Genomic DNA, 72089 nt, shown 5'->3' with positions numbered 1-72089 from the left:
CTCCCTTCCCCAGCATTCCGTTCCAGTGCTCCGGTCCTTGCCATAAGATCTCCTCTGACCAGAGTGCTGGAATTATAACAGTATCGTAATAAGTAGCCTCTGGATGATAGAGAAATAAAATTCCAGCCTCCACCTCCCCTAAATTGCCAGCCAATCACACTCCTTATTTATTATTTCTCTAGCACCGTCTGTGGGAGGAAGATAGAGAAATAAAACTCCGGCCTCCACCTCCCCTCAATAGCCGATCAATCACACTCTTTATTTATTATTTCTCTATCACCCTCTATGTGAGGCTGATAGAGAAATAAAATTCCGGCCTCCACCTCCCCTCAATAGCCGGCCAACCACACTCTTTAGTTATTATTTCTCTATCATCCTCTGAGGGATACTTTGAGCTTTGAGATGTAGAGGCTCATGAGCTTGGCCCAGAGTGTGTTTAAGTAGATGTTGTAATGGTAAGTTAAATCCAGGCGCTAATTAAAAATGAATACAAATATTTCAACATTTTCTCGACAGGTGTGTATGCTCCTTGAGTTTCCCCACTTCAAGAGAAAAACCAAGAAATAAAATACAAAATGAGGTCCTGTGCTTATCATATATTATAGGTCTGGCATGGCGGAAATATATTTCAAGACACACACATACAGATATTATAGGTTGATTTTATTTTACTAAACAATAGATACATTTTAAACAACACTATACTACACTTGCAAAATAGTACTTTACAACATAGTCTATTACTACAATACATGACTACATGAATATATCTGTTAGGGTCTCCTGCCCTGTGCTGCCACGTCGTCATGGCAACCGGGAGACAAGTGCTAGTGGAGTAACCTGAGCGCAGCTGATACTCCGGTTCGGGTCTTTTGCTGTGCAGTGGTTATAGGCTCTGTGCACGGCAGGGGATCCGGTGCTGGTTTTTGTGCTCACAGTCTGTGAGGTCTGAGTGGGGCGTGGACAGCACCTGCTTTATAAGGCCTCTTTTCAGGGTAAGCAGATGCTGCTGAATCTCTGTTGGTTAGTCAGTTCATGAAAGTTAGCCAGTACTGTGTAGCTTTGTATTTGTTTGTTGCTTACTGCAAATAGGCCTGGGGATTTGGTATTACACTCTGCCAATCCAGACCTAGCAGTAAGACTGGAGTCAGTCGTTTAGCTTGCTGGGGTTCTGTTATTACTCTGTGAACTTAGCAAGTTTGCGGCTGTATTCTAACACTTGCCTGTCTAATCCTGTCTCACTGTGCTAGGTGTCAGGGGTCAGTTTAGTGGCAGTAAGCTTAAACCTGTGCACTGCAAGTGAGAATCAGGATTGTGGAGGCTCTCCTTGTGTCTATCATTCCATCTCTGACCAAGGAGTTTACTGCCACACCCGTTGGTAACCCTTTAGGGTTTTGCTGTTGCCCTTAGCAACAGCATTTCGTGTTCTCTACGTATTAAAACACAACATCTTGCTTTTTACATCTGAGCAGTTCTAATACAAGGGAGATACCCAGTTCCTTAGCCTCTGGGCTTCTCTGTTCACTGTGTGTGTATTTTGTTACCCTATCACCTTCTGTGTACGTTATGTCATATTCCCCAGTTTGTCTGTGAGTCCATTTGTTTTGCATAACAGTTCAAACACCAGTACATTCCTGCAGACACTGGAGTGCATAACAGTTCTGACACTAGTACTTTCCTGCAGGCACTGGTGTGCATAACATATTCAGCAGCCTAATACTCCTGTTGAAATTTTGTGGGAATATGGAACATACCCCTCAAAATACGTTGCAACAGGTGGTCGATCAGGTGCAGGTCCTGACTCGGCAATTTAATGATTTGTCCATTAAAATGCACACCTCCCAGGCTGCTGGCGGAGCTCCCGCAGCAGCAGCAGCACCTGCAGGGGTTAAGGAGCCGAAAGTAAATCTCCCGGATCGTTTTTCTGGAGATCGCTCGCAGTTCTTTTGTTTCAAGGAGAGCTGCAAGCTATACTTCCGGCTTAGGCCTCAGTCTTCTGAGATTCAGCGGGTGGGCATAGTGATTTCCTTGCTACAAGGAGACCCACAGGTCTGGGCATATGGGTTGCAGCCTGACTGTCCGTCGCTTAAAAGTGTTGATGCTTTTTTTACGGCACTGGGCATGTTGTATGATGACCCTGACAAGACGGCCTCAGCCGAGGCTCAGATTTCGATCCTTAAGCAAGGGCGAAGGCCAGTTGAGGTTTACTGTACGGAGTTTCGGAGGTTGGCCCATGATACCCAGTGGAATGACTCAGCCCTGAGACACCAGTACCGAAGAGGTCTTTCTAACCAGATAAAGGACCAACTGGTACAATATCCCTTGCCTGATAGCTTGGATCAGCTCATGCAGTTATCCATCCGGGTGGATAGACGGCTGAGAGAGCGTAGGCTTGAAAGGGAGACTGAGATTTCCTTCCTTCCCAAGGGAACCTCAGACTCTGAGGAATTTTCTGAGGAGCCTATGCAGATTGGGGCTACCCGCCTCTCCTCGCGTGAGAAGACGCGGAGGAGACAGCAGGGGTTGTGTTTGTACTGTGGGAATAAAGGTCATGTGGTAGTATCATGCCCAGAAAAGCCGGAAAACTTCAGGGCCTGAGGGTGATGGGAAATATCCTGTCAGGCCAGAAGTCAGAATTTCCCAAGAAGACTTTTATCATTCCGGTGACCTTGAAGATCCTCGGTCAAACTGTCAAGACTGAGGCCTTTGTGGACAGTGGGGCCGACGGGGTTTTTATGGACCGCCAATTCGCCCTAAAACACTCTGTTCCCTTAGTACCCTTGGCATCGGAAATTGAGATTTGTGGGTTAAACGGGGAACCATTATCCCAAGGTAAAATTACCTCTTGCACTAGCCAGATTTCTTTGTTTATTGGAGCCACACACTCTGAAAAATTGTCCTTTTATGTGACTGTCTGTACTTTTGCCCCATTGGTGTTGGGGTTACCCTGGTTAAGGGCCCACAATCCTCAATTTGACTGGGTCTATGGGGAGATTCTTAGTTGGGGTACTGATTGTTTCAGGAGTTGCTTGAGCCTTCCAGTCAGGCTCTCGCAGCTAAGTTTGCCAGGATTGCCAGGGTGTTATGCAGATTTTGCGGACGTGTTCTCCAAAAAAGTTGCAGAGGTACTACCTCCCCATCGCCCCTATGACTGTGCCATTGATTTGTTGCCAAATGCTAAGCTTCCCAAGAGCAGGTTGTACTCCCTGTCACGTCCTGAGACTCAGGCTATGGCAGAGTACATTCAGGAGAACTTGGCTAAGGGATTTATCAGACCTTCACAGTCTCCAGTTGGGTCGGGGTTCTTCTTCGTGGGTAAAAAGGACGGTTCGTTGCGACCCTGCATCGACTTCAGGGAATTGAACCGTATCACGATTAAAAACTCATACCCACTGCCTCTCATTTCGGTCTTGTTTGACCAGCTTCGTACTGCCACCATTTTTTCTAAGATTGACCTACGCGGTGCGTACAATCTAATCCGAATAAGAGAGGGGGATGAATGGAAGACTGCCTTTAATACCCACTCAGGGCATTATGAATATTTGGTGATGCCTTTTGGGCTCTGTAATGCCCCGGCAGTCTTCCAGGATTTCATGAATGATGTGCTCAGGGAATATTTGGATAGACTCTTAGTTGTATACTTAGATGACATCCTAATCTTCTCCCATTCCCTGGAGGAACATCGGAAGCATGTACGCTTAGTCCTCCAGAAACTCAGAGACCACCGGCTTGGGGCGAAGCTGGAGAAGTGCGAATTTGAAGTTCAGCAAATCGCATTTCTAGGATATATTATCTCCCCAGAAGGTTTCCAAATGGAGGGTTCCAAGGTACAGGCAGTCCTGGATTGGGTGCAGCCCACTATTTTGAAGGCGCTTCAGCGTTTCCTGGGCTTTGCGAATTTTTATAGACGATTTATCGCTGGATTTTCGTCTATAGTGGCGCCCTTGGTGGCACTCACTAAGAAAGGGGCGGATGTTGCTCACTGGTCTTGTGAGGCTAAAGCGGCTTTTGCCCGTCTCAAAAGGGCATTTGTTTCGGCCAAGGTGCTGCGACACCCAGATCCAGAGCGTCCTTTTGTGGTGGAGGTGGATGCCTCTGAGATGGGTATTGGGGCAGTGCTTTCTCAGATGGGAGTGTCTGATAATCGCCTTCATCCCTGTGCTTACTTTTCCCGTAAATTTTCGCCTGCCGAGATGAATTATGACGTGGGTAACCGGGAATTGTTGGCTATTAAGGATGCACTCGAGGAGTGGAGACACTGGCTTGAGGGGGCTAAGTTTGTGGTCTCAATTCTCACTGACCATAAGAATCTGGCATATTTAGAGTCAGCGAAGCGTCTCAATGCCAGGCAGGCACGATGGGCTTTGTTTTTTGCTCGCTTTAATTTTTTGATAACATATCGCCCTGGGTCAAAAAACATCAAGGCTGATGCGCTCTCGCGGAGTTTTGCTCCAATCCAGGAGACCACCGAGGAGCCGTTGCCCATTGTTTCCCCATCATGTATTAAAGTGGGCATTACCCAGGACCTCTTATCATTAGTCCTTAGAGCACAGGAGCAGGCTCCTCCAGACCTTCCGGTAGGTCTTTTGTTTGTGCCTCCTAGGTTAAGACAGCGAGTGTTCCTGGAATTCCATGCCAAGAAGTCAGCAGGTCACCCGGGTATTGCCAGAACTCGGGAGTTGCTATCTAGGGCGGTGTGGTGGCCCTCGGTGGCTAAGGATGTGGATCAGTGGGTTCGGGCATGTGACATCTGTGCCCGAAATAAGACTCCTAGAGGGGTTCCTGTTGGCCCATTACATCCACTCTCTATCCCATCTAAGCCATGGACCCACATTTCAATGGATTTTGTGGTGGACTTGCCCAAATCCTCGGGGATGACAGCCATCTGGGTTGTCGTTGACAGGTTTTCGAAGATGGCGCACTTCGTTCCACTGGTTGGGCTGCCATCAGCCAGACGCCTGTCTGAATTATTTATGCTGCATGTTGTGCGTCTCCACGGGTTGCCACTTGATGTGGTCTCTGACCGCGGATCCCAGTTTGTGGCCAAATTCTGGAGGGCATTTTGTTCCGATCTCCAGATTTCTGTCAGCTTGTCGTCAGGCTACCATCCGCAGTCTAATGGGCAGACTGAAAGGGTGAACCAGTCCTTGGAGCAGTTCCTCAGGTGTTATGTCTCCAAGTGTCAGACTGACTGGGTTGCTCATCTGTCCATGGCGGAGTTTGCCTATAACAACGCGGCTCACTCTGCTACAGGGATCTCTCCCTTCCTTTGTGTGTATGGGCATCATCCTAAGGCCAATTCTTTTGACCCCCTGGACTCCACGCCTGGTGGTTCCTCTGTGGTTTCGGTCCTTAGAGGTATTTGGCGGAAAGTGAAGAAAGCCCTTGTGTCTGTGTCATTAGTGACCAAAAGGGTTTTTGATAAGCGGAAAAGACCCTGCAGCTTCAAATTAGGAGACTTCGTCTGGTTGTCTACCAAGAATTTGAAGTTGAGACAGCCATCTCATAAGTTAGGGCCCCGGTTCATCGGCCCTTATAAGATCACCAGGGTTATCAATCCGGTGGCATTTCAGTTAGATCTGCCCCGTTCTTTGGGTATCAATAAAACATTTCATTGTTCCCTTTTAAAACGGGCGATTAGTAATCCTTCTTCCAGTGGAAGACCTTCCCCTCTTCTGATACGTGGCCAGAGGGAGTTTGTTGTTGAAAGGATTCTTGACTCCAAGGTGGTTCGGGGTCGGCTGTCATTTTTGGTGCACTGGAAGGGGTATGGCCCGGAGGAGCGGTCGTGGGTGCGCAGTTGTGATCTTCATGCCCCCAGACTGATACGCTCTTTCTTCTCGCAGTTCCCCGATAAACCCGGTGGTAGGGGTTCTTTGACCCCTCGTCAGAGGGGGGGTACTGTTAGGGTCTCCTGCCCTGTGCTGCCACGTCGTCATGGCAACCGGGAGACAAGTGCTAGTGGAGTAACCTGAGCGCAGCTGATACTCCGGTTCGGGTCTTTTGCTGTGCAGTGGTTATAGGCTCTGTGCCTGGCAGGGGATCCGGTGCTGGTTTTTGTGCTCACAGTCTGTGAGGTCTGAGTGGGGCGTGTACAGCACCTGCTTTATAAGGCCTCTTTTCAGGGTAAGCAGATGCTGCTGAATCTCTGTTGGTTAGTCAGTTCATGAAAGTTAGCCAGTACTGTGTAGCTTTGTATTTGTTTGTTGCTTACTGCAAATAGGCCTGGGGATTTGGTATTACACTCTGCCAATCCAGACCTAGCAGTAAGACTGGAGTCAGTCGTTTAGCTTGCTGGGGTTCTGTTATTACTCTGTGAACTTAGCAAGTTTGCGGCTGTATTCTAACACTTGCCTGTCTAATCCTGTCTCACTGTGCTAGGTGTCAGGGGTCAGTTTAGTGGCAGTAAGCTTAAAGCTGTGCACTGCAAGTGAGAATCAGGATTGTGGAGGCTCTCCTTGTGTCTATCATTCCATCTCTGACCAAGGAGTTTACTGCCACACCCGTTGGTAACCCTTTAGGGTTTTGCTGTTGCCCTTAGCAACAGCATTTCGGGTTCTCTACATATTAAAACACAACATCTTGCTTTTTACATCTGAGCAGTTCTAATACAAGGGAGATACCCAGTTCCTTAGCCTCTGGGCTTCTCTGTTCACTGTGTGTGTATTTTGTTACCCTATCACCTTCTGTGTACGTTATGTCATATTCCCCAGTTTGTCTGTGAGTCCATTTGTTTTGCATAACAGTTCAAACACCAGTACATTCCTGCAGACACTGGAGTGCATAACAGTTCTGACACTAGTACTTTCCTGCAGGCACTGGTGTGCATAACATATTCAGCAGCCTAATACTCCTGTTGAAATTTTGTGGGAATATGGAGCATACCCCTCAAAATACGTTGCAACAGGTGGTCGATCAGGTGCAGGTCCTGACTCGGCAATTTAATGATTTGTCCATTAAAATGCACACCTCCGAGGCTGCTGGCGGAGCTCCCGCAGCAGCAGCAGCACCTGCAGGGGTTAAGGAGCCGAAAGTAAATCTCCCGGATCGTTTTTCTGGAGATCGCTCGCAGTTCTTTTGTTTCAAGGAGAGCTGCAAGCTATACTTCCGGCTTAGGCCTCAGTCTTCTGAGATTCAGCGGGTGGGCATAGTGATTTCCTTGCTACAAGGAGACCCACAGGTCTGGGCATATGGGTTGCAGCCTGACTGTCCGTCGCTTAAAAGTGTTGATGCTTTTTTTACGGCACTGGGCATGTTGTATGATGACCCTGACAAGACGGCCTCAGCCGAGGCTCAGATTTCGATCCTTAAGCAAGGGCGAAGGCCAGTTGAGGTTTACTGTACGGAGTTTCGGAGGTTGGCCCATGATACCCAGTGGAATGACTCAGCCCTGAGACACCAGTACCGAAGAGGTCTTTCTAACCAGATAAAGGACCAACTGGTACAATATCCCTTGCCTGATAGCTTGGATCAGCTCATGCAGTTATCCATCCGGGTGGATAGACGGCTGAGAGAGCGTAGGCTTGAAAGGGAGACTGAGATTTCCTTCCTTCCCAAGGGAACCTCAGACTCTGAGGAATTTTCTGAGGAGCCTATGCAGATTGGGGCTACCCGCCTCTCCTCGCGTGAGAAGACGCGGAGGAGACAGCAGGGGTTGTGTTTGTACTGTGGGAATAAAGGTCATGTGGTAGTATCATGCCCAGAAAAGCCGGAAAACTTCAGGGCCTGAGGGTGATGGGAAATATCCTGTCAGGCCAGAAGTCAGAATTTCCCAAGAAGACTTTTATCATTCCGGTGACCTTGAAGATCCTCGGTCAAACTGTCAAGACTGAGGCCTTTGTGGACAGTGGGGCCGACGGGGTTTTTATGGACCGCCAATTCGCCCTAAAACACTCTGTTCCCTTAGTACCCTTGGCATCGGAAATTGAGATTTGTGGGTTAAACGGGGAACCATTATCCCAAGGTAAAATTACCTCTTGCACTAGCCAGATTTCTTTGTTTATTGGAGCCACACACTCTGAAAAATTGTCCTTTTATGTGACTGTCTGTACTTTTGCCCCATTGGTGTTGGGGTTACCCTGGTTAAGGGCCCACAATCCTCAATTTGACTGGGTCTATGGGGAGATTCTTAGTTGGGGTACTGATTGTTTCAGGAGTTGCTTGAGCCTTCCAGTCAGGCTCTCGCAGCTAAGTTTGCCAGGATTGCCAGGGTGTTATGCAGATTTTGCGGACGTGTTCTCCAAAAAAGTTGCAGAGGTACTACCTCCCCATCGCCCCTATGACTGTGCCATTGATTTGTTGCCAAATGCTAAGCTTCCCAAGAGCAGGTTGTACTCCCTGTCACGTCCTGAGACTCAGGCTATGGCAGAGTACATTCAGGAGAACTTGGCTAAGGGATTTATCAGACCTTCACAGTCTCCAGTTGGGTCGGGGTTCTTCTTCGTGGGTAAAAAGGACGGTTCGTTGCGACCCTGCATCGACTTCAGGGAATTGAACCGTATCACGATTAAAAACTCATACCCACTGCCTCTCATTTCGGTCTTGTTTGACCAGCTTCGTACTGCCACCATTTTTTCTAAGATTGACCTACGCGGTGCGTACAATCTAATCCGAATAAGAGAGGGGGATGAATGGAAGACTGCCTTTAATACCCACTCAGGGCATTATGAATATTTGGTGATGCCTTTTGGGCTCTGTAATGCCCCGGCAGTCTTCCAGGATTTCATGAATGATGTGCTCAGGGAATATTTGGATAGATTCTTAGTTGTATACTTAGATGACATCCTAATCTTCTCCCATTCCCTGGAGGAACATCGGAAGCATGTACGCTTAGTCCTCCAGAAACTCAGAGACCACCGGCTTGGGGCGAAGCTGGAGAAGTGCGAATTTGAAGTTCAGCAAATCGCATTTCTAGGATATATTATCTCCCCAGAAGGTTTCCAAATGGAGGGTTCCAAGGTACAGGCAGTCCTGGATTGGGTGCAGCCCACTATTTTGAAGGCGCTTCAGCGTTTCCTGGGCTTTGCGAATTTTTATAGACGATTTATCGCTGGATTTTCGTCTATAGTGGCGCCCTTGGTGGCACTCACTAAGAAAGGGGCGGATGTTGCTCACTGGTCTTGTGAGGCTAAAGCGGCTTTTGCCCGTCTCAAAAGGGCATTTGTTTCGGCCAAGGTGCTGCGACACCCAGATCCAGAGCGTCCTTTTGTGGTGGAGGTGGATGCCTCTGAGATGGGTATTGGGGCAGTGCTTTCTCAGATGGGAGTGTCTGATAATCGCCTTCATCCCTGTGCTTACTTTTCCCGTAAATTTTCGCCTGCCGAGATGAATTATGACGTGGGTAACCGGGAATTGTTGGCTATTAAGGATGCACTCGAGGAGTGGAGACACTGGCTTGAGGGGGCTAAGTTTGTGGTCTCAATTCTCACTGACCATAAGAATCTGGCATATTTAGAGTCAGCGAAGCGTCTCAATGCCAGGCAGGCACGATGGGCTTTGTTTTTTGCTCGCTTTAATTTTTTGATAACATATCGCCCTGGGTCAAAAAACATCAAGGCTGATGCGCTCTCGCGGAGTTTTGCTCCAATCCAGGAGACCACCGAGGAGCCGTTGCCCATTGTTTCCCCATCATGTATTAAAGTGGGCATTACCCAGGACCTCTTATCATTAGTCCTTAGAGCACAGGAGCAGGCTCCTCCAGACCTTCCGGTAGGTCTTTTGTTTGTGCCTCCTAGGTTAAGACAGCGAGTGTTCCTGGAATTCCATGCCAAGAAGTCAGCAGGTCACCCGGGTATTGCCAGAACTCGGGAGTTGCTATCTAGGGCGGTGTGGTGGCCCTCGGTGGCTAAGGATGTGGATCAGTGGGTTCGGGCATGTGACATCTGTGCCCAAAATAAGACTCCTAGAGGGGTTCCTGTTGGCCCATTACATCCACTCTCTATCCCATCTAAGCCATGGACCCACATTTCAATGGATTTTGTGGTGGACTTGCCCAAATCCTCGGGGATGACAGCCATCTGGGTTGTCGTTGACAGGTTTTCGAAGATGGCGCACTTCGTTCCACTGGTTGGGCTGCCATCAGCCAGACGCCTGTCTGAATTATTTATGCTGCATGTTGTGCGTCTCCACGGGTTGCCACTTGATGTGGTCTCTGACCGCGGATCCCAGTTTGTGGCCAAATTCTGGAGGGCATTTTGTTCCGATCTCCAGATTTCTGTCAGCTTGTCGTCAGGCTACCATCCGCAGTCTAATGGGCAGACTGAAAGGGTGAACCAGTCCTTGGAGCAGTTCCTCAGGTGTTATGTCTCCAAGTGTCAGACTGACTGGGTTGCTCATCTGTCCATGGCGGAGTTTGCCTATAACAACGCGGCTCACTCTGCTACAGGGATCTCTCCCTTCCTTTGTGTGTATGGGCATCATCCTAAGGCCAATTCTTTTGACCCCCTGGACTCCACGCCTGGTGGTTCCTCTGTGGTTTCGGTCCTTAGAGGTATTTGGCGGAAAGTGAAGAAAGCCCTTGTGTCTGTGTCATTAGTGACCAAAAGGGTTTTTGATAAGCGGAAAAGACCCTGCAGCTTCAAATTAGGAGACTTCGTCTGGTTGTCTACCAAGAATTTGAAGTTGAGACAGCCATCTCATAAGTTAGGGCCCCGGTTCATCGGCCCTTATAAGATCACCAGGGTTATCAATCCGGTGGCATTTCAGTTAGATCTGCCCCGTTCTTTGGGTATCAATAAAACATTTCATTGTTCCCTTTTAAAACGGGCGATTAGTAATCCTTCTTCCAGTGGAAGACCTTCCCCTCTTCTGATACGTGGCCAGAGGGAGTTTGTTGTTGAAAGGATTCTTGACTCCAAGGTGGTTCGGGGTCGGCTGTCATTTTTGGTGCACTGGAAGGGGTATGGCCCGGAGGAGCGGTCGTGGGTGCGCAGTTGTGATCTTCATGCCCCCAGACTGATACGCTCTTTCTTCTCGCAGTTCCCCGATAAACCCGGTGGTAGGGGTTCTTTGACCCCTCGTCAGAGGGGGGGTACTGTTAGGGTCTCCTGCCCTGTGCTGCCACGTCGTCATGGCAACCGGGAGACAAGTGCTAGTGGAGTAACCTGAGCGCAGCTGATACTCCGGTTCGGGTCTTTTGCTGTGCAGTGGTTATAGGCTCTGTGCCTGGCAGGGGATCCGGTGCTGGTTTTTGTGCTCACAGTCTGTGAGGTCTGAGTGGGGCGTGTACAGCACCTGCTTTATAAGGCCTCTTTTCAGGGTAAGCAGATGCTGCTGAATCTCTGTTGGTTAGTCAGTTCATGAAAGTTAGCCAGTACTGTGTAGCTTTGTATTTGTTTGTTGCTTACTGCAAATAGGCCTGGGGATTTGGTATTACACTCTGCCAATCCAGACCTAGCAGTAAGACTGGAGTCAGTCGTTTAGCTTGCTGGGGTTCTGTTATTACTCTGTGAACTTAGCAAGTTTGCGGCTGTATTCTAACACTTGCCTGTCTAATCCTGTCTCACTGTGCTAGGTGTCAGGGGTCAGTTTAGTGGCAGTAAGCTTAAAGCTGTGCACTGCAAGTGAGAATCAGGATTGTGGAGGCTCTCCTTGTGTCTATCATTCCATCTCTGACCAAGGAGTTTACTGCCACACCCGTTGGTAACCCTTTAGGGTTTTGCTGTTGCCCTTAGCAACAGCATTTCGGGTTCTCTACATATTAAAACACAACATCTTGCTTTTTACATCTGAGCAGTTCTAATACAAGGGAGATACCCAGTTCCTTAGCCTCTGGGCTTCTCTGTTCACTGTGTGTGTATTTTGTTACCCTATCACCTTCTGTGTACGTTATGTCATATTCCCCAGTTTGTCTGTGAGTCCATTTGTTTTGCATAACAGTTCAAACACCAGTACATTCCTGCAGACACTGGAGTGCATAACAGTTCTGACACTAGTACTTTCCTGCAGGCACTGGTGTGCATAACAATATCATCAATAAAATGATGATCACACTTTGCTTTACCAATTTCCCTGGACTCTAGTCGGCCAATCACACTCCTTCATTATTAGTCAAAGGATGATAGAGAAATAAATTCTGGCCTCCGCCTACCCTCATTAGCTGGCCAATCACACTCAGTTAATATTTCTCTATCATCCTCTGATGAATACTTTGAGCTTTGAGATGTAGAGGCTCATGAGCTTGGCCCAGAGTGTGTTTAAGTAGATGTTATAATGGTACGTTAAATCCAGGCGCTAATTAAAAATGAATACAAATATTTCAAACTACTATGAATACATAAAAATAGACCATAGTTCCTACATGAACCCGTGGATGCACACTAAAGGTGGGTACACACTAGGCGACATGCTCTATGAGCAACATTGCCGAGTGTTTCCCCCTCCTGGGCCGGGCGCTTGGTGGACAGGCATACACACTGAGCGATATAAAGTTCATATCGCTCAGTAACATAACGCATCGTCTGGGTCATGTAGGCAGCACCTGGACGACATTCCAGATTGAGTTGCCTGCATGGCCAACAGCGAGGATTGGTAATGACCTGCAGGGCTGCGCATCGGTGGTCACTGGCGGCATATACACTTGCAGAGAAAATAAGCGATGACGCTCAGGAAGGGTAAAAATTAGCGATCCCGTAAATTTTCTTAACAAGTGTGTATGCACCTTGAGTTTACCTTGACTTTAGTCGGTCAATCACACTCCTTCATTATTATTCAAAGGATACTAGAGAGATAAATTCCGGCCTCCGCCTCCTCTCATTAGCTGGCCAATCACACTCCTTACTTTTAGTAGGGGGCTGCCACCATCCCATGCTTGGAGAGGACACAGCCAGCCTTGGGTCCCGGCACCTGCACAATGAGTCTGACAGGTGCTGAAACCGGTGCAGGTGCAGATGCATGCGCAAACCCCCGGCTTTTGCATGCGCAAACCCCTGGCTTCTATGGACTGCATCGGGTGCAGCCCATAGAAGCTGGATTGGGCTGTGTGAAAGGCAGGCAGTGACTTCCTACAGGAAGCCAGCTCTCTGCGTATCGCAGCCTCAGTCTGGCAGTCCCAGAGGGAGGAAACACCTCCCAATGGGACTGCCTTGTGTGTCTGTAACTGACAGGTAGGACTTTCAATAGGAAGTTACTGCCAGTCAGAGTGCAGCCAGTGCAGTCACAGACTGAATCTGGCTCACAGACACTGAGCGGAGTGGCAGATTTTACCTGGGGGGGGGGGCTGCAATCCTACAGCCCATAGGTAAAATCTGCCACTGCTCCTTATTTATTATTTCTCTATCATCCTCTGTGGAAGAATGATAGAGAAATAAAATTCTGGCCTTCACCCCCCCTCACTAGCCGGCAAATCACACTCCTTATTTCTCTATCATCCTTTAAGCTTTGAGATGTACAGGCTCAGTGGTTTGGCCCAGAGTGTGTATTTAAATAGATGTAATTGTAAGTTAAATTCTAAATTTTAAATGATCGAAGTGCAAATTAAAAATGACTCCAAATATATCAAACTACTATGAATACATAAAAAAGTAGCTGCAGTTCCTACTTGTAACCTAATAGGCTGATTTAATTTTACTAAATAATAAAATACATTTTAAATTTAATTAATAAATACATAAAAAAATATTTGATATATTACAGCTTAAAAATGTGGGTATTTAAATAGATATAATGTTAAATTAATTTAAAAATATTAAATTATCCAAGTGCTAATTAAAAAAGGGAATACAGATATATCAAACAACTATGAATACATAAAAACTTAGCTGCATACAGTTGTGCTCATAAGTTTATATACCCTAGAATTTGTGTTTTTCTGGCCATTTGTCAGATAATATGAATGATAACTCACAAACTTTTCTTTCACTCATGGTTAGTGGTTGGGTGAAGGCATTTATTGTCAAACAACTGTGTTTACTCTTTTTAAATCATAATGACAACAGAAACTACCCAAATGATCAAAAGTTTACATACCCCAGTACTTAATACCGTGTATTGCCCCCTTTAACATCAATGACAGCTTGAAGTCTTTTGTGGTAGTAGTGGATGAGCCTCTTTATTTTCTCAGATGGTAAAGCTGCCCATTCTTCTTAGCAAAAAGCCTCCAATTCCTGTAAATTCTTGGGCTGTCTTGCATGAACTGCACGTTTGAGATCTCCCCAGAGTGGCTCAATGATATTGAGGTCAGGAGACTGAGATGGCCACTCCAGAACCTTCACTTTATTCTGCTGTGGCCAATGACAGGTCAACTTGGCCTTGTGTTTTGGATCATTGTCCTGTTGGAACGTCCAAGTACGTCCCATGCGCAGCTTCCGGGCTGATGAGTGCAAATTTTCCTCCAGTATTTTCTGATAACATGCTGAATTCATCTTGCCATCAATTTTGACCAAGTTTCCAGTGCCTTTGTAGCTCACACATCCCCAAAACATCAGCGATCCACCTCCGTGTTCCACAGTAGGAATGGTGTACCTTTCATCATAGGCCTTGTTGACTCCTCTCCAAATGTAACGTTTATGGTTGTGGCCAAAAAGATCAATTTTGGTCTCATCACTCCAAATGACTTTGTTCCAGAAGTTTTGAGGCTTGTCTCTGTGCTGTTTGGAGTATTGTAAGCGGGATGCTTTGTGGCATTTGCGTAGTAATGGCTTTCTTCTGGCGACTCGACCATGCAGCCCATTTTTCTTCAAATGCCTCCTTATTGTGCATCTTGAAACAACCACACCACTTTTTTTCAGAGAGTCCTGTATTTCAGCTGAAGTTATTTGTGGATTTTACTTTGCATTCCGAACAATTTTCCTGGCAGTTGTGGCTGAAATTTTTGTTGGTCTACCTGACCGTGATTTGGTTTCCACAGAATCCCTCATTTTCCACTTCTTAATTAGAGTTTGAACACTGCTGATTGACATTCTCAATTGCTTGGATATCTTTTTATATCCCTTTCCTGTTTTATACAGTTCAATTACCTTTTCCCGCAGATCCTTTGACAATTCTTTTGCTTTCCTCATGACTCATGAATCCAGACACGTCAGTGCAGCACTGGATGAAAGATGCAAGGGTCTTTCAAGAGTCCAGAAACTCACTGACCTTTTATACACACACACTGATTACAAGCAAACAGATCACAGGTGAGGGTGGTTACCTTTAGTAGCCATTCAAACCCGTTTGTGTCAACTTGTGTGCATGTTATCAGGCCAAAATCTCCAGGGTATGTAAACTTTTAATCAGGGTCATTTGGGTAGTTTCTGTTGTCATTATGATTTAAAAAGAGTAAACACAGTTGTTTGACAATAAATGGCATCAATAATAAGAAGAGAAAGAGAGATCCCTGTGGCACAGAAGAGGAGTTACATGTAGAGCAAAATGAATAAATAAATAGAACCAAATGCAGTCCTTTGGTCTCAAATCCTCCAAAGCAAGTCCTGGTTGTCTTTCGATTTGTTGTACCTCAAACGGGAGAGAGACACTTAGTGTAACACCATTTTAACAGTACACATGACCCATATTGTGGTAAGTATTACACTCACATTCGATAAAGATAATTAGGGCTCATCATCCCCCAGATTGGAAGTGATAACGTGGAATATCTTCCTCCAATGAGATATATGTAAATATAAGAAGAGGAAATATAGTGCAACACTGTTTTTCATAAAAACATTTAAATTTTAATACCCAGGTAACTCACATTCTTTAAAAACATATAGACATAAAATCTCCAATAGGAGTAGCAGCTCACACTCGGACACAGCTTCTAAACTGGTAAATTCAAGATGGAGAAAGTCAAAGTCCTCGTTTAGAAGATATTCAACAAAGTGCTGGTCCCACGGGAGTCATCCAAAACCACCTGCTTTACGCGTTTCAGACTTTAAAAGTCCTTCATCAGAAACATCATACATACATATATCTGAGACTGTCAAAGTCAGAAAAATATCACGCTACACACTGCCATATATGCACCTCATGCGAGTGCCTGCTGCGTGTGCATGAGCCCTCCCGTGCGTGCGCATACTCTCAGTTGTGTGCACCCGCAGGCGCACGGTATGCGCATTTACGGTAGAGTTTGTGTGCGTCTAGCGGGCGACTCAATCGTAACATATTTTATTCATATAATGTATTTTGTAGATTATGGTCCCTTTGATAGAATCTGAAAGTTTAGTTAATGTAGTATGTTCGGGGACAAAGAGATCCCTCTTTGTTTGATACGAAGGGTCAGACAGGGGTTACACAGTGGTGTTTAGTATCCATCGGAAGAGAATATAATTAGCAATATTCCGGTGTTGGTTTGAAGCGGATTAATCGCTCGTGCGTATAGTTATGGACATAAGAAGTTTATGGACATTTACTATATTTGCACTTTATTACCCATGCGGCGGGAAACCCAGTTTCCCACCCACCTGAGCAGTTAGAAATAGTCACAGCCCACCTGTATGAACCAACCTATGACCTTTTGTTATAATGCGAAGACGAATTCCTGTGTCCAATGAACAATAAGAATGTAGGGACCATTGTACTGTATTGTGTGTAGTGTATAAAAGGACAAGACGATCTGGGCAAGCACTCTACTCTCTTCAACGGTTCTCATTGCTGATAATCGGGAGCTGGATATCCAGAAAAGGCGCTTGCGATTGTTTCCCCTGGTGCGTAAGTTCTCTGCAACCATATTATCTCTTATTTAATGTTATAAGCCATTCTCTCTCTCCTTCCCCCCTTTAAAAGTAAGTGTGTCTTTAGTGTATTTTATGTGTAGTGATTCGGTTAGGTATTTTATGTTATCTTGGTAGTGTATAACTTGTATTGTATTATTCTTTTGCAATTGAACGTTCATTCATTTCCTTAAAAGGCGTTAGACCCTTAGACCGGTATTTGAGTGTTTATTATATTGCTAAGGGGTTCTCTGAGCGTCACATACGCTCATACAGCTTTTAAACTAACAAGGTTACACTGTGTTGCATTTACACCTTATCACTGCACAAGGGTTTACAGTATAAGTACATTGTTTATGGTATAGTTATAAAGGTTTAACTCTGTGAGCGTCAGCGCCGCTTGTGATCTCCTCATGGTCTCGAGCGTCCGCTACGCTGATAGCGTATCATTACGTTAGTCGGCAGCCTATAGCGTGCTTGCCTTTACGCTCTAAGCCGTGAGCGAACGTGCCGCTCGTGCGTCTCGTCCACGGCTAAGCGTTCGCTACGCTACGTGCGTACTCTTACGGTATTCCATACGCCAATTGCGTACTATGTTCTTTAACCTTTTAGAGTGTTTTATACAAGGTATAGAATAGGCATTGTCAATTGAGGGCTCCTCCGGTCTTCACATATCTGCACTAGGTAATTTTAGCAGACATTATCGGTCAGCAAAGGGCGGAAAGGTAGTATCCCTCGTTAAACCGTTTGGAGGTCGGGGATACTGCAGTGCTGACCAGATAAGCGTCTGCTTCACTTGGTAAGGAGTGCTGAAGGAATTCGGGAACTGGAAGGTAGGAACAGTACGTTATTGTCTTTGTAAATCTGGTTTTTATTTCTATTTGGTGCCAACTACACACGCAGATTGGATGGTTTGTCTGTTTAAATAGGTTTAAAAATTATTTTTAATCGCTCTGCATAGCGTGATAACTAAAAGGAGCTGGCATGATGATTTTCTTTGTGACAAATGGTCTGTCCACCATTTTGTGTGGCCCTCATGGATGTGGAAGGGGGAGGAGCAGCGGCCATTTTGGGAAGGTCAAAAAAATTTTTTCCCCTAAGCGGCTGATTTTCAGTTGACTCAGGAAATAATCAGCCATCCATTGTCAAAAAGAAATCATCATTTAATGAGTTTTTTTTTTAATGCATTCGTTTAGTCCATATCATAGTCAATCATAAGTGGTTCAGATAGAGTTTAAAAAAAAATTAATAAATTAAATATTTGATTTAAGAAATACACAAATAAAACAAAGTAGTTTTTTTTTTTTGGTCACTGTCTCTCTTCAAGAACCTGTTTTAACTCTGCTACTTGTAGGATGGCCATTGAAATGCAAATGAACCTGTGTGACTGGATTGTTGTTGTTTTTTTCTCTCTCCCAGCAGTGAAAGAAATTGCAAATTAGAAGCACTAAATAAGGTCTCACATAAGTAATAATGATTAGTACATATATGTAATATCTATATGCGTGTGCTTACATCAATGTATGTTATTAGATTAAATTTAGAATTGCATGTTCATTTGTGTATTTTCACATCTCATTCTCCTGATTGCCACATACCATTGGTAAAGCGCTGAGACATTTGTTGTTATTAATAGTTAAAAGATAAAAAGTAATATTTAAGGGTATAATTGTAAAAGGCACGCACACAGTCTCGCCTAAGAATACAAGGGAGATTTGGGTGGTGTATAGTGAATGATTACTGTTAAAGATCATTCACATTGATAAACGTGTAGTGTGTTACTGTGGACGTACTTGGGTTGTGTACACGTGTCCTTACAAGGGCAGGGCGTACGCAACGCAAGGGTCGACGCACGGAGCGTATATTACGCAACGGAGCGTACGGATACGCCCACATTAAACAAACCGCACGATAGTATTGTTTAGTAAGCGATAAGGAAGTAACGCGAAAAATAACACAAATCTATCTCAAATCCAAAAGTTTAAAAGTTAAAAGGAAAAGACTTTCTCTGTTGCAATTCTTCTGGGTTAGGCTAATACCGAATGAAAGGATTTCTGCGCAGAAATAAAAAATTAAAGTGTACATGTGGTAAGAGTGTGTGTATATATAAGATTTCTCTTTTATTACGGAAGTGGGAACCATAGGCCAGTAGAAAGAGATACACCAGCGAGAGTGATATCGTGGGGTGGCTTGGGAGGCGTCCCTTGTTAAACTCGACACATTAATGAGCAGTAGAGTCTGCTGTACATAACAGACCAGGAGGTCACAGACCAGGAGGTCACAGACCAGGAGGTCACAGCAGGTACAGCAGACTAGAAGTAGAGAGCACAACTGAAGAGGGGTTGGTGCGAGACCCATATAGGCCAAAAAAGCTCATCGCTGAAGGAATTTGCAGCAGAAATTTTCAATTCCACTGATCGTTCCGCACATAAGATTAGTTGCTTGTGTGCGGATACGATTGTACCGCATGTGATTGTGTGCATTAGCGTGTCTTGAATTCAGAAGAACGCTACTTGCACATTGTTAACGTGATTTGTGTAATTTTTTTATTTTAAGGGAAGTAGCCTGATCACTCGGGGACATTCCAACAACCGATACTTGCTGGGGACTGGAAGGTCCAACACGCCCCAGTAAATAAAGGTTCATAGGGGCCCTAGGTTGGGTACAGCAGCTCTGGGAACAGTGATTGCAGTACTGGCCAACGTGGGCGGAGTTAAGTGGGCGGACCTCGAGGCAAAACCCCCACCGCAGCCTTACCCCGGACATTTTGGTTTTCTGTGAGGGTTGCCGGAGACCCTGATTGGAAGTCAGAGGTAGTGAAAGCAACGCCTGCAGAGATGGGGGCCGCTTGTTCAGGTAAGGGGCGATCAACCCTGGTTCAGGTTGATTTGAAACCGATCAATCAGGTCGGCAAGGTAATGTGTGAGAAATCAGACCAAGATGGTCATCACACAGAAATATTATGCAATGAATGGGAAGGGATGACTGTGCATGACAGGAAAAAGTTTTCCCGGGTAGGTAGTTTTAACCCAGAAGTATTACAGAATTTAAGGAGAAGAGTGTGCCTGATTAAATCTTCAAAAAGGTGTATTAGACATTATGACAGGCCTGGCCAACCTGTGGCTCTCCAGCTGTTGTGAAACTACAAGTCCCAGAATGCCCTGCCACAGTTTTGCTACTAGGAAATGCTAAAACTGTGGCAGGGCATGCTGGGATGTGTAGTTTCACAACAGCTGGAGAGCCACAGGTTGGCCAGGCCTGCATTATGATGATTTAAAATTGTGGCAACAGGAAAGTGAAATGCAAAGAAATTTAACTTACATATCTGACTCTCATCTTGGGAAGAGAGACATGGCAATGGAGAGGATTATGGTTGCAGAGAATGGCGCAATGGTGCACGATAAAAAGGCACTTAGCAACTGTATTATAGATGATAAGACTAATTGTAATAAACGTAACGATGATAATTGTAATACTGTCAAATGTACAACTATTAACCCATGCAAGTTGCACCCCATGTTAAACTTCCCTCAGGATTACAAACAAGAAAGTGAGCCCAGCACGATGTCGGTACCTCTTCCAGAAGCCATCCTACAAGACATCCAGGTGGACGCGACCAAATCGGTAAAGGCAGTAATCAAACCCCCTAACGGAGGGTCAGGTGAGGTCGTGTCCACAGGTACGTACGGTGTTATATATCACGCACAGACAAATGTACCTCATATTGTAGAACCAACACAAGATGATGTAATTGAATTTAGTCCTGTCAGGGTGATCACAGTCCCCAATGGGAAGACTGACGATCAGGGAATCATTCCCGTCAAGGACAGTGCAATGCGCCGTCCCTGGTCCCGGATGGAATTGAGAGCAATTATGTCTGAATTCCCTGATCCTAGGAAAGATCTAGTTGCATGTCAGAGATTTATTAAAGAACTAGGAAACTCAACAGAACCCACCAACAAAGATTGGCGGACAGTGCTGAGGGCATGTTTGCCCTCCAGTGTTGACCCTGCGAAATGTATTGCTGATTGTAAATTAAACACAGAGGTACCTCATACGGAGGAACACAATCAGGAATGTATTAAGCAGATCAACCAACAGTTAGCAGTATATTTCCTAGCCATTGCCAAGTGGAACAAAATCCTCTCCATAAGACAAGGAGAAAGGGAAAGTACTTCTGACTACTTCAATCGAGCACTGCAAGTAATGGCTAGAGACACTGGGATCACAGACATCAAAACAAATGCACAGCATAAAGAAGTAGCGGTTAAGTTATTAATGAATGGTTTAAAGGAGGTGTTGAGAACAAGGGTACAGACCACCAACCCAAACTGGAGAAATATCTCGGTGGCTACATTAAGAGAGGCCGTTATTGATCATGATCAGAACATCACCAGACACAGGGAGTCACGGAGTAATAAGCTGATGGCTGTAAGTATACAGGCCCTAACCAAAAAGCCACACCAGCTTAAGACCCAAAATCCTGTGAGAAATTCAAATGTGGTAGTTTGTTACCATTGTCACAAAGAGGGACATTTTGCAAGAGATTGTAGATCAAGAAATATACAAAAGTCATATCAACCCCCTAGACAGCAACATAACCATGGTATCCAAGGAGTCAGGGAAGTACAGGGAAAGCGGTTGATGGTGATGAGCATCCAAGCGTTTGAGGAGACATCAAATCAACCCAGACCTCAGGTCACTGGCACTTGGAGGAAGCCCAGGGCTTGTTATCTTTGTAAAATAGAAGGGCATTATGCCAGCAACTGCAACAGCCCACATAAAGTCAGACCCCCTAGACATGAATATGAGCAAAGTTATGACACACCAAATTATAATCAGGGATCATATAGGAAGAATTTTGGGCCACACCCATGATATGTAGTCAGGAAAAGGTGATCATTAGGACTGATGGTAAGCCTGAGGTAACGGTTAATAAATTGGGAGGTCATTCCCTGAAAACACAGGAATGACCGGGTAAAATTTGTAATGTATCTGTGAAATGTTTTCTTTTTCCCCATCTCTGACGGTCATCAGCAGGACTCAAACATTACATAGCTACTTGGTCTTTGCAGAAGTCTACCAAACCCCAGCATGACCTACCCGCATCAATGTATCCTGGCCAGATACAAAGGGTGGAGTATGGAGGTGCTGGTGGGAGGGACTGAGCAAGGATACCATTGGACATGTAGATATGACAGCCTGATGATGAACGACAGATCTGACAATGTTTTAAAATGTTTGAAAAAATGTTTTTTTCCTGTTGTTGTTTATTGTTGGTTTATGTAATATATATGTATATGAATTGTTCTCTCTCTCTTTTGTTTTTTTTTGTTTTCTCTCTTCTCACTCATGTTTTCATGTTTTAAAGATGGTATGTCACACATCAGTTAGACAAATGGTAATGCAAGATTTTTGCTCCTTACAGAGAGATCGCTGATTTGGAAGGAATATTGTATCACCAGAATGTTCGGTTGGAAGACTGAGAGACAGCACCTTTGAGATGACAGCAGAACAAGAAGAACAACAACAAGACTAGAGAACTAATTATCGTAACAAGTTTCTCTCCCCCTCAAACTGTTTTTTTTTCTGTACCCCCCATTACAAATTTCTCCTTTTCTCCTCCTGTAAGATGGACTTGCCCCAAGAGACTGTGATATGGATTTTCCTGTTGACCATGATGTTGACCAGAGCAGTCTGTTTCGGTGAGAGTACCAGTGAGGTCGAGAAAGGATCCAGAAAGGTTCTGATGACAGAGACAGAGGTGTAAATTTCCAAGAACAACATAATCACCGAGTAAAGGCGAGTACCGGAAACAATCTAGCAGCCATGTTATTTGTAAACATTGTGAAGGATTGTTAGCTGAAAAGAGAACTGTATCTGTAGACATTGTGACAATGTAGTTGAGGATGGGTGCATCAAGAAATGTCAGTCCAGTTTTAATATCCACATGGACCGGCATCCATTGAGTGACTATCACTCCTTAGTGGGTAAAGTGTTAATTCAGACAGATTGTTGGGTATGCTCTCAAGTACCTCAAGGCCATAGCAAATCAGGATTAGTGCCCTTCCCTTTAACTATAGGGGAGGTACTTGAGCTAAGTGGTGGGAGGCCGGTGGACAGGAGGTTTAATATCTCGAGTCCTCCTAGTTTGAAGCTCCACCAATATCATGTGGATAGATCCCTAGTATGTTTTAACATTTCCAATCCCCGAAAGCCGGGAAATTGGGAAGTGTCATGGAATAACCAAACCATGACCTTTTCATACAGAGCCGATAGAATGCCTACAGATACAGAACTTATACGCCACATAGCCGGTAGTGGAAAATATTTCCGATATAGGTATACCCTAGGAAGTAGGACCATGAGAGTTGGAGAGGTATCACCAGGATACTGTGCACATACCGTACAAACTGATACGTGTACTAAACAGATGGGAGAATTAGGGTTAGGAGATTATATATGGAAAATGTGTAATATGGTAATGTCCTACTCCGTCCCATATGTTCTCCCCGATGATGCATATTTCATATGCGGGAGGAAGGCGTATAAGTGGCTTGCCCCAAACTCAGAAGGGTTATGTTATATTGGAAAAGTACTGCCTGAGGTAATGACCGTATCCCACACTAAAATGAAGGATATTCACCGCAGTGCCCAAGCTCCTTATACTCACACTCATTACGAACACATCGTTAAACGGCACCTAATAGAAAGAACAGAGCATCCGGCCTCTGACCTGATCAATGAATCCACCGGGATTCAATTCCTAATCGCGTTAGATATCACTCGTACCGCCAGAGGAGTGATAAATTATAAATACATATCTGCGCTTGCAAATTTATTAGACAATATCACTGAAATGTATGATGACACATTCAGGTATACCGGAAGGGAGCTCCAAGCTTATAAAACAGAACTGGTTCAGCATAGGATGATTCTCAATTATCTCACAGCTGTGACGGGCGGGTATTGTGTTACCCTAGCGACTCAGTATGGAATAAAGTGCTGCACATATATTACAAACAGCACCGAGGACCCGGTCGAGGTCATAGACAAAAAGATGGATGACATTTTGCAATTAAAATGGGAGTTCCGAAGGAAACACAATCTCACCCTTGCCGCTGTGGGTAATGAGCTCACCAGTTGGGTATCATGGTTGAACCCACGAAATTGGTTCTCTGGTTTAGGAGAATGGACCCAAGGTATTATCATGGATGTAGGAAAATTTCTTTTGTGTATTCTGGGTGTCATCATATTGGTCGGTCTGATATTTAGATGCGTTCGGGTTTTAACAAAGTGTAAACGTAGCGCCCGAGTGATGAATTTAAGAAGTGAAGATACTGTAATAACAACGACTGATTTGGTTTATGACCCAACGATAGAGACAATGTTGTGATGAAAATGTGATTCCACGGTCCGTTTCTTTCACCCGTTTCTCCTTTGTTTTCCTCCAAGGTACAAAGACATCCGCTTGGAAGAAGAATTTGACAACCTTTTACACAGACAACTGATGGACTATGCCATAGACCCCCCATATCCCTAGTACCTTTAATTTTATGCTAGCCCAACACTTTTTGTAAGTCTATGGACATTGAAAAAGCTTTTTGCACACCGTCTATAGCAAAAGCATCGGGAGACTACAGTCAACATGTACATCGAGACAAGACAAGACAAGACACAAGACAAGACCTCAATCGGCAAAATGTATATTAAACTCACATAGTTTATCACTGCATTTACCATAATTGTTCTTTATCTTCATCTCTACAACCTTCAGGTAATAACACACATAGTCGATAGGGAATATAGGCACAGATATCAGCACTCACATATTCCCCCATTCATGTATCATCAACTAAAATGTGCTCCCCCATTTTGTTGCAACCAAAAGCCGAAGAGAGCTCGGTAAAGTTTGACAGCCCATCCACAGACCCGTACCACGGGATAAGAAGGAATTCAAATGTATACTTCGCAATACCTCGAAGCTTGATTTAAAACACGTATGGCACGATGATACATGACCCCCCAAACATGGATTCATACACACATGCTTCTGCTATCTCACTAGGTCATACCCTTTTCCTACCTTCTCCTCTCCTCCCCTACCCAATCATAGAAATGTATTATACATGACATATATTTTTTCTCTTTTTGAACTGTTTTAGGAAGTGGCAGTTATTGGTGACTGCCAAAGGGTGGACTGTCAAAGTCAGAAAAATATCACGCTACACACTGCCATATATGCACCTCATGCGAGTGCCTGCTGCGTGTGCATGAGCCCTCCCGTGCGTGCGCATACTCTCAGTTGCGCGCACCCGCAGGCGCACGGTATGCGCATTTACGGTAGAGTTTGTGTGCGTCTAGCGGGCGACTCAATTGTAACATATTTTATTCATATAATGTATTTTGTAGATTATGGTCCCTTTGATAGAATCTGAAAGTTTAGTTAATGTAGTATGTTCGGGGACAAAGAGATCCCTCTTTGTTTGATACGAAGGGTCAGACAGGGGTTACACAGTGGTGTTTAGTATCCATCGGAAGAGAATATAATTAGCAATATTCCGGTGTTGGTTTGAAGCGGATTAATCGCTCGTGCGTATAGTTATGGACATAAGAAGTTTATGGACATTTACTATATTTGCACTTTATTACCCATGCGGCGGGAAACCCAGTTTCCCACCCACCTGAGCAGTTAGAAATAGTCACAGCCCACCTGTATGAACCAACCTATGACCTTTTGTTATAATGCGAAGACGAATTCCTGTGTCCAATGAACAATAAGAATGTAGGGACCATTGTACTGTATTGTGTGTAGTGTATAAAAGGACAAGACGATCTGGGCAAGCACTCTACTCTCTTCAATGGTTCTCATTGCTGATAATCGGGAGCTGGATATCCAGAAAAGGCGCTTGCGATTGTTTCCCCTGGTGCGTAAGTTCTCTGCAACCATATTATCTCTTATTTAATGTTATAAGCCATTCTCTCTCTCCTTCCCCCCTTTAAAAGTAAGTGTGTCTTTAGTGTATTTTATGTGTAGTGATTCGGTTAGGTATTTTATGTTATCTTGGTAGTGTATAACTTGTATTGTATTATTCTTTTGCAATTGAACGTTCATTCATTTCCTTAAAAGGCGTTAGACCCTTAGACCGGTATTTGAGTGTTTATTATATTGCTAAGGGGTTCTCTGAGCGTCACATACGCTCATACAGCTTTTAAACTAACAAGGTTACACTGTGTTGCATTTACACCTTATCACTGCACAAGGGTTTACAGTATAAGTACATTGTTTATGGTATAGTTATAAAGGTTTAACTCTGTGAGCGTCAGCGCCGCTTGTGATCTCCTCGTGGTCTCGAGCGTCCGCTACGCTGATAGCGTATCATTACGTTAGTCGGCAGCCTATAGCGTGCTTGCCTTTACGCTCTAAGCCGTGAGCGAACGTGCCGCTCGTGCGTCTCGTCCACGGCTAAGCGTTCGCTACGCTACGTGCGTACTCTTACGGTATTCCATACGCCAATTGCGTACTATGTTCTTTAACCTTTTAGAGTGTTTTATACAAGGTATAGAATAGGCATTGTCAGACCAAAGGACTGCATTTGGTTCTATTTATTTATTCATTTTGCTCTACATGTAACTCCCCTTCTGCGCCACAGGGATCTCTCTTTCTCTTCTTATTTTTGGCATATGGTTTGGTGGACCTAGAGTAACCTGGGCTGCATTTGGGAGTGTATTGCGTAGTGGTTAAGGTGTTTTCTTTCAATAAATGGCATCACCCAACCACTAACCATGAGTGAAAGAAAAGTTTGTGAGTTATCATTCATATTCTCTGACAAATGGCCAGAAAATCACAAATTCTGCTAGGGTATGTAAACTTATGAGCACAACTGTATATAGATATAATACTACATGATAGATAGATAGATAGATAGATAGATAGATAGATAGATAGATAGAATACTAAATATGAATACATATATAGATATACTAACTTTTAACAAATATAATTTATATTTTATTAATCATCAATATATTAAAAATATTTGAGACATCACATCCTAAAAATAAACAATACAGTATTTTTTGCAAAAAAAAGTACATATAAAACATGCTCAGAAATGTAATGGCAAGTTAGGAGGATTACAAATAAGAAGGGATTTTTAAAGGTCTTACCTCAATCTTACCTTCTTTTTAGAGATGTCAGGTGATATGTGTCTAGTTTAAGGGCCTCAGAGAACTGATGGGCGATGTTATACCATATGAGGACTGCAGCAAGGCTCATGAAGGGGTGCCTGATGTCATTTGTTGCAGGGACAGCTATATCCTACCCCCAAACTGTCCCGATTTTGATGGGACAGTCCCATTTTCACAGACTGTTCCGCTGTCCCACCTACAGGTTGCAGTGTCCTGTAGTGATGGGGGGGTGGGGGGAAGGCAGTTGTCACTCGCATGCGCACAGCATGAATTCACTGGCAGAGAGAGACGGGGGCATGGCCATCAGCTCACAGAGCGCTGAGTGATGGAAAAGGGGCATGACTTGCGATCACAGCAATTGCCATGAGGCCACGCCCCTTATTTTGTGCATGTGCCAAAGGTATGTCTATATGCTGATCTCAAAGGAGAATCCCCGGAACAGTTTCTGGTGTTTTGGTGTAATTGCTTTGTGACAGGGTGATGTCGCAGCTGACAGAAGATCCGATAATTCCAGGTGTGGAAGTGACTTTTTAGGTTTCTGCAGATAGAAGAAATATGAGATGTATTTTATATAGAGGAGAGAAAACACCCTTATACAGTATATGTCAGACAGACATTACATTATATTATATAATAATATTTTATTCACATCCAAGGAATTCACATTCACCTTCCCCAATTATCATCTGACTGCAATTTATATACCAACTACACCACATGTCAGTAAGAAATGAGCCATGGCAGCTTTACTATTATTCTGCTCCAAAATCCAGCTAATTTTATACTTACACACCACAGACACACTGACATTATACACCGTAACTGTGCCCTTACTTTGCCGAGTATGATTGGGTGGTATCTGGAGGGCTTCGAGCCTCGCCCAATCAATACTCGCCCAATCAATATACCATCCGCACCCAGACGCTTAACAGGATCTTCACACACGAGCTGCAAAGAGCAACAAGACCATAATTATGTAAGGGTTGAGCTGCAATAGTAATTGTGACCATATAAGGGTCATAAAAAATAATCAATTGTAAGGAAAAGTAAGAACCCAGGTTTTTTACATAGTCTATCCTTTGGTTAGGTAAGGGTTAAGTTGTTAGATTACGATCACCAGTTTTGAATTGGGTTTCGGTTAGTCAATAGTGTCTTAGTGGGAGGGATTATGTTCCATTATGTAATCTGTCAGAGGAGCCGTCTTCCTCTTTCCAGTTTTGATCCATAATGCTCTGTGAGGAATGAGGCAATGTAGGACCTGGATGTCTTAAGGGCCCTACACACTGCGCACCCACCGCCGAGCTACCCGACCACCAATACGGCAGACGGGCGACCCGGCGGCGGGGGGGGGGGGGGGGGGTAGGTGACGGTGGGAGTGAAGTTTCTTCACTTCCCCCGTCACCCGGCTCCATAGCAGTGCATGCTAATATGGACGAGATCATCCATATTGGCCTGCATTCACAAACGACGGGGCACCAACGATGAACAAGCGCGGGGCCGCGCATCGGTCATCGTTGCTGCCTCCACACTGAAAGATATGAACGGTATCTCATTCATTAATGAACGAGATTGTTCATATCTTTCAGTAATATCGCCCAGTGTGTAGGGCCCATTAGTTACGACCACATGACATCATTATTAAAGCTGACCTTCACAGTAATGCTTGGCTGATTTACACAAATGGCACTAGGGCACTTTATATGTCCATGTACTGTATATTAGTCTAGAGAAATAAGCAATTGTACGCTGTGTATTTTCAGTGCAGTAAATGCAAGTGTGGCATTCATGTAACACCAGCACTGCTACAGTGGGCAGCACTCAGTGACTGTCTGTAACTTAGGTTACTCTGCTTGTTATGTGCAGGCGTATAGGCGCAGGGTATATAATGTGTCTCGCTGCTATTGATTCTTCCCTTTTATGTTGATTGCTTTGTTGTGATTTATTATGTACCAAGTTCATTTACTTAGATGGCATTTATAATTATTTTGTAGGTTTATTATGAAAATGTGTTCCATCTGATTTCATGTTTTACTACGATACTTAGGCACCTTTTCATCAAGTAATATCTGTGGGATATCTCCAGAAAACACCTAGGGAGTATTCAATAGATGTCGGATCCTTTCCGTCGGAAAGGATCCGACATCTGAGTATTCAATGACCGGCCAAATCCGACAGGATTGACATTGTCGGAACCGGGGCCAAAACCTGTCGGATTTGGCAGCGGAATCCGACAAAACACGTGGATCCGCGGCTAATTCGCCGATCCACGTGTTTTCCAAAGAGTCGGAATTTCCGACTTGTCGGGAAAAAAGCAGCCCGATTGAGTAAGTCGGAACCCCTTCCGACCTAAAAAAGTCGGAAACTGACATCTTTTCAACAAGACGGCAGTTTCCGACCTCAATTGAATACACCCCTATGTATTCACTGGATGTATCTCTGGGGCACTGCATCAGATATTGGAGATAGTGTATCTGCGGCAGTCCCCTGTTTTGAATCACATAACAGCCCCCATAGGTTTTTAGGTAGGCAAATGTATCTACATTCCAGAGCTTCAGAGCCGGCCTTAGCTATAGGCAGGCTAGGCATTTGCCTAGGGCATCCAAGCATGTCTAGGGGCATCCAAGCATGTCCCTGCAGTATCTCATGCTGGGAGGGACAGTCCGCAAACTAACTGTTACTTTCCAAATGTATTCAATCAGTACTTGTATACACTGCTGTTTACATTTGTAAAAAAAAATGCACACTGTGCCTTAAACTTCCTCTGACATGCTTGAATGCCCCTGACTTGTGAGACCTCAGACAGACAGCAGAAGCCAAGTAAATGCAATTCCTGGACCTGTGAGATTTTCACTGACTATATAAGGTTATTACTGGATGGCTTCTATAACACATGTGTATTTTGGAAGACTGCTTCACAGAAACCTGACATCACCTATACTGCTTGTGCACATAGGGGAGGGGGACCCTGTTATCCTGTGTCCCTTATCCCTGTGCAATTCCCAGGTGTCTGCAGGGACATAACATGGGCAATGTTCTCCCCACACTTTATTTCCTAGTCAGTCCATGCCGTAAAATTCCCCTGCCACCCAGCACTGTAACGTGGTCAGTAAGTTGCGTTGTGCTTTTCTATATGAAACATCAGTGCAGCATGACTTTCGGACACATCAGACTGGAGGGCAGAGCATATCACTCCCACAGTATAAAGTAAAGGGCATGCAGTAACAGACACCAGCAAACACACTGAATAGTGAAGAGAATGGACAGTTTCTACATGTTTGATACTGGTCTTTTTGTATAACCAGCAAGTGTGGCAGTATCTGTGGCAGTATATGTGTATTATGGGCATTACTAATGTGGGGCATATGTGTAAGGTGCATTACTGTGTGGCATTATGTGTATTATGGGCATTACTAATGTGGAGCATATGTGTAAGGTTCCTTTACTGTGTGGAATTATATGTATTATGGTCATTACTGTGTGGCATTGTGCAGAGTTGAACTGGCCCACAGGGTAACCCCCCGGTGGGCCCCACTACCTGAGCGTTGCAGGTACAGATGCAGAACTAGCGGCGGAGCTAGGGGGCACCAGACAAAATTTTGCCTAGGGCATCAAATTGGCTAGGGCCAGCTCTGCAGAGCTTGTCTCTGCTAGCTAACACCATCCTCAGATAATGTTAGGCATTGTAGTAAATAGGCTCTGCTCTACTCTGCAGGGTCTACCAGAATAGGAATCCATAGGATCCCTTCCTGGCACTCTCCTCTTACATATGCAGTAGACCACTCATGTGCATAATGGTGCTAAAGTCCTGAGATGACGTCACTGCAATAGCCATCACTTATCCCTGCGTGTGAATATTATTACATCCCAGCAGAACTTTATTTCTTAATGCCTGATAAATAATAAATATAACCATTAGGGTGTCACTCTCTGTAAAGGTTTCCTGTTTCTCATATTAATGAGTGATCTGGCAACCTGAGCGCATACTCAGCACTTACTCACACTCACCTTTTCAATGATGTCTTTAGCATTAGGGTGTACTGAAAAGCTTGGTAGATCGGCTAGCCTGCACACTTCCAGGGATTCTCCTGTAAGCATTTGGAATAGTACAATTCCAAATGAGAACCAGTGTGCCGTACAGCTGTATCCGAGGGACTCTTCCATCTGGAAGAAGAAAGACCTAATTTACTACATGCTATAGGTTCATTCTCAATAAAGTAATTATAATTCTCAACAGTAGACAATGTACTAAATCACATAAAATGTCATATTTGCATGGGGGAATACACCTGGGTTGGGTATGTGTCGACAACTTGTTAACAAGTTGACTCTGACCCTGTCAACATCTATCATGTGGGCACTGATGAAATGTTGACACGATTCGAATGTCAACAAAACTGTGTGTCCCAGTGATACAGGGACTTCACTCATCTGGTAGTGGCTCTAGCGATGCAGCAGTGCCTTCTGATTCAGCAGTGGTTAGTATGCTACCCTTATCCCTAACCTTCAACCTATCCCTCCCACTTTAGTTCACAGCCTAACCACTCGCCACACAGCCTAACTCACACCTTTTACAGCCTAATGCTAACCCATCACTCCTTAATCTAATTCTAAATATCACCTAATGCAGCCTACCCCTAACCCTCACCTTCTGCAATCTAACCTTAACTCCTCCAACCATAGCCTAACCCTAACTCTCACCTTATGCAGCCTAACTCCTCCCTGACAACCTAACCCTGACCTTTCGCCACCTAACCCTAACTCCACCCCCACAACCTAACCCTAACCTTCCGCAGCCTAACACTAACCCCTCCCCCACAACCTAACCTTCCACAGCATAACCCTAACCCCTCCCCACACATCCTAACCCTAACTCTCACCCTAAGCAGCCTAACCCTAACCCCTCCCTACACAACCTAATTCAAACTCTCACCTTATGCAGCCTACCCCCAACCCCTCCCCCACATCCTAAACCTAACTCTCACCTTCTGCAACCTAACCAAAACTCCTCTCCCACAGCCTAACCCTAACTCTCACCTTCTGCAACCTAACCCTAATCCCTTCCCGATAGCCTAACCCTCTCACCTTATGAAGCCTAACCATAACACCTCCCCCTACAAACTAACCCTTACCTTCTGCAGCCTAAGCCCTCCCCCACAACCTAACCCGAACCCTCATCTTCTGCAGCCTAACCCCTCCCCCATAACCTAACCCTTACTCTCGCATTCCGCTGCCTAACTCCCCCCACAGCCTAACCCTAACCCTTACCTTTTGCAGCCTAACTTATCCCTCCCCTGCAATCTAACCCTAACACTCACCTTCCGCAACCTAACCATAATGTCAACATTCTGCAAAATTGTCAGCACTTCCCATGTTGACATTGTAAACAAGTTGACATTCTGCAGATGTGGACATGTTGCATGGTGACATTTAAATAATATGATTGTTGACATTGTGTATGTTGACCTGGTGACTACATACCAATCCACATGTGTCAGAGCAAATAACACATACATGTAACACATGACTGATCAGAATAATTCTATTGATAAATGCTATAAACATACAAATGAGTTATTAATACACCTTACAGCTACGCTGCCTATTTCCTCTCTCCTCCATCTCAGTTACTGCAACCAGAAAACACCCACCTACACCCACATATCAGTAACTAAGCAAATGGTGCAGGTATGAGAAAGATGCAGTGAAGTAATGTGTATCTCATATGTTTCTGCCATTGTATGGCTGACCCTGCCGTCATTAGTCCAGGCTGCAGCTTCTGTGTAATAAGATCCCATGTTATCTGCCTTATATATATTAAGTGCAGGACAAAGGGGCATATTTATCAAAATGATTTTGCATAGTATACCACAAAATAAAGTCTCTCCAGGGTATGCATTTAGCATACCACCTGTCGGGATCCCAGCTGTCTCAATACCAACGCCGGGATCATGATGGCGGTATCCTGACATTCGGTATCCTGACATTCGGTATCCCATGCGCCGGTAATACATACCAATACCCTTTCCAGGATGTTGTCAAAGTAAAAAATATTACATAGAGAGAACATACAAACTACACACATTTAAGTCGCTATACTTGCAAATACGCGCAGCGAGGACAGCAATATATGGTAACACACACATTTACACGGACATGCCACAGAGATAGATTCGACACTTATTTCATACAGTACATAATTATAATAATATCAAACGCCAGACATCATGATGATTTAGAATTGGATATGTAATGAGGTGGTGTCATGTATGTGTATTATTAGAACGGAACCAGATAGACCTGTCATGTTTACTATTGAAGCAACCAGCTTAATGTGTAGATTAATTTGATACTTGTTATTAAGTTGTAGTACATTGCAACACGGAATTATGATTACATGTATAAAAGCTAAAATCGCTCTTATTAGAACAATAGATATTCTTAGAGGTAGAGGACAGGGAACTCAGGCCAGCCCTTTGGATGTCTTCAAGACTGAATCTGATTACCATATACAAAGAGAATAGGGACTCACCATGAACCCCTCCCCCAGAAACTAGATAATACTAAGCTGACCACACAGGAGGTCAGAGTTACTTGCTTTTTGGTCTTAGAGGGAGATGGAGGTCTTGCATGATTTTACAGAGGAAAGAGAGAGAGAGAGAGTCATATGGAGGGACAAACTTATATGAGAAAGATAATGGTAATTGTATCGCTGGCATGTAACTGAAACTGCATATAACTGTATGTAATAGTATGTTCTAACTGTTTACTGTGCGAGTTGTATTCATGTAACTATAGGTATACTGTACTTTGTAATGTATATTGAATCCATACCCTTTTAACAACAAATATATACATCAATGAGCTTTGGAACTCAGATAATGTGTGGGTGTATTGTTTTCTCTTATGGGATGCAGTGTTGTGCAATGTACCGCGCACATTTATGGGATTTGGTAATAAGATGTGCAGGCATTTACAATATATATTAGAGCGGGCATTTTAAATATTTGTGAGAAATCAATTTGGCATTCTTAGATGAGGGCTCTTACGGGATATCAGGGTCTTAATGATGCACTGTACATTACAAATGTGGCTGTAATTGACCGGCTCCAATGGACGCATTGAGAAGCTGATGAAAATAACATTCACGTTAATGTATTTTTGTGTTATCAGTAAGCCAATGATATGAAATTCAAGGGACAATGTGTTTCTCATAATATTTAAGATGCTAAAATGTATTTTTATTGTTGCAAAACAAGGTTCAAATAAATCATATTGTGTTTGATTCAGATTGGATTGTTTATCTGTTTAAGTAGGTTTAAAAGTATATTTAAAAGTTGCTGCATAGCTTTGATATAGTTTTTATTTTTAACTCAGGCCTAAAATAACTTCAGGTGCTTGCATGGTGTGTGATTTCTTTGTGACAAAGGAAGCCGCATGGTCTGTCCTCCATTTTGGACTAACCACATGGCCTGTCCACCATTTTGTGTAACCCTCATGGATGTGGAAGGGGGAGGAGCAGCGGCCATTTTGGGAAGGTCATTTTTCTAGATGGCTGATTTTTTTTAGTCTGCTCAGAATTATCAGCTTTCCTTGGTCACATGAAACACGATTTATGAGTTACCAATGCATTTATTTAACCCATGCCATAGTCAATTACAAATAGTTTCAATGGGGCCTAGTGAAAGTTAATAGTGAGATGAATACTTGATGTAAGAATTACACACAGATATAAACAAAGTTTTTTTTTTCCTTTTACCTCTAGGATTCAGTTAACTCTGCTTGCTAGTTTAGGATAGCCATTGAAATGTTAATTAACCTGTCCCACTACCCTCTTGAACAGGCATATGAACCTTTGTTGATATGCAAATTAGAAGCACTGAATGGGTAAATAAGTCTCAGGAGACCAGTGAATGGTACATATATATAATTATTATAATTATGTGTATATTTATATCAGTGTATGTTCTGCAAGATGGCTATCCAATCTGAATCATATCATTTAAATTATTGATTATTGCTAGAGTCATTATAGATCTGTACGAAACCGGAGATATTTGTTGCTATATAGTTAAAAATAAAATAAGTATTTAAGGAAGTAAGAGTAAAATCACAAAATGCATTTCTGGCCCAGTAGTAAGAGGGTTTATACAGAAAGAATGTGTGTTGTGTTAAGTGAGCAATTATAGTTGGTATTGCTCACATTTATAGAAGTTGTGGAATTTGTTTAATTGCGGACATACGATTTTGTACACGTGTCTCGGACAAAGTACAGGACTGCGCACGCAGCGTAAGAGACACGCATGGTAGCGTGTTTACGCAAATTGCGTAAGAAATACGGTCGCTAAGTACAAATTACACAATAGTTCGTTTAGTTTAAAGGTGGGACAGTAGCCACGCTACAATAGCACCAAACCACCCGGTTTCTAAAAGAAATTTAGTATAAAAACAAAATTTAGTATAAATAATTTTTTTAAATTGCCTCTGGGGGTAAAACTGCCAACTTGAATGAATCCTAATTTTCTGTACAGAAAAATAACGTGTATTTGAGTGAGCGAATGCAGGAGTGAGTGGATACTGAACCCAAGAGCTGAAGTGGTCTAGGTGGTCTAAGCTAGGTGGTCTAGGTGTACACACTGGGTTGGTAGAGGCCCGGTGGCGTAGGGTTCGCAACCCTGCGTTATTAACTAGGTGGTCTTGGTGGACTGAGTGGTATCCCATACAACTCTTAGTGGTCTAGGTGGTCTAAGCTAGGTGGTCTACAGCAATCGTAGGGCATTTAGATAACTAGTATCTATAGGCTGTGCTATTGCATCACATGTCCGTTTGTTCTGCACAGCGCAACGTGATATTATTGTGTCATATGCGCTGTGGAAGAGCATACGCAGACGTGATTGTATAGACAAAGGGGTTTTTCTTTGATAACTTCGGGAAATCTCCCTGGTGGGCTTCACTGGAAAGGGTGAAAGATAGTTATCTAATTTCTCTGTTTTTCACCCTACAAACAATTCCAGTTGAAAGATACCGAAAAGGAAATTTTCACTGCCTCTCTCAGGAAAATATTCCAAACAGAACTTCCACCGAAAGAAATTACGGTGTAAGGTCTGATAGGAGCCCTAAGTTGGGTACATTGCAATCCGCTATCAACAGTGTATCATTGTACTGGCCAGCGTGGGCGAGAGCGAGTGGAAGGCGCTCAGGTATACTTCCACCGTCTACTTATATTGAGTATTTTGGTGTTTGTGGGAATTTTTTAAAGATATTAGAAGAGACCCACAAATATGGAAGCCAGTCGCTCAAGTAAGAGACATTTAGACAGGGTTCAGGCAGAATTGTGGCCAAAAGGCTCAGCAAGGTTTATCATGTGTGAAAAATATGGTTCACACACAGAAGATTTATGCAATGAGTGGGTATGTATGACTAACAATGATAGGGTACCATTCCCTAGGGTGGGCAGCTTTAAACCAGAGGTATTACAGAACTTAAGGTTAAGGATATGTTTGATAAAATCCAAGAAACAAAGGGTCAGACATACAAATTGTTTAAACCTGTGACAGCAAGAGGGGTTGGTGAGTTTGATCCTAAGGTATTGCAGGTGGTATGTTTAACCAAAGTCATATAAAACAAGAATGGAAATATAAGAACTGTTTGAACTTGTAGCAACAATAAATAAGTAGGAAGAGAAAAAAAAAGAATGCAAGTACACCGCCTTATGTAGATGTGGAAGCAGTTACGGCCAGCATACAAACTATAGAAAGAAAATAATAAAAATATGAAAAATATGACTGTAACCTATATATGTACTAATGAATGTTGAAGTTTTATTTAGGAGAAGAAGGTGACCTGATTGTTTTCAGCCATTTCTCATGTACCCAGAGGAGTATCCAACCGGTAAAAGAAGAGCAGTGGCCTGTGGGGGAAGTGGCTGAGACCAGTGGAACAGGTAAGTATGGTATCATTCGTGTACATATATAGTAAAATCCAAAAAATTAAACAAAACAAAAAATCAAGAAAGTAACGTCAGAAATGGAGAAAAACCTGTCCGCATATTAGTTTTTGCCAGCAGGAAAGCTGACAGAGACAAGGTAACCCCAGGGTATTTCTTTCAGTTACCATATAAGAAGTATTTGTTCCTAGTAATGCCCCTAGTAAAGATGAGCTCGGAAATGTTTGATGGACCATGTACAGACCCTTAATACGGGATGAGAAGGATTGAATGAATACTTCGCATGACCTAGAAGCTTGTTAAACTTTTTTTGTTTTTTGTTTTAGTCTCTTGCAGAAATAGAAAACTCTCCATCTGGATAAGACCACTGGTAAACACTAATTCGGCAAATGGGAGGTGGCTGTCTCTGTGCAAATGGACGGGCTCAATAAGGTATTGAGTGTCAGGGTGCAGACTTCTTTGCAAAATTGGAAAGGTCACAGTAGCTAATTTCAGATAGTGTGCTATTAAACATCACAAGAATAGTGTTAGGCGCAGAGGACAACAGGTGGAGAGGTTGAGGACGGTAAGTATACTGGCACATACAGGAAAGAACCATCAGTCCAAACCCCAGATCCCAAATGGTCAATAATATGTTACACTTGTAGGAAGGAAGGGCATTTTGCCAGAGATTGTAGGAGTAGTAGGACACATAGTCAATATAGATCCCCTAGACAGAAAACACAAGCCACATTATTAAACACATAGACAGGACCAAGGGACATATAGTAAGGAATCACGAGCCATATAGAAAACACAGATTCGGTTAATGGGAAGAACAGAATAACACTAATACTAATGTTACATTTCGCTGTTCTAGATGCATGTCCATCACAGGTAGAGAAAAATTAACTCACAGATACCGGGTTCCCTATGAACTTAGGATGGACAGGACACTGGATTGATGGCTGGGATAGTCCCAGTAGAGATAAGACACACAGAAATGTTTTTTTTTAAGGGGGTAGACCAAGTAGAGAATCACTTCCCCGTAGTGCCCAATCCAGTTGTCAAATTTTTATAAAATCTTCTCCACCTCTACAAACTCATCTGTCACCAACCTCTATTCTGTTTCTCTACAGTTTTCCTCTTCATCTTTTGCGTTCACACAGGGTGGTACAATACATGGACCCAAGTACAGTTCAAACTCCACATGCCTAGGTCCTTCAGAGTTATATCTCAACATCACGAGGACACCAGTATTACTGCAGTGTGCCTTGTCATGCACAAAGGGTGGAGAATGGGAATACTGGTGAAGGGAAATTTTGTATAGACACTGATATGCCTGTTGGTGAATGGCAAACCTGACATTTTCTTTTTCCATTTTCTTCTTCCTTCTCTCCTCTAGAGATGTTTCTTTTTTCTCTTTTTTTCTTTTTGAGTTATGCTCATGGTACTCTACATTGCAAACACACGATAGTTAAATTAAGATACAAAAATTTATGTTTCCTGCAGGAAGAGGCAGTCTGGAGGACAAAGGGGTATGGCCAGGAGTCCTCAGGACTGTGGGCAGGTGGACACAGTAAGCCAGTAGCCCCCAGAGCATACTTTCCAAGTCTAGCTGAGGTGGCACACGGTCTGACTCATCTAGGCAAAGAGGGTAGGTACAGGCTGATGAGAGCCTACTGGTGTGCGCTGGGATTCTATTCTCATGCAGGTAAGAGAGCAATGACCTGTCTTACTTGCTTGAGGAAGAATATTGGCAAAGCAATACCAACAGAACCATCCCATATCCCTCCTGCAGACGGATCTTTTCAGGAAATACAAATCGACTTCGTACAGTTAACACCCTTTAGGAATTATTGTTATGTATTGGTGTGCACTGATGTTTTCTCAAACTGGGTAGAGGCATTTCCTGCCGCCACAGATGCTGCTGTGTTTACAGCAAAAAAAAAAAATTGCGCAGAGATTTGTGTGTAGATAATGGTACCCCTAAAGGTTTAGCAAAGCTTGAAATTGTACTATTGTGATCATAGATACTGCCACTAGTATTATGTAGCTTCGGAACCACTCCCAGATCTTCACTCGACGAATCACCCTCTTAGAAATTTGTTTTGGTTTTGGTATTTGCGTCTTTTTGGTTGTTTTTGAAAGACAACCTCATGTCATGATTGATCCGCACAATGATCAGAAATATACCAATGAGGTGACAGTACAGTACCTTATTGAGATGAGCCAGCATTTGAGAACTTGACAAAGAACTTGAAACTGTTGATTGCTGGTATGCCAAATGCTAACTGTCTTGATTATGAACCAAGAGACTGTGTGATTGCCCTTACGCTCAGGTTGCCTAATAGACAGGTGGGAAGGACCATACCAAGATTTGTTGACAGCACTAAAGGTCGCCGAAAGAGAGACTTGGGTCCACTCGTCCCACTACAAGAAGGTCGCTGACCCGGAGAGAACTCTTGACAAAGTAGTTTATTGCTCACATTCATCGAGTTTGTGTGTTCGAAGTGAACTGTGTGTTCAAGGAGCAAGGTGGAGAGCAAAGTGAACTGTGTGTTCCAAGTGAACTGTGTTTTCAAAGAGCAAGGCAAAGAGATCGCAAAAGTATCACCAGAGACTCTGTTCCGTGAAGACTGAGAGGCGGCACTGTTGAACACTACCTGAGCGTACTAAAGGACTGCAGAAAGACCAGTCATTGTAATTGATTTGTTATGAACAAGAGTTGTTTTGTTCTATTTCTCTTTTCTGTCTTTCCCGCTGACAAACATTTTCTTTCAGGATATTCTATTTTTGCAAGGTTTTTTTTTATGAGGAGTCGAGTGTGGGACTGGAACTGGTTCTGTAGGAAGGAGTGATTTCCTTATAGGATCCCAGGATTAGCCGATCAGTTTGTTAAAGTCAGAGAAAAATCAAAGTTCTAGTAGTTATGGAGTTCAGAGGTAATCAGGAACAGTCAGACAATGGCTATTCACACATTGCAGATAAAGAGCTCATTAATATATGTGGAAGAAAGGTTTATGAGTGGCTCTCCCCGAACTCCGAAGGTTTATGTTATTTAGGAAGGACACTACTTATAACCCTTGTTCAATGATTAAACAGACCTAGCATACGTTCCAGAAATGGAAACAATGTTCAGAAAATGATAGGAATATATATCCTTCTGGACCATATCTCCAGAAGGATATAAATACATTAGAGAGTGTACAAAGAAGGGCAACTAAAATGGTGCATGGCCTACATCACAAAACTTACCCGGAAAGGCTAAAAGATCTTAACATGTATAGTATGGAGGAGAGAAGGGAAAGGGGAGACATGATAGAAACGTTCAAATATACCAAAAGGTTTTAACAAGGTTCAGGAGGGAAACATTCTTCAAAGGAAGAGAAGTATTAGAACTCGAGGACATACACTGAAACTGGAGGGAGGCAGGTTCAGGGGAAATGTAAGGAAAAATTACTTCACAGAAAGAGTAGTGGATAAGTGGAATAGCCTCCCATCAGAGGTGGTAGAGGCTAAGACTGTAGAGCAATTTAAACATGCTTGGGATAGGCATATGAATATCCTTACAAAGAATTAAGGTTCACGAAGGGTTGAGATTACCTAAAGGATAAAAAGTAAAAGGGGCAGACTAGATGGGCCAAGTAGTTCTTATCTGCTGTCAAATTCTATGTTTCTATGTTACCCAGCATGTTCTATACCCTAACCACCCCCTGTAGCATGTTATTCAGCTTGAAATGCAGAAGTGTCCGCGACTAGCGCTTGTGGACTGAATGTAGGGGCAGTATGTACCTGTCCTACCCATTTACCCTCCAATTAAGCATATGGTACAGTATAGCGGAAATATTTAGCAGTTACTGGTATATTTCAGGCTGACAGTACCAACATAAGCAACCAAGTGCCGCCCTCACAAAAGTGCTTCATGGGAAATTTGCCACTGGCTAGGACTGAAACATTGAGGATGAGGATCTGTTCTTTGTGGACATTTGAGCATTAAATATACTTTTTTCTACCTTTGCTATACAAGTCCCGGTGAGTACCCGTTTTGTTTTATACACACACACACACACACACACACACACACACACACACACACACACACACACACACACACACACACACACACACATATATATATATATATAGAGAGAGAGAGAGAGAGAACTGGGGCACTCACCAATACAGCAATGGTATATCCTCTTTATTAATCACATCATCATCATCATAATCTGTCAACGTTTCGGTCCTGTATGGATCTTTGTCAAGACAAGACAAACCAAGTCCAGGAGCAGCAGCATATACATGTAGAGATATATAAATAATGATGAAAAAGCAGCCGTTACCTTTTTACCTGGACATCTTATGGAGTCTCCCCAAAACCGTGGATCTGGCCACAGTGACAGATGACTTATGTGGTTACAAATAAAATATGAAGCTTTAAGAGAATACCCATCTTCAAGAGGATGTGTAGTCCTTACAGATATGCTAGCTATTGCTGTATCTGCCATAATCTAATTTAAAAATGAACAAACCATGGACTTTGTTTACACATTCACCCCTATGGACTTGAATGTTTTTGCCTGAGTTCCATGTTATCCATATTAAACATCCTAGGCTTTTCCTTACTGGACGTATTTTGAAAATCCCTGAAGAATCGCACTGTGGCTGTAAATTTCTATCTGCCGTATTTATACGGTATGCGGTTAGCATACCGCTCGTTGGGATCCGAACTGGGTATACTAGCGAGGTAGGTGATTCCTACTCTATGGGTGTCTACGACACCCATAGAGGGAGAATAGAACCTGTGGCAAGTGTAGCAAGCCACTGAGCCCGCAAGGGGCTTCGTTGCGCTTGCCCCTCTCCCGGCATTCTACCGCTCTGGATGCCAATATCGGTATACTGACATTTGTCATCCCGTGCGGTGGTATAACATACCGATCCCATTTATACATATCTGGTACCTGGCTGTTCTTACGCCATTGTTTAGCACATAGATCATCTTTTGTAATAAAGGATTCTTTTAGCCAAGCTATAAACTATTGAAACTGTTTTAGAGGTTGATTAATTTCCTTATTGTGAGAACTACAGGCTATAAGACTTCTACACATTCATCAGGTAAAGGTTTGTCATATTGCAGTACATCAAATTTCATTTCTCTTACGTCCTAGAGGATGCTGGGGACTCCAAAAAGGACCATGGGGTATAGACGGATCCACAGGAGCTTGGGCACACTATAAAGACTTAAACTGGGTGTGAACTGGCTCCTCCCTCTATTCCCCTCCTCCAGACCCCAGTTAGACTTTGTGCCCAGGAGTGAATGGACACACACTAGGGGAGCTCTACTGAGTTTCTCTAAAAGACTTTATGTTAGGTTTTTTATTTTCAGGGAGACCTGCTGGCTACAGGCTCCCTGCTTCGTGGGACTGAGGGGAGAGAAGTCAGACCTACTTCTATTTAGTTTAAGGGCTCTGCTTCTTAGGCTACTGGACACCATTAGCTCCAGAGGGTTTGATCACTTGGTTCGCCTAGCTGCTTGTTCCCGGAGCCGCGCCGTCACCCCCCTCACAGAAGCCAGAAGAAAGAAGCCGGGTGAGTATTAGAAGAACAGAAGACTTCAGTGACGGCAGAAGACTTCAGTAACGGAGGTAACATGCAGCGGTCGCGCTGCGCTCCATGCTCCCACACACCAACGCACTCACAGGGTGCAGGGCCCTGGGGGGGGGGAGCACCCTGGGCAGCAAGTTACTGAGGGTCTTTTAGGCTGGCTTAAGTTGTTATTCGGTGCCCGGGCACTGAGTCCGCTACCCCCGCCAGCAGATCGCAGCGGCCCCGCTGCGCGCCATTGCTCCCACACACCAACGGCTGGTATCGGGTGCAGGGGGGGGCGTCCTGGGCAGTAAGTTTTACGTTATTTTGACTCTCCCAGAACACATATACAGTGTGTAGCCACTGTATATGGTCCCATGCCTGCATACAAAGGTTATATTATTAGCGGGCTACCGCGCGCCGATAAGGGGCGGGGCTTAGCCCTCACAAAAAGATACAGCACCATTTTTTCTCAATGTCCCTGCCAAAACATGTGTACAGCACAAACAGGGGGGGGGGGGGGGGGGGGGCACATACTGTTAGTGTTATGTGGAGGAATGTATAACACTATTTGATTTGGAAATGGGCATGTAATCATGGTTGTGTATATTCTCTGTGTGCTCCCTGTCGGATATACACTTGTGTCGGCATGTGTGAATGTTCTGTCACAAACGCCTCTGGATTTCACTGTCAGCATCGCCGACGCCTGTTTGGTACTTGATACAGTAGATACTGAGTCAACAGGTAGGTAGTGTTATGCTTGTTCATAGTAAACACGGTATGGGAGTCACAGTAGTATGTGGGCGACCCTGTCGGCACCAACTGTTATTACCGGGTGTAAATTGACATGCTGTAACTAACTTATACCTGTATATATATTTATATGTATTTGTATGGTTCGGTTCCATGAGCCTGTAGCTCGAGCACAGACATGGTTATATTTGTTGGGAATGTTATTGAGATTATATATGTATAATTCCCTCGGACCCCTCGGGGTCGCAAGAATGTTATTTTGCCTAGTTACTACTCCCTGCTGTCGACGAATACTAGGTTTTCTGTCGACTATAACGTTTCCTGGTAGATCCACAACTGGGGCTTTCAGTACATAGTCATACACATTCAGAACACATTAACGTCACTAGGGTCCCGAAGGCCCCGAAAAATCCGCTTATATGTATGTTATATGTATATATAGGTAGGATATGTGTGTATATGTGTATTACAATATGTATATTCATCTTATGATTTATAATGAATGCTGAATAGTATTCCTTCTCATGTACTGGTCGCTCTGTAGATAAAGCTCTAGGTCGGCCGTGACGAGTGGGTCTCACATCCTCTCAAGGAGTCCGAATGTTGATTCTTTTCCCGCGGCGGAGAGAATACTGTGAAAGTCAACTCCTGGTCGACACGGGGTCCTGTCACAAAGGATCAGATACAGGAAGCTAAGTGATATTTTATTTCTATTCTTTGGACTTATTTGAATTACATGCACATGAGGGAGTGTTTATATTCGGAAGGACATCCGAAAGAATTATCCTACAGAGATAGGGGATTTTCCTTATGTTGGGTCTTCTCTATACATCGCGGCAGGCTGCAGTGCGTATACAGGAGGTGGCCGGGGGAATGCTGAGGCTGACTCCGAGAGATACTGGAGTTTTTCCCTGGGGTGGTGTGCCGCTGTTTGGGGATGCCTTAGTTCAGTCAATCTCTGCGGTTACTTCTGGTAAATCTAACTTCGTGAGTTAGATTCCCTCACAGTGGTTGGTGATGCATTCTTTTGTGGGATGCAGTCGCTTTAACTAGTTCGATACCGTTCTTTTTTCCTTTTCTGTGCAGATGGAAGGTGAAAAGGGAAGTATTCTGCAGCCTTGTTAGCAGGGCCGGTGCAAGGTTTCTCAGCACCCTAGGCAAATCTTTGGTGCCCCCCCCCCCCCCATGTTTAAGAGGGTGGTCTTCGAGTTGCCAAATGTCGGGATCCCGGCGCACAATATACCGGCGCCGGAATCCCGACACCCGGCATACTGACAGATATTCTCCCTCATGGGGGTTCACGACCCCCCTGGAGGGAGAATAAATTGCTTGGCGCACGTGGCGTGGCGAGCGCAGCGAGCCCGTAAGGGGCTCATTTGCGCTCGCCACGCTGTCGGTATGCCGGCGGTCGGGCTCCCGGCATACCATACTACACCCGTTTAAGAAGCTTTAGTAGAAAACTCACTTAATTTTTATAAATAGGCAACTCATTATTTTTATAACATACAGTGGCCATATACAGTCACCACCATGCTGCTCAATCCACAAACAGCAGCCCCACAGCTCTGGACTCCTCAGGCTCTCATAATCACTGGCAGCTGCGTTTCATAGTCTGCAGTGGAATGCAATCACGTATATACAAGCGGCCAATTAACAGACTATACTGGCCAACTATTCAAAGGTAATCCAATAGGCCCTACACACTGGTCGATCTCACTTAAAGATATGAACGATCTTGTTCATTAATGAACGAGATATCGTTCATATCTTTCAGTGTGGAGGCACAGGCGGCGAACGATGCGCGCCCCCGCTGTGCATGCAGGCCAATATGGACGATCTCGTACATATTTGCCTGCACTTCTATGGAGCCGGGTGACGGGGCCATCACTGCCCCCCCCGCCGCCGGGTCGCCCGTCGTCCCGATCCGCTGCTGGGCAGCTCGGAGGCGGATCGTTAAATGTGTAAGGCCCATAAGTCGCCTACCTCTAAATACACCACTTTTTTCTACATATATAAAAAAATAGCTCCAACAGTTACATATGGCCTATTCCACAAAATACATACAGGCAAATGTATCTGGTGACAGGTTTTTGCCAATCCTAACAATATATCACTGAAAATTTAAATATAGAAAAACCTACAGCCAACCAAAGATTAAGTAACATACAATGGGTGGAATATACTAACGCAGAAATGCGGTAAAAACCCTGTTTTCTGGGTTTTTACTGTATTTACAAGTGTACTAAAGCCCCAATATCGGGGCTCCGATGTGGAGGGTAACATCATTTACCCTATAGAATCCTATGGGCTTCTTACCTCATCGTGCTGTGTGAGAAATCCGATCGGATCCCTCCCAGCATGCCCCCGCGTCCTGCGCAGGCGGACTCCTGGGTCATGAACCCGGAAGTCCAGGGCCCGGAATGCATCGCAAAGGGCAGCTTATATCAGAAGAGCTGTCATTTGCAACACTAATCGCATATGCGATTAAAATTGATGCTATATGTGGCGGGATGTACACCGCAACGTTAGTGCATCCCACCCAATATATTAAAAACCAGTGATCCAACACAATCTTAGATCACTATATTAAAAGAATGCATATGAAAGAATGTATGAAATTGAAAAAAATAAAATAATTTAATTTATATATATATATATATATATATATATATATATATATATTTATACAGTAAAACGAAGAGACGGCGGCACTCACAGGACTTTTGAAGTAAATAGTGTCATTGCAAGATTACATTAAAGTTTCCAACGTTTCGGAATCCGCAGCCTTGAAACGTTGGAAACTTTGATGTGATCTTGAAATACGCTATTTACTTCAAAAGTCCTGTGAGTGCCGCCGTTTCTTCATTTTACTGTATCCTATTTCCACGCAGGGCACCAGGGACAAACGTACAATTACTAGGAGTGCTAGACACCCTGATGATTAAATAAATATATATATATATATATATATATATATCTGTGTGGTGAGCGGCACTCACAGGACTTTCTCATAAATTACAGGACATCACCCCGTTGTAATCTTGCAATGTTTCGGTTTATTTACAAAACCGTCTTCAGGCTTATGTAAGCCTGAAGACGGTTTTGTAAATAAACCGAAACGCCTGAAGACGGTTTTGTAAATAAACCGAAACGTTGCAAGATTACAACGGGGTGATGTCCTGTTATTTATGAGAAAGTCCTGTGAGTGCCGCTCACCACACAGATATTCAAGCAAGTATCATTGCCAGAGAAGGCACCGGGCTATATCTTCATTGTGCATTAGGAGTGCCGGGCGTGCAAACGTATATATATATATATATATATATATATATATATATATAAAACAACGGGCGAGTCCGGCTCTCCCAATATCATCTACTAATGCGCTGGGTGCCTGCACTGAACGGGATACAAGCAGCGGAAGGTGCGCCACTCCAAGCGGCGGGTATACAGTCATGATATGTTCCAGATAAAGGACAAAGTTTCAATGCAGTTTATTCATGCATTTTCATCTGGACCTGATGAAAATGCATGAATAAACTGCATTGAAACGTTGTCCTTTACCTGGAACATATCGTGACTGTATCCCCGCCACTTGGAGTGCCGCACCTTCTGCTGCTTATATATATATATATATATATATATATATAAAATAATATTATATATATATATATATTTATATCTATATATATATACACAGAAATATATATATATATACACACACAGAAATATATATATATATATATATATATATATATATATATATAGTTTTTGTCTATCCCTGGATTTTTTTCCAAAGTCAAAAAAAGACATTCATACTACGAACTAGGGAGGTAGAGCTGCTGCAGAACCTCCTGCGAGGCACTGACCGTGGTGTCCTGCTGGCTGATGCTGATGCTGTGGTGGCTCTTGATGAAGGGGAGAACAGCTACAGAGACACATTCTTCAGTGCTGCTTCCTGTCCCCGCCGTTCAGTGTTGGCTGGGAGGGGGATGCGGATCAGCTAGTGGCTGAGTAAGTGCTGGCCGCTGGTGTGACTGTCACCTCGGCCTCCAGCAGCAACTTGTCTTGGCGGCGGAGGCAGTGGCTCCGTCTCCGTGGCTTGGCGGTGGAGGGAGCGGCTCTTCTACCTGGTCATCGGGGCGGCACGGGGGGCAGATCGACACAAGAGGGGGAGGCGGGGGAAGGCTCTGAACATGCGGCTCCGATACGGGGTGACCAGGAAGCGGGCGCCTCGCTTACCTCACAGCAAGTGGCGTGCAGCGCACATTCTGTCTAATAAAATTTTTAAATTCTACTCTGAACCGCCCTCCAGGTGCCGGCGCCCATAGGCAGCTGCCTAAAGCTGCCTAATGGTGGCGCCGGCCCTGAGCGGGAGCCTAATAAGCTGTGGGGGAGCTGGTAATAAGAATAGAGGCAGCAGAGGGGGGGGGGGGGGTGGTGGTGAAGAAATGAAGCTAGGTACAAGATTACCAGATGCAGGAGGGGGGAGGGGGGAGCAGCGGGAGCCTAATAAGCTGTGGGGGAGCTGGTAATAAGAATAGAGGCAGCAGAGGGGGGGGGGGGGGTGAAGAAATGACCCTAGGTACAAAATGCAGGAGGGGGGGGGGGGAGCAGCGGGAGCCTAATAAGCTGTGGGGGAGCTGGTAATAAGAATAGAGGCAGCAGCAGAGGGGGGGGGAGAAATGAACCTAGCTAGGAACAAAAGATGCCGGTGGGGGGGAGCAGCGGGAGCCCATTAGCTGTGGAGGCAGCAGCAGGTACTGATGAGATGCGGCCCACGGGAGCCAGTCGCGGGATTGCGGGGGGGACGGATAACAATTTGCTCGATCTCCCGGAGAGGCGGCGCCCGATGCGGCAGCGGAGCGGACCAGGGCAGAGGGTGACTCCTTCATGTGCTGCCCTGACCTGTGTCAGTCACTGTGCCCAAATGCAGGGGTGAAGGGGGGGGGGACGCCCGCCGCGGGAGACGGAGACCATCGCGTGGGGGAGCGCCGGAGCGGTGGGTAGTCAGGACTGTCAGGTCATAATGTGGGACGCACCGACCAGTCGCGGGATTGCGTGGGGGGGGCGCGGATAACAATTTTCTCGATCTCCCGGAGAGGCGGCGCCTGATGAGGCAGCGGAGCGGACAAGCGACCAGGGCAGCGGGTGACTCCTTCATGTGCTGCCCTGACCTGTCAGTCACTTTGGCCAAATGCAGGGGTGATGGGGGGGGGGGGGGGGGACGCCCGCGGGAGACCATCGCGTGGTCAGCTCATAATGTGGGACGCACGGCACCGACCGTCACCCGGCGGGACACCGGACTCAAGAGCGCAGGCGGCCGCGGCAGCAGGCTGGCTGCACATTATAGCAAATTGTCTGTGGGCTATGATCGCAGAGCCTAGGTGGGGGGGCGGCGGCACGGCAGGGTTGAACGTTGAAGAAGAACTGAACTGAAGTAGCTAGGGCGGCACACTCACGTTTGAAGGCAGTGGCAGACAGTCAGACGTGGTGGGCCAGGCGCCAACGAGCTGCTCCGAGGAGTGTGTGTGTTCTCTTTCACTTTCACTTTGCGGTGCCGCCCTCCAGTGGTCGCCGCCCATAGGCAGCTGCCTAAAGCTGCCTAGTGGTAGCGCCGGCTCTGCTTGTTAGGTTCGCAGAAGCAGATGTCGTTTTCTGTTTCTCACACATCCACCACATGGTGCTGAGTCTACCTGACTGGACCCCACTCCGGTGGGGACTCGTCTACTACTTTTCAGTTAGTCCGGGAATAGACCAGGCCCTGTGAGTTAATTATAGAATCCAGAGGGGGACAGTCTGGAGCTACAGATGTTTCCCCTCACTGATTTTCTAATAGATCTTACCGTTTCCCCTCTGGAAGGGGGGGTAGTACATGACGCCATACCAGAGGGCGTCAGGTTCAGGACATTGTCCTGCTGTCCCCTGAAAAAAAAAAAAAAAAACTAAGAGGTTTAAATGCATTGTTTTCTGCATTCAGATTACCTGGCTGGATATCCAGGATTGTATTTGCCAATTCACCGGAGTGATGGCAGTATGATGGTTTCTTTCAATAATAAGAGCCATTGTTATTCTGTACTGAGACGCTCTCCTGATTAAGGCGAGGTCAAGAAACAAGTGGTGCAAAGCGTTGTTTCTCTCTGACTGTTCTTCAACACAGGGAATGGATGTTGTTCCCAACGTCGCAGATGTCAGGGGCGGGTATCAGAGTGATACTGCACGGTTGAGGTTCTGTGGTTTTCCTGTGGCAGGAGGTCTGAGGATCCGGAGTCGGTTCAGATTTGCAGTGACAATCCATCACTATGTTTCGTTATGAAGCGGATGGGTGCGGCCTAAGAGGCCTTTTCGGTGAGCAGGTCAAATGCCAGAGTGGTTTCAAGGGACCAGTTGGAAATGTGGTCCGGGTCTCACCTGCACATGCACCGGAATATGATTCTAATGGCCAAGACATCGCTCCTGTGGTATCGGTTCGGTACTCACCTTCTAGAGGGACGAACGATCGGGATCCAAGATTAGATCCTGGTGTTCATGCATCTCCGGGACTGGGGATTAGTCCTTGCAAGGGACGTATTTCTGGAGGAAAAGGTCAAGCTGGGAAGCTTGTCTGTAATATGCTTTCCTGTATTAGGAGCTATTTTTGACGAACATATTATTTGTGGTCTGCCCGTGTTAGTTCTCTCGGACGACTTGACAGCAGTGGCGTAAGTAAGCCGCTAGGGCGGAACAAGGAGCAAAGCGCCAATTGCAGAAGATGCAAAAGTTTGCCGCTGGATGGAAAGACTGGTAAACGCTATATTAGCGGTCTTCGCTCTGGAGGTAAACGACGGATAATTAGATTTCCTCTGCAGATGAGATCTCCTTCCGGGAGAAATACAGTCGTCATCGAGGAGTTTTCACAGAAGTGACAAGTCTTTGAGGAGTACCTCAACTGGACATGTTGGCGTCTTGCCTCAACGAGAGGCCTCAGGGATATTGTTCCAGGTCAAGGGACTTTCAAGCTATGGCAGTGGACGCCCTCGTGACACCTTGGGCGTTTTAAGTCGGTCTATGTGTCTCCTCCGTTTTCGCTTTTTCTGAAGGTGATACCGGAAGAAGAACAAAGGTTCAAGAGATCATCGTTGTTCCGGTCTAGCCAAGCAGGGCTTGGTTTACAGGTTTTCATGATTACTCATAGAAGATTCCTGGCCGCTTGTTTTACGTGAGGAACTGTTACAAAGATCCGGGCGTATATAAAGACTTACCGTGGCTGCGTTTGATGGCGTGGCGATTGAATGCCATATCCTAGCCAGAAAGGGTATTCCCAGTGAAGTCGTTTCCACACTTCTTCTGGATAGAAAAGAAGTAACGGCAAAGCCTTACCACCATAGTTGGCGTAAAGCTATGTCTTGGTGTGCATCCAAGAAGGCTCCTACGGAAGATTTTCAGCTGGGTCGTTCTTTTCCATTCCTGGCAAGCAGTTGGGGATGCAGGCCTAAAGTTAGGCTCCATTTCAGTGCAGTTATGGACTTATACATTTTCTTAAAAGACTTGGCTACCTTTCGGGAAGTTCAGACTTTCGTGAAAGGAGTACTGCCCATCCAATCTCCGTTTGTGCTCCATTGGCACCGTGAGACCCTAACGTGGTATTGCGTTTTCTTGTGTCACAATGTTTGGAACCTTTGTGAAAGGTTGTGTAAAAAAATTCTCTCTTGAAGAGTGGTCAAGCTACTGACTTTGGCGTCCGCAAGGCGGGTGTCGAGAGTAGCGGCTTTGTCTCACAAGAGCCCCTGTTGGATCTTGCATGTGGATAGAGCGGTATTGAGAACTCAGATGATAGTTCAGCAGAGAATGTGGTTCTGTGTTTCGCAGAAACCAGCCTATTGTGATGTCTGTGGTTACTTAAGCATTGGCTGATTAAAGGACTCTCGATGTAGTCGGGGCTTTGACTAATTTGTCGCCATTTTGGCTCAGGTTGGGGAAACAGAGGCTCTGTTTGTCCGGTATGCTCCCAGCATGATTGGGACACCTGCGTCTATGCAGTCTGTTATACGCTGGATCTGTGATACGATTCGGCGTGATCGTTCTATGGCTGGATTGCCGTTACCATTGTTGGGGGAGACCCATTCTGCTAGGAAGATGGGCTCTTCTTGGGCGGATGCCCGAGGAGTCTCGGCGGTTCAACTTGGCCGAGCGGCTACTTGGTCGGGTTTCAAACACCTTTGCTATGCTCTACAAGTTTGATACCCTGGCTGATGGGGACCTCATGTTTGCTCAATCGGTGCTGCAGAGTCGTCCGCACTCTCCCGCCCGTTCTGGAGCTTTGGTATAGACCCCATGGTCCTTTTGGAGTCCCCAGCATCCTCTAGGACGTAAGAGAAAATAGGATTTTAGTACCTACCGGTAAATCCTTTTCTCCTAGTACGTAGAGGATGCTGGGCGCTCGTCCCAGTGCGTACTGTGTCTGCAGTTATTGAGTTTGGTTGCACTTTGTGGTGTTTCTACTCTGTCGGGCTGTCACTGACGTTGTTCATGCCATGGCATGTGGTTTCTTATTATTGGTTGGCTTGACACACAGGTTGTGTTACGTATTCTCTCAGCATATGGCTGTATGCTTTTCATACCGTGGGCTGGTATTCTGTTGAAGGCAAGGTCTGGCGGTATGTTCGTGGTGTGAGCTAGTATAACACTCACTGTGTTTAAATTATGAATTCTTTTCTCAAAATGTCCGTCTCTCCTGGGCACAGTTTTCTAACTGGGGTCTGGAGGAGGGGCATAGAGGGAGGAGCCAGTTCACACCCAGTTTAAGTCTTTATAGTGTGCCCAAGCTCCTGCGGATCCGTCTATACCCCATGGTCCTTTTGGAGTCCCCATCATCCTCTACGGACTAGGAGAAAATAAGATTTTAAAATCTTTTTCTCCTAGTCCGTAGAGGATGCTGGGGACTCCGTAAGGACCATGGGGTATAGACGGGCTCCGCAGGAGACATGGGCACTATAAAGAACTTTAGAATGGGTGTGCATTGGCTCCTCCCTCTATGATTTTTGTTAATCTAAGGGCAAGATTCATACCAGCCCACACCATCCACACCGTTTAATCTGGAATATACGTAACCAGTTAACAGTATGAACAAAACAGTATCAGCCAACGACTGATCTTAACTGTAACATAACCCTTATGTAAGCAACAACTATATACAAGTCATGCAGAACATGTCCACACTGGGACGGGCGCCCAGCATCCTCTACGGACTAGGAGAAAAAGATTTACCGGTAGGTTTAAAATCTTATTTTCTCTTACGTCCTAGAGGATGCTGGGGACTCCGTAAGGACCATAGGGATTATACCAAAGCTCCAAAACGGGCGGAGAGTGCGGATGACTCTGCAGCACCGATTGAGCAAACATGAGGTCCTCATCAGCCAGGGTATCAAACTTGTAGAATTTTGCAAAAGTGTTTGAACCCGACCAAGTAGCCGCTCGGCAAAGCTGTAAAGCCGAGACGCCTTGGGCAGCCGCCCAAGAAGAGCCCACCTTCCTAGTGGAATGGGCCTTTACCGAATTTGGTAACGGCAATCCAGCCGTAGAATGAGCCTACTGAATCGTGTTACAGATCCAGCGAGCAATAGTCTGCTTAGAAGCAGGAGCGCCAACCTTGTTGGCTGCATACAGGACAAACAGTGCCTCTGTTTTCCTAATCCGAGCCGTCCTGGCTACGTAAATTTTTAAGGCCCTGACTACATCAAGGGACTTGGAGTCCTCCAAGTCTCCCGTAGCCACAGGCACCACAATAGGTTGGTTCATATGAAATGATGACACCACCTTAGGCAAAAATTGAGGACGAGTCCTCAACTCAGCTCTATCCAGTGGCGGATCCAGGGGGGGGGCACCCAGGCACGTGCCCCCCCTGTCATTTAGAAGATTTTTTCTTATCTTTAATTTTAGCCTGCAGCCTGGACCACGGCACGCTCTATCACGGCGTGCCCCTCCTGCCTGCAGTACTGCCGCTCTGCCACTCAGTTTGTACCCCATAGCGCAGGGGCATCCCTCAGGTGCTAGTTACATGCCCGAGCAGCAGCAGCAGGCAGGGTGACCTGGGGCGGGAGACGTGCCGCTAAGCTGCAGAGCCCAGTCTCAGGGTCTGCCTGTCACTCCTGGGTAAGCTCCCTTACATAACACCTGGGGTCGGGGAAGATAAGTCACAGACAATGTCGATTCCAGATCCCCAGCCAGCTCCTATCATTCCAGCAGTCACAGCCAATCCGGCGCTCTCCCTGTGTGTGCATGCACCTTCCTTTCCCTGGCATCACCTGTGCCCATAGTATATACCTGACACCCCTCATGCACTCCGCTGTCAGTGCATCTCCCAGCGCTAAGAGATAAGAGATGCAAATCGCCTATTGTGCAGAGACACGCGGGGCTGGTGTGTAGCATATTAATCTAGTCCCCATCTACTGCCATGTTTGTGTCCCTGGCTGGTTCCCTTGCAGTGTGATCGGGAATGATGGGCTCATTCACATATTTATATTACTATTCCTTTTATTATGTACATGTTACCCTTATATTTCTAGAATTTCTCAGTTCAGCATGAAATAAGGACTAGTCACTTGTTTTCTCTAAATCTCTTGTTCTTAAAATGAAAATTGAAAAAAGTAAAATATATTACACACATAAATAATTGCAGCACTTATGGTGTGGTTCATGATCTATGTAGTATCTGATAAATCTTAAGTACCTACAAGATATGGTTCAGTTACCCTATTTACCATATAGATTACTTATATTTAGAGAAATAGTTGCACTTGATTTCATTGTTGAATTGTTCCTTAACTTTGCACCAATTGCAGGCGTATTATTATAGTATTATTGATTACTTTTATTATTACATGACTGAAGACTGAACTTTGCATTTAAATTGTATTTTTTAAGAGAACAAGTATAATGCACAGTTCTCAATCTGTGCGTCCGGACATAAATTATGTGTTTCCTTGTAATTTATACTGGGAGTCATGATCCTATTTTGCTAAATGACTTTATACTTTTATTTAATAAATACTATTAATTTATTTTTTATAAGTCCTATTTTATTAAGATAATATTGCCATAGGTTATTTTATCCAGCGATCCAGGAAGTTCTGAAAATAAGGTTAAAAGAGCAATGAATTGCTGCTGCGCAGTTATAATGCTATAGACACAGACATGATCAAATAAGCATTACCACCGTCAGTCACAGTGAGGAGCACTGTCACACAATGTAATAATGAGAGGAATGTTAATGGCAGTGTATGGTACTAAGATCATTTCATTTTAGCTTATTTGAGTGTAGGCATCCTCTAAATTCCTAAAACAACAATTAGATAAAAAAAAAAAAAAGTCTCCTGTGCTTGTGTGGCCTTCCTGCGTACTTGTTAGGCTACACGTCCTTGGTCTCCGTTTCACCTTTGTATAGTACATACAGGCCTATTTACTATCTGTTAGTAACAAGGATTTTTCTTTATTGAAGCAATAACATTTTGCCTGATTAACCAATACAATTTTACCGAGGCAGCTTAGTGGTAGTCAGTGTCTCTCTGATGATAATGGCTTCTGGTCATAATGGCTGTCGACAGGAATAAAGACCTACAGTAGTAAAAGCAATCACTAGCATTAGCTATCACCAGCTTTAATAAATACAGAGAAGCCTGATTTCCAATGAAAGCGCCTGCTTTCGTCTTAGAAATGTGTTTTCCCTCTATAGAAAATAGATTCATTTCATTTCAGGGTGAAACATTGGCAATAAACCAGGATGCGCTCCTACAGCCAATCATTACCTGATGGCGTATTCTGTGAGGCCACGCCCCCTGTGATACTACTCCTCTTATCTGGGAGCACGCGTGCCTTAGGTGCATGTAAATATAACTATTACCGTTCCCCTATCATGGTGCCCCCCCTTTCATTTTCTTCTGGATCCGCCCCTGGCTCTATCCACATGGAAAATGAGATAGGGGCTCTTATGAGACAAGGCCGCCAATTCGGACACCCGCCTTGCAGATGCCAAGGCCAACAACATGACCACCTTCCAAGTGAGAAATTTAAATTCAACTGTTTGAAGAGGCTCAAACCAGTGAGATTTTAGGAACTGTAACACCATGTTAAGGTCCCATGGTGCCACTGGGGGCACAAACGGAGGCTGGATGTGCAGCACTCCTTTTACAAAAGTCTGGACTTCTGGGAGAGAAGCCAATTCCTTTTGGAAAAATATAGATAGGGCCGAAATCTGTACCTTAATGGAGCCTAACTTTAGGCCCATATCCACTCCTGTCTGTAGAAAGTGGAGAAAGCGGCCCAAGTGGAAATCTTCCGTAGGAGCAGTCTTGGCTTCATACCAAGATACATACTTCCTCCAGATACGGTGATAATGTTTTGCCGTCACCTCCTTCCTAGCCTTTATCAGAGTAGGGATGACTTCCTCCGGAATACCTTTTCCAGCTAGGATTCGGTGTTCAACCACCATGCTGTCAAACGTAACTGCGGTAAGTCTTGGAACATGCAGGGCCCCTGCAGCAACAGGTCCTCCCTGAGAGGAAGAGGCCATGGATCTTTTGTGAGCATCTCCTGAAGATCTGAATACCAGGCCCTTCGAGGCCAATATGGAACAATGAGTATTGTCTGTACTCTTTTTCGTCTTATGATTCTCAATATCTTTGAGATGAGAGGAAGAGGAGGAAACACATAGACCGACTGAAACACCCATGGTGTCACCAGGGCGTCCACCGCTACTGCCTGAGGGTCCCTTGACCTAGCACAATACCTCCGAAGCTTCTTGTTGAGGCATGACGCCATCATGTCTATTTGAGGAAGTCCCCAAAGACTTGTTATCTCTGCAAAAACTTCTTGATGAAGTCCCCACTCTCCTGGATGGAGATCGTGTCTGTTGAGGAAGTCTTCTTCCCAATTGTCCACTCCCAGAATAAATACCGCTGACAGAGCGCTTACGTGATTTTCTGCCCAGCGCAGAATCCTGGTGGCTTCCGCCATTGCCACTCTGCTCCTTGTCCCGCCTTGGCGGTTTACAAGAGCCACGGCTGTGACGCTGTCTGATTGAATCAGAACCGGTAGGTCGCGAAGAAGATTCTCCGCTTGTCATAGGCCATTGTATATGGCCCTCAATTCCAGGACGTTGATGTGTAGACAAGCCTCCTGGCTTGACCATAGTCCCTGAAAATTTCTTCCCTGTGTGACTGCTTCCCATCCTCGGAGACTCGCGTCCGTGGTCACCAGAACCCAGTCTTGAATGCCGAATCTGCGACCCTCTAGAAGGTGAGCACTCTGCAGCCACCACAGGAGAGACACCCTGGCCCTGGGGGACAGGGTTATTTTCAGCTGTATTTGAAGATGGGACCTGGACCACTTGCCCAGAAGGTCCCACTGAAAAGTTCTCACGTGAAACCTGCCGAAGGGGATGGCCTCGTAGTTCACCACCATTTTCCCCAGTACTCGAGTGCATTGATGTACTGACACTCTTTTCGGTTTTAACAGGTCTCTGACCATGTTCTGGAGTTCCTGGGCTTTTTCCATTGGGAGAAAAACCCTCTTTTGTTCTGTGTCCAGAATCATGCCTAAGAACGACAGCCGAGTCGTAGGAACCAACTGTGACTTTGGTAGATTTAGAATCCAGCTGTGCTGTTGCAGCACTCTCAGGGAGAGCGACACGCTTTTCTCCAACTGTTCCTTTGATCTCGCTTTTATCAGGAGATCATCCAAGTACAGGATAATTGTGACTCCCTGCCTGCGCAGGAGCACCATCATTTCCGCCATTACCTTGGTGAAAACCCTCAGGGCCGTGGAAAGCCCAAACGGCAACGTCTGAAACTGGTAATGACAGTCCTGTACAGCGAATCTCAGGTATGCCTGATGAGGAGGATATATGGGGACGTGAAGGTATGCATCCTTTATGTCTAGTGACACCATAAAATCCCCTCCTTCCAGGCTGGAGATAACCGCCCTGAGCGATTCCATCTTGAACTTGAACCTTTTCAAGTACAGGTTTTGGGATTTTAAATTTAGAATGGGTCTGACCGAGCCATCTGGTTTTCGGGACCAAAAATAGGGTTGAATAGTACCCCTTTCCCTGTTGAATTAGGGGAACCCTGATAATCACTTGCTGTTGACACAGCTTTTGAATTGCAGCTAAAACTATCTCCCTCTCTGGAGGAGAAGCTGGTAAAGCCGATTTGAAGAATCGGCGAGGAGGCACGTCTTCGAATTCCAGCTTGTAGCCTTGGGATACAATTTCCATCGCCCAAGGATCCACGTCCGACTGAACCCAGACGTGGCTGAAAAGTCGAAGACGTGCCCCTACCGGCGCGGACCCCCTCAGTGGAGCCCCAGCGTCATGCGGTGGATTTAGTAGAAGCCTGGGAGGACTTCTGCTCCTGGGAACTAGCCGTAGCAGGCATTCTTTTCCCTCTACCCTTACCTCTGGCAAGGAAGGAAGAGCCCCGACCTTTTCTGGACTTATGCGACCGAAAGGACTGCATCTGATACTGTGGTGTTTTCTTTTGCTGTGGGGGAACATAAGGCAAAAAGGTAGATTTACCCGCGGTAGCCGTGGAAACCAGGTCCGTGAGACCTTCCCCAAACAAAACCTCACCCTTGTAAGGCAAAACTTCCATATGCCTTTTTGAGTCGGCATCACCCGTCCATTGGCGGGTCCACAATGCTCGCCTAGCAGAAATCGCCATGGCGTTGGCTCTTGAACCTAGCAGTCCAACGTCTCTCTGAGCGTCTCTCATATATAAGACTGTGTCTTTAATGTGACCTAAGGTCAATAAAATGGTATCCCTATCTAGGGTATCAATATCAGCTGACAAGGTATCTGTCCAAGCTGCTACAGCGCTACAAACCCAAGCCAATGCTATTGCCGGTCTGAGTAAGGCACCCGTATGTGTATATATTGATTTTAAAGTCGCTTCCTGTCTGCGATCAGCAGGATCCTTGAAGGCTGCCGTGTCTGGAGACGATAGCGCCACCTTCTTGGATAAGCGCGTTAAAGCCTTGTCCACCCTGGGCGAGGATTCTCACCGTACCCTGTCCTGTGCAGGGAAAAGATACGCCATAAGAATTCTTTTCGGAATCTGCAGTTTCTTGTCTGGAGATTCCCAAGCCTTTTCAAATAACGCATTCAGCTCATGAGATGGGGGAAAGGTTACCTCAGGTTTCTTTTCCTTTGTCAAAGTCGGAAAAATATCATGCTACACGTTGCCATATATTCACCTTATGCGCTTGCCCGCTGCACATGCACTTTCTCTGGCGTGCGTGCACATATTCGCAGTTGCGTGACGGCGCCTCTACGGGCGTGCGCTCGAGCGCATGGTATGTGCATTTACGGTAGAGTTCGTGTGCGTCTAGCGGGCGACTCAATCGTTAAATAATAAAACCAAATGGTATGTTTTATAGGTAATGTTCCCCTTAATGATAACTGTAAGTTTGTTTAATGTGACTTGTTCACGGATTCGGGAATCCCTCTTTACGTGGTACAAAGGGTCTGATTAAGGTTGAACAGTGGTGTCTGGTACCTAACCGAAGAGTATTTTAACAGCAACAATCCGGTGTTGGTTAGGTAAAGATTAATCGCTCCTGCATATAGTTATGCCCATTAGTAGTTTCTGGACATTTCTCATATTTGCAGTTCATTATCCATGCGGCGGGAATCCGGCGATTCCCTCCCACCTGAGCAGTTTGTAATAGCCACAGCCCACCTGTTCAAATCCACCTATGACCTTTTGTTACAGTGCAGAGAGACATTCCTGTGTCCAATGAACAATAAGATTGTAGGGCCCTTTGTAGTACACTGTATGTTGTGTATATAAGGGTCACTGTCCCCGGACCGGCCAGTACTCTCTCTCTCTTCAACATTTATCTCTGATAATTGGAGGACTGGATTCCGGTTGCGCTTGCGAGTGTTCCCCGTATGGTATGTTTCTCTGTGGCCATTTTGTTACCCGTGTAATGTTAGCCATTCATTCTTAGTCTATGTATTTGTATTTGTGATTGTTTACTATTGTGTATATTTCTGTCTAGATATTCTGTTAGAATTATATGTTAGCTTGTAGTGTATGACTTGTCAACTGTTTCCCCTTTTCGATATAACTAGAAGCTTGCTAGTAAAGGTTTTGGAACCTTAGTAAAGTATCGTGTGTTCATTACATTACTGTGGGTAATCGGAGCGTCTCGATCGCTCAAGCAGCTTTAGCATTTACAAGGTTAAGCAGCGTTACATCGCTACAGTATTTCAGTACAAGGTTTACAGCATAAGAGTATCCTTTCTGTGTGTTACATTCAAGGTTTACTGAGTGTCATCCCGAGAGCGTCTGCGCCGCTCGTGTTCCCCTCGTGGTCTCGAGCGTCCGCTACGCTGGTAGCGTAGCATTACGGTAGTCAGCCGCCTATAACGTGCTCGATACCACGCATTAAGCTGTGAGCGAGCGTGTCGCATGTGCGTCTCGATCACGGCTGAGCGTAGGCTATGCTAAGTGCGTGCCCTTATGGTACCCCATACATCAATTGCGTACTGAGTCTCTTACCTGTATATAGTGAAGGTTATTAGGTAATCCAATCGGCATTATCAATTGAGGGCTCGTCCGTCCTCCACATATCCGCACTAACGAAAACAAACGTTATCTGCCAGCAAGGGCGGGAAGGCAGTAATGCTGGCAAGATAAGCGTCTGTTTCGCTACGTTGTAGGAGTGCTGGTGGAATCCGGAACCGGAGGTAAGAACAATACGCTATTATCTTTTAAAACTGTTTATTTCTGTTTTGTGTACACACACGCACACATCTACATTGTTGTATCTCACTCCCTTGTTGCCATTAGAATTGATTATTAGACACGGACTGAGGAAATCTGGTGCTATTTAGTTGAGATTAAATAGGATAATTTTAAGGGAATAATTGTAAAGGACACACACACAGCATAGCAAATACTGTGTGGTGTACGGTAAGCGATTACAGTTGAACATCGTTTACATTGATAGAAGCGTGTTAGTTGTATCGCTGTGGGCATATCTGAACTTTGTGCATACGTGTCTCGGACAACGTGCGAAATCACGTACGTGACGCAAAGGCATACGCACGTGGCGTGTTTACGCAACGGAGCGTACGGATACGCCCACTGAGACTCAAATCACACAATAACCTTGTTTAGTGTGGGCGGTATAGTATAGCCACCTGATAATAGCACAGGTTTGTTCAGTTTTCCAAAAAAAAAGTATTAGTTAAAAGAGAACCTTTTTCTATTGCAATACTCAGGGATTGAACTACTGCCCGTATGAAAGGAATTTCTGTACAGAAAGATCAGTGTATATGAGTGAGTAGGAGTGAGTGTGGAAATAAAGGTATTATTTTTTGTGAACCCACAAATCGGGATCCCGTCAGAGACCACATCAGGTGAGTGGACACTTGGTGGCATGGGACTGGCTTGCCCGCGTTAACATTATATAAAGGTAAAAGGAGCAAGTAGTATCCGCAGACAAAAGGACTGCGAAGGTTTAAGCGCAGCCCGAGGGGTTTTGCGTAGCACCCATATAGTCAAGTTGAGCTCCGGCTGAAGGTTTCGCAGCCTAAACAACCGATTCCATTGGTCGTAAAGCGTATAAATATTAAGTTATTTATGCGCAGTGCGACTGGACCGCACGTCATTGTGTGCATTAGTTTGTTACCTTGATACCCATTAAAATTTTACTGTGGGATCATAAACGCTATTTGTACATTCTAACGTGATTTTTGTAGGTTTTTGTTATTTTAAGGGCGTTTCACTGTTCACTCAGGAAATCTCCAACAACCAATACTTACTGGGGAGGGTAGATCCCACACGCCCCAGTAAATAGAGGTTACAAAAAGATCCTACGAATTGGGTACGTCCAGTGGTGAGAACATCACGGGAACTTGTATTGGCCAATTGGGGCGCAGACTGAGTGAAGGCACTAGTTGAACTTTCACCGTCGCCTTACCACGGGCAATTTGGTCTGTTTGTAAGAATTAGCTAAGACAGCAATATCTGCAAACGATGGGGGCCAGTTGTTCAAAGAAGGGACGTCCAACAAGGGTTCACTTTGGTAGTTGCTGGCCCAAAGGGTCCGCACGGTATATAATGTGTGAAAAATACGGATCACACACACAGGTATTATGCAAAGAATGGGAACGAATGACAGAGGATGATGGGGAGCAGTTTCCCCGGGTAGGCAGTTTGAACCCTGAGGTATTGCAGAACCTACGAAAAAGGATAGGTCTAATAAAATCTGCAAAGCAGAGGATTAGACATTATGATTGTTTACAGATATGGCAACAGGAAAGTGAAATACAACAGGAATTAGCTCAGAAAGCAAATTCAAATCCTGGTAGAAATCTGATAGCAACGGCACCACCACCATATATATTAGGGGACAAAGTGGCTACAGAGAATGGCATGCGGGTGTACGATAAGAGTGCACTTAATCAATGTAGTAGTGATAAGATTAAGATAAAAGTTAATGCAAATGTTGATACTAACGCTAACCCATGCAAGTTGTATCCTATTTTAAACTTCCCCCAGGAATGCGACCAGGAAGATGAGCCCACTACGATTTCAGCTCTCTCTCTAGCGGCCACCATAAGCGATACTCCAGTGGGCACCGCCCAACCAGTAAGAGTGGTATCAAAGGCCCATAGCTCAGGGACAGGTGAGGTTGTGTCTCAAGGTAAGTACGGCACTGTACAATATGCTGAAACTTTTGCACCACACGCTGTAGAATCAAACCAGAGTGAAGTAATTAATCTTAATCCTGTTAGAGTAATAGCGGTCCCCAATGGGAAGACTGACACAAATGGAGCCACACCCATCAGGAATATTGCCATGCACTGTCCCTGGTCCCGAGCAGAATTAAGAACAATTTTGTCTGAATTTCCTGATCCCAGAAAAGATTTAGCCACATGTCAGAGGTTCATTAAGGACTTAGGTAACTCTACTGAACCTAACAACAAAGATTGGCGGACACTACTGCGGGCATGTCTGCCCTCTAGTATTGACCCTGTAAAGTTCATAGCTGACTGTAAATTAGATGAGGAGGTACCCCTTACGGATGAATATAATCAAGACAATGTAACCAGAATCAATCTGCAGTTGGGAATATACTTCCAAAGCTGTGGTAAAATGGAACAAAATATTTTCCATCAAACAAATGGAAGGGGAAACTGCCCCTGACTATTTCCACAGGGCACTGGAGGAAATGGCTAAATATACTGGGATCGTGGACATTGAGGCAAATATACACCATAGAGAGGTAGCGGTGTCCGTCTTGATGGACGGTTTAAAGGAGGCATTAAGGAGTAGAGTACAAACCACTCAACCTAACTGGAGAGGTATGTCGGTGGCCGCCTTAAGAGAGACTGCTGTTGGGCACGACAGGAACATCACAAGACGCAGGGAGTCACAGAGTGATAGACTGATGGCTATAACTATCCAAGCCCTTACAACAAGGCCGCCTCAGTCCCGATCACAGACCCCTGGTGGTAAGCCGTATGTGGTAAAGTGTTACAATTGTAACAGGGAAGGACATTTTGCACGTAACTGCACCAGTAACTCACATAATGCACATAAAAACCCTAGACAACGACATGACACACGAAATTGGGATCAAGGACCGCAGAGACGGAGTTATGAGCCACACGCAGGGGAAACAAGAAGGTATCCCCCAAAAAGAGACTGGCAAGTCTCTGATAATACCCATTCACCCCCTTCACAGGTGATAGCTGCCACTGCAATGCAGGGAGGTCACCACACACCATAGGGGTGGGGCCACACCTGTAATCTGCAGCCAGTGAAATTAATTGCGAGTCTTGGAAATGAACCTGAGGTCACAATTGATGTAGCTGGTAAATCTCTAAATTTCCTTGTAGATACGGGGGCGGCCAAGTCAGTGATAAATTCGACTGTGGGCATGAGAACCACTGGTAAAACAATTCCAGCCATGGGAGTAACAGGAGTAGTGCGACAATACCCTTTAAGCAAACCAGCAGAGATTACGATAGGGCCTTTGCATACCAAGCATTCTTTTCTGCTGGCTGCATCGGCTCCGACTAATCTCCTAGGGAGAGATTTACTGTGCAAAATGGGATGCGTCATATACTGTACTCCTGAAGGTGTGTTCTTGAACATACCCGAAAACCACGCTCAGGAAGCGCAGGATATGCTAGACTCCCCAACAAGATTAATGTCAACCACTGTTGTAAATAGGTGTCCGTCCAAGGTAGAAGAAATGATTTCCCAGATACCGGAATCACTTTGGACCAAGGATGGACAAGACACTGGATTGATGGCAAATGTAGCCCCAGTAGTTGTGCAAGTAAAAGATGGTAGGATAGCTCCAAAAATACCACAATACCCTCTGAAACCAGAGGTGGAGTTAGGAGTGTACCCTGTAATAGAGCGCTTGCTACAACAGGGCATTCTGGTAAGGACGTCCAGCACTGCCAATAGTCCCATCTTCCCTGTTAAAAAGAGTGGGGGGAGGGGTTACAGATTAGTGCAGGATCTAAGAGGGATCAACAAAATAGTTGAGAGTCAATTCCCTGTAGTGCCAAATCCAGCTGTCATCCTTATGCAAATCCCTCCCACTGCCAAATTTTTCACTGTGATTGACCTCTGCTCCGATTTCTTCTCGGTACCTCTGCACCCTGACAGTCAATACTTATTCGCATTCACATACAGAGGAGTTCAGTACACTTGGACTCGCTTACCACAAGGTTTCATAGACAGTCCAAGTATCTTCTCACAGGCCCTGCATGATTGTTTACAGTCTTTCCAACCAGAGAGTGGATCAGTATTGATACAGTATGTGGATGATTTACTAATGTGTTCAGATTCACTGGAAGCGTCCCTGAGAGATACAAAACAACTCCTGTTTCATCTTTCAGACACAGGACACAAGGTTTCCAAGGACAAGTTACAATTATGCCAGACCCGTGTGAGGTATTTGGGACACTGTCTAACACAAGGACTGAGACACCTCACCGCTGATAGAATTCAAGCAATTCGTGACATGACCCTGCCACAAACCCAGCAACAGATTAGAACATTTTTAGGAATGTGTGGGTATTGCCGTAACTGGATCCCAGGTTTTTCCATACTGGCAAAACCTTTGCAGGAGATGGTTTCATCAAGTAAACCTGATCGGATTTCGCATACAGACGAATCTGAGATGGCATTTGAGAAACTTAAACAGTGCCTAACGCAGGCACCGGCATTGGGTATGCCAGACTATGGGAAACCCTTTGAGCTGTACGGAACAGAGAGTGCTGGGTGCGCGGCAGGTGTCTTAACCCAGAAGCATGGTGATGCCAGCAGGCCGGTAGCCTACTACAGCGCCCAGCTAGATACGGTAGCGCGATCCCTCCCCACATGCTTGCAAAGTGTTGCAGCAATAGCATTGCTAGTCACAAAGAGCGAAGATGTAGTGCTAGGACACAACCTCACAATTCATACACCACATGCAGTGTCAGCCTTACTGAATTCGGCCCAAACCAGACACGTCTCATCAGCGCGGTTTACAAGATGGGAATTGGCATTGATGGCCCCCGTAAACATCACCATAAGGAGATGCAGTGCATTAAATCCTGCAACGTATCTCCCAGGTGTGCCTGGAAAGGCACAAAGGGTGGAGGATGAGAGTGATGGTGAAGGAGGACTTAATACAGGGGATGACACGCATGATTGTATGGAATATTTGACCCAAAATGTCACGGCAAGGCCTGACATCAGTGACAACCCACTGGAAGATGTAGATTTTACTTTCTACACTGACGGTAGTTGTCACAGACAGACGGACTCGGGAGACTTGTGTACTGGATACGCAGTCGTAGATGACCAAGGTAGCATAGAAGCAGAACCGCTAGGCCCACCACACTCAGCACAAAGTTGCTGAACTGGTTGCCCTAACCAGAGCATGTGAATTGGCTAAGGGCAAGTCAGCCAATATTTACACAGATTCTAGGTACGCCTTCGGAGTAGTCCATGATTTCGGAGCCCTATGGCGCCTCAGAAATTTCATGACGGCAGCTGACACACCCGTAGCGCATGAAGCCCACATCAAAAGACTTCTAACAGCGATACAGGAACCCGACAGAGTGGCTGTTATCAAGTGTAAAGCCCACACATATAGCCAAGACCCGGTATCACTTGGTAACAGCCGAGCAGACGAAGCTGCTAAATCAGCAGCAGGTACCCCCAGACAGACAGACATCACACAACTGATGGTATTTAATACTGTAAACACACAGAAATTGTGTGAAATGCAAAATTTGTGTTCCCCGCAGGAAAAGGCAGTTTGGAGGTCAAAAGGATATGGCCAGGAGTCCTCAGGACTCTGGACAGATGGACATGGTAAACCAGTGGCACCCAGAGCATACCTTCCAAGTCTAGCGGAAGCAGCACACGGGCTGACTCATCTAGGCAAAGAAGGAATGTGTAAGCTAGTAAGAGCTTATTGGTGCGCCCCAGGATTTTCCTCCCATGCGGGTAAAAGAGCAATGACATGTCTCACCTGCTTGAGGAAGAATATCGGAAAGGCAATACCGACAGAGCCATCCCATATCCCTCCGACAGATGGCCCTTTCCAGGTAATACAGATTGATTTCATACAATTACCACCTTGTAGAAATGTAAAGTATGTTTTGGTCTGTATTGATGTATTCTCAAATTGGGTCGAAGCATTTCCCGCGGCCACAAATACCGCTGTATTTACTGCAAAGAAAATTGTGCAGGAATTTGTGTGTAGGTACGGTATCCCTAGAATCATTGAGTGTGATAGGGGTACCCATTTTACAGGTGAAGTCTTTCAAACAATGTGTAAGTTGATGGGAATTAATAGTAAGCTGCACACTCCGTACCGCCCCCAGGCGAGTGCGAAGGTGGAAAGAGTTAACAGCACTATTAAAAATAAATTGAGCAAGGTAAAGACTGAAACAGGACTGTTATGGCCTGAAGCTTTGCCAATCATATTATACAGCATCAGAACCACCCCCAGGTTCCCTCTTAATCTGTCTCCTTTTGAAATTCTGTTTGGTCGACAACCCCATGTTATGATTAACCCCCAGGATGATTTGAAATGTAACAATGAAGTAACCGTAAAGTACTTGGTTAAGATGAGTAAGCAATTGAGGAATCAGAATGATAATCTAGAGTTGGTGATTCCTGATTTGCCAGACAGTAATTCTCATGACATTGAACCTGGGGATTATGTAATGATACGGAATTTTCTACGCTCAGGTTGCCTTATTGACAGATGGGAAGGACCATATCAAGTCTTATTGACCAGCACAACTGCTTTGAAGGTTGCCGAGAGAGAGACTTGGGTTCATTCGTCTCATTGTAAAAAGGTTGCCGACCCAGAGAGGTCGCGTGACAAAGAACAGACGGTAGAGGTTTTATCACTAGAGTGTCTGTTCAGGGAAGATTGAGACGACACCTGAGCGCTGAGGATAATAAGACCAGAAGCTTGTCGAGCCAGACTTCTTTTCCCCATTTGTTATTTTCTCCAGTTCCCACCTCCCTTATATTCCTTTTCCCCTTTCTCATTTTTTTCTCCTTTTACTCCTCTAAGATGGACTTGCCCCAAGAGACTGTGATCCGGATTTTCCTGTTGACCATGATGTTGACCAGAGCAGTCTGTTTCGGTGAGAGTACCATGGAAGTCGAGGAAGTATCTGGAATGGGTTCTGATGGCCAGGATGGAGGTGTAAATTTCCAAGAACAACATAATCTCCGAGTAAAGGCGAGTATCAGAAAACGATCTGGTAGCATTGATAATAGAAGAAATTGTGAAGGATTGTTAGCTGAAGAGAACTGCATCTGTAGGCATTGTGACATTATAGTTGAGGATGGGTGCATCAAGAAATGTCAGTCCAGTTTTAATGTCCACATGGACCGGCATCCATTGAGTGACTATCACTCCCTAGTGGGTAAAGTGTTAAACCAGACAGACTGTTGGGTATGCTCTCAAGTACCTCAAGGTCATAGCAAATCAGGACTAGTACCATTCCCTTTAACTGTAGGAGAGGTACTTGAGCTAAGTGGTGGGAGGCCAGTGGACAAGAGGTTTAATATCTCTAGTCCTCCTAGTTTGAAGCTCCACCAATATCATGTGGATAGGTCCTTAGTGTGCTTTAACATTTCCAATCCCCGAAAACCGGGAAATTGGGAAGTGTCATGGAGTAATCAAACCATGACCTTTTCATACAGACCCGACAGAATGCCCATAGACACAGAACTTATACGCCAGATAGCCGACCATGGAATATTTTTCCGGTATAGATACACTCTAGGAAGTAGGACCATGCGAGTTGGAGAAGTATCACCAGGATACTGTGCACATATCGTACAAACAGATACGTGTACTAAACAGATGGGAGAGTTAGGGTTAGGAGATTTCACATGGAAAATTTGTAACATGATAATGTCATACTCCGTCCCATATGTTCTCCCCGATGATGCATACTTCATATGCGGGAGGAAGACGTATAAGTGGCTTGCCCCAAACTCAGAGGGATTGTGTTATATTGGAAAAGTACTGCCTGAAGTAATGACTGTAACCCATAACAAAATGAAAGATATTCACTGCAGTGCCCAAGCTCCTTATACTCACACTCATTACAAACACATCGTTAAAAGGCACCTGATAGAGAGGACAGAGCACTCGGCCTCTGATCTGATCCATGAATCCACCGGAATTCAATTCCTACTCGCGTTAGATATCACTCGTACCGCCAGAGGAGTGATAAATTACAACCGTGTTGATGTAACACTCTCAGGGAGAGTGACACGCTTTTCAGCAATTGATCCCTCGATCTCGCCTTTATCAGGAGATCGTCCAAGTACGGGATAATTGTGACCCCCTGCTTGCGCAGGAGCACCATCATTTCCGCCATTACCTTGGTGAAAATCCTCGGGGCTGTGGAAAGCCCAAATGGCAACGTCTGAAACTGGTAATGACAGTCCTGTACCCCGAAACGCAGGTATTCTTGATGAAAAGGAAATATGGGGACATGAAGGTAGGCATCCTTCACGTATAGCGACACCATAAAATCCCCTGCTTCCAGACTGGATATCACAGTCTGGAGTGATTCCATCTTGAATTTGAACTTTTTCAAGTATAGGTTTAGGGATTTTAGATTCAAAATTGGTCTGACCGAACCATCCGGCTTCGGGACCACAAACAGTGTTGAATAGTACCCTTTTCCCTGTTGGCCTAGGGGAACCCTGACAATCACTTGCTGTTGACACAGCTTTTGAATTGCATCTAATACCACTCCCCTCTCCGGGGAAGAGGTTGGCTCGGCCGACTTGAGAATTCGGCGAGGGGGCACTTCTTCGAACTCCAGTTTGTAGCCTTGGGATACAATTTCCAACGCCCAAGGATCCACGCCTGATCGGACCCAGACCTGGCTGAAGAGTCGAAGACGTGCCCCCACCGCTGCGGACTCCCTCCGTGGAGCCCCAGCGGCATGCAGTGGATTTAGCAGAAGCCGGGGAGGACTTCTGCTCCTGGGAACTAGCCGAAGCAGGTGTTTTCTTACCTCTGGCAAGGAAAGAGGAGCCCCGACCTCTTCTGGACTTATGCGACCGAAAGGACTGCATCTGATATTGTGGGGTTTTCTTTTGCTGTGTGGGAACAAAAAGCAAAAATGTAGATTTACCCGCGGTAGCTGTGGAAACCAGGTCCGCGAGACCATCCCCAAACAAAACTTCACCCTTGTAAGGTAAAACCTCCATATGCTTTTTTGAGTCGGCATCACCCGACCATTGGCGGGTCCACAGAGCTCATCTTGCCGACACTGCCATGGCGTTGGCTCTGGAACCAAGCAACCAAGTCTCTTTGAGCGTCTCTCATATTCAAGACTGCGTCCTTAATGTGACCTAAAGTCAGGACAATGGTATCCTTGTTCATAAATAGACTTTAAGGTAGTCTCCTGTCTACGATCCGCAGGATCCTTAGGGGCCGCGGTGTCTGGAGACTGTAGCGCCACCTTCTTGGACAGACGCGTTAATGCCTTGTCCACCCTGGGCGAGGATTCCCAATGTACCCTGTCCTTTGCTGGGAAAGGATACGCCATAAGGATCCTCTTGGGAATCTGCAGTTTTTTGTCTGGAGTTTCCCAAGCTTTTTCAAATAATTCGTTCAGTTCATGAGATGGAGGAAACGTTACTACAGGTTTCTTCCCCTTAAACATGTGTACCCTCGTGTCAGGGACAGAGGGGTCATCTGTGATATGCAAAACATCTTTTATTGCCATAATCATATAATGAATACTTTTGGTCACCTTAGGGTGCAACCTTGCCTCATCATAGTCGACACTGGAGTCAGAATCTGTGTCGGTATGTGTCTACAATTTGTGATAAGGGACGCTTTTGAGACCCTGACGGGCCTTGTGATCCAGTCAAATCCGCGGATTGACTCCCTGCTGTTTCCTTGGACTCAGCTGTCCATTCTCTTATGTAATAAGGTCACATTAGCATTTAAAATATTCCACATATCATACCAATCATGAGTCGGCGTTGCCGCCGGAGACACCACAATCATCTGCTCCACCTCCTCCTTGGATGAGCCTTCCGCGTCGACACACACGTACCGACACCCGTACACACACACACACAAGGATATCTCTAGAAGGGGACAGTTCCCCAACAAGGCCCTTTGGAGAGACAGAGAGAGAGTATGCCAGCACACACCCAGCGCCAACTGACACTGGAAACAATTCCCAGATATAGCAGCCCATATGTGTCATAACATGCCAAAACAGAAGTATATATTGTTGCCCAGGGCGCCCCCCCTGCACCCTGCACCCATCAGTGCCCGTCCGTGTGTGTAACGTGTGGGAGCAATGGCTTACCTCAGGGAAGATCTGAAGTTTTCTGCCGCCTTAGAAGTCTTCTTTCTTCTTAGAAGCCGGGTGAGTATATCTTCCGGCTCTGCGAGGAGGACGGCGGCGCGGCTCTGAGACGAACGGCAGGGGTAGACCTGCGTTCCGATCCCTCTGGAGCTAATGGTGTCCAGTAGCCTAAGAAGCAGAGCCCATCATTTAAGTAGGTCTGCTTCTCTCTCCTCAGTCCCACGATGCAGGGAGCCTGTTGCCAGCAGTACTCCCTGAAAATAAAAAATCTAACAAAATTCTTTTATCAGAGAAACTCAGTAGAGCTCCCCTGCAGTGCACCCAGTCTCCTCTTGGCACAGAATCTAACTGAGGTCTGGAGGAGGGGCATAGAGGGAGGAGCCAGTGCACACCCATACTAAAAGTTCTGTGTTAATGCAACTGCATAATTTGTTGCAGTCGTAACACAACCACCTGATTAAACACGTGTTATCTCCTAGGAATGCTCGTTGATTGTCAATCTCTCTACATGCTACACCTGTCTGTGTCTCAGTAATCCTAGAGACCATGCGGAGTTCAACTCAGGCTGAAAACATTGTCCGGTTGTGCGTGCCATCGCCACTACGTGCCCCCCTAAATCAGGTACTTAATGAGCGGATCACTTTCTTTTGATACAAGATGGGGGTCATGTGGGCTTTAGATTCCCCATCTGTAGAAAATGTTATTCTTTGTGTACGGTTTCAGTTATTGCCTGGTGACCAGATAATAACTACTAAGGTAACATTGTTTGAAAGAGACTCCCCTCTTTCAAGACAGGACCCTCCACCCCCTTCCCATATGTACGCTAGCTAGTATGGGTCACATAGGGCACAATGTGCCGTTTCCCCATTTATGGATAACTAGTTTATTCCGTAGCACTGGCCAATATTGTCTGATCACCAGTCAATTACTAAGGGGGCCACAGAATTTGAAAGAGGACACTTTTTTTCTTTTCTCAAATACGGGTGCCTATAAAATTCCCAGTGTCATTGTGGGGATGTGAGGGCACAGTTCCCTCTGCCCCATATATACGTAAAACATATGCAACATTGTCCAGTCATCAGCAGACAAGAAGTACCAAGGGGACCCATCATCTGAAGAAGGCCCCCTCTTTCTATAATAGGTGTCCCTGATTTCATGGATGCCAGGTGGCCACTCTGATTAACAGGCACAGAATCATTGTGTTGTATGTGGTGGTGTGGTTGGCACGACAACAGTGCCCCCTTTCAAAGAAGGTGCCAGGGTTGAGTTGATAGGAAGAAAATGTAAGTCCTAATACTTTATAGACAGACAAGCAAATTACAACATGTTCTTATAGGGTAAATGTACATAACAAAAACAATAAAAATCATTGAATCTGCAAGAAACTGTTTATTCATTGTAAACCCCACAGAACGAAGGAGGGGACAAAAAAAAAAAAAAGTTGCAGCCAAGACCAAGTAATCAACAAAAATTGCGATGAAGGCTGCAAAACAAGGGGGAACTTTTAATACAAGTCAGTGGATGAATTTGTGTATTTTGAACAAAGCAGTCATCTGGTAAACACTTTAATCTTGACAGAAATACAAGATGGTTTAAAATGCAAAATTATTGCAGCAGACACATCTTGCTAAAGCTCGCAGTTTAAACCCCAACATATAATGACTAAATCATTTGTATATTGTTTGGATTTGCTTGTTCTGCTTTATTTTGAAATAAGCACCCCAAGCTAATACAGAGGATTACGATACATGTCACACATCGTCCTTCAAGAATCTGGCATTTAGTTTTAGGCAGTGTACTTTAATACACAATTATTTCCCAGAATTCAAGCACATCTAATGTAAGCTGAATGTGATAAGTCCTTGGCACAGTTGTAGATAGAATTTAAATTGTCCGTAATACAAGGTTAAGAGTCCGCTATGTCTGTGACCCGACGGATTAATGTATGTAATGTGTTATGCAAGCACTGACCATTAAACACAACATATAGATATAAATCTACGGTGACATTGGTTTCAGTAGCGCCTTTCAAAACATGGCATATGCTTTTTAGGCATGTTGGAATTGAAACCTTTAAGAAATGAAAGCAAACTTGTGGAGGGCGAGAGAATAATAAGTTATGTTTGCA

This window comes from Pseudophryne corroboree, chromosome 2 (genome assembly GCF_028390025.1).
Source record: "Pseudophryne corroboree isolate aPseCor3 chromosome 2, aPseCor3.hap2, whole genome shotgun sequence".
In the NCBI taxonomy this organism is placed as follows: domain Eukaryota; kingdom Metazoa; phylum Chordata; class Amphibia; order Anura; family Myobatrachidae; genus Pseudophryne; species Pseudophryne corroboree.
This window is presented reverse-complemented; position numbering follows the sequence as displayed.